General features: G+C 32.6%; 3 protein-coding genes across 10 annotated transcripts; 1 reads left to right on the forward strand and 2 right to left on the reverse strand.

The window, feature by feature from the left end:
* The first annotated feature begins 18,306 nt into the window (after positions 1-18,306).
* LOC124846890 (hydroxyproline O-galactosyltransferase GALT2-like) lies at positions 18,307-27,737 on the forward strand. The gene is made up of 7 exons (XM_088104034.1): positions 18,307-19,609; positions 20,075-20,307; positions 20,679-20,969; positions 25,599-25,727; positions 25,857-26,030; positions 26,642-26,749; positions 26,862-27,737. The coding sequence occupies exons 1-7, from the start codon at positions 18,703-18,705 to the stop codon at positions 27,069-27,071; spliced, it is 2,052 nt and encodes a 683-aa protein (XP_087960160.1). The 5' UTR covers positions 18,307-18,702; the 3' UTR covers positions 27,072-27,737.
* Positions 27,738-36,864: 9,127 nt separating this feature from the next.
* On the reverse strand, positions 36,865-42,485 carry LOC124843703 (putative mediator of RNA polymerase II transcription subunit 19b). 8 transcript variants are annotated; one of them, XM_088104036.1, is made up of 7 exons: positions 41,913-42,223; positions 39,430-39,976; positions 39,195-39,280; positions 38,989-39,110; positions 37,848-38,134; positions 37,531-37,731; positions 36,865-37,004 (listed from the first exon to the last, which is right to left on the reverse strand). In XM_088104036.1, the coding sequence occupies exons 4-7, from the start codon at positions 39,086-39,088 to the stop codon at positions 36,957-36,959; spliced, it is 636 nt and encodes a 211-aa protein (XP_087960162.1). In that variant the 5' UTR covers positions 39,089-39,110; positions 39,195-39,280; positions 39,430-39,976; positions 41,913-42,223; the 3' UTR covers positions 36,865-36,956. The 8 variants fall into 8 exon arrangements, with proteins under 8 accessions (XP_087960162.1, XP_087960163.1, XP_087960166.1 ...); XM_088104037.1 differs by lacking the exons at positions 38,989-39,110; positions 39,195-39,280; positions 39,430-39,976 and adding an exon at positions 42,356-42,482 and having other exon boundaries at positions 41,913-42,026; XM_088104040.1 differs by lacking the exons at positions 38,989-39,110; positions 39,195-39,280; positions 39,430-39,976 and adding an exon at positions 42,356-42,441 and having other exon boundaries at positions 41,913-41,980.
* Positions 42,486-48,630: 6,145 nt separating this feature from the next.
* Positions 48,631-51,018, reverse strand: LOC124821971 (E3 ubiquitin-protein ligase AIRP2-like). Its single transcript, XM_047293913.2, has 5 exons — positions 50,636-51,018; positions 50,032-50,194; positions 49,550-49,616; positions 49,179-49,419; positions 48,631-49,102 (listed from the first exon to the last, which is right to left on the reverse strand). The coding sequence occupies exons 1-5, from the start codon at positions 50,722-50,724 to the stop codon at positions 48,892-48,894; spliced, it is 771 nt and encodes a 256-aa protein (XP_047149869.1). The 5' UTR covers positions 50,725-51,018; the 3' UTR covers positions 48,631-48,891.
* Between the last annotated feature and the right edge of the window lie 21,071 nt (positions 51,019-72,089).

A 72,089-nucleotide genomic window follows, 5' to 3' on the forward strand; every position in this document is an offset into this window, starting at 1 on the left:
TATTTTATGCCACTCATAGAACTTTAGACAACATATCTATCTGAGTATTCTTACACCACTCTTGGTATTGAGTAAAACCTCCTCCTGGTTAAGTATTTTATGCAACTCCTAACACCCCTAGACAACACATCTAGTCCGAGTTTAGCATCTCTAGGATCTATCCCTAGACAAATGTCTAGACCGAGTTTATTCACTCCTAGTTTAGTATTATAGCCATTTTTGGCATTGAGTATAACCCACTCCTAGTTACAAGTATTGTTACCCCACTCTTAGTTTACAAGTATTTGTTTACAAGATGGAAATAACTCTTTTAAAGAGAATGTTTAGTCAAAACAAAATATTCCCACCTTATAATTTCTCTCTCTTTTTCTCTCTATTTGGAGACATCAAATGATGTGTGCTCAGACCCTTGATTTGATGTGGCTCTCTTTCCTTCTTTCTCTTCTTTTCTTTGACCCTTTGCATTAGACGCTATATGTGTAGTGTAAGATCCAGGAAAATAGGGGTTTTAAAAATAAATTAGTTTTGAGACTTTGAGTTTTTGTTTGATAATTAGTGTTCTTGAGTGTATATTTTTTTAGAACATAAATGTTATGTTATTTCTTTATTTTTATATTTTTGCCTAGAAGCAGAAAAAAGTCTTTTACCTTTATTTAATTAGTGTATAAATTAATTAAAGGGGGTGTAGAAAGGAAAATCATGCAAATTAAATAATTTGGATATTTAATAAAATGATATTATGTAATTCTTCAAGGGCTTCCCTTAGATAATCTTCATCACCTACAAGTGGCTTATTTGACTCAAGAGGGTTCTCCTCAAGGTCCACTATCTCATCAAAAACAACATGCACAGATTCTTCAATTATCAATGTTCTCCTATTGAACACTCTATATGCGTTACTAGTGAGGGAGTATCCTAAGAAAATAGCTTCTTCAGATTTATCTTTTCCATTATTCAAGACAAATCATTTACATCCAAAATTTTTCAAATGAGATACATTTGTTTTTTTACCTTTAAACAATACATAAAGATTTAACTTTAAAATTGACCTAATGAGCATTCTATTAAGAACATAACAAGTAGTACTAGCTATATCAGCCTAAAAATATTTAGGAACATTACACTCATTCAATAAAGTTCTAGCTAACTCTTCTAATGACTTATTTTTCCTTTCAACAACACCATTTTGTTGGGGACTTCTAGGAGTAGAAAAATTATGAGTTATACCATACTCATCACAAAATTTTTCAAATGACTCATTTTGAAATTCACCACCATGGTCACTTCTCAAAATCTTTATTTTCAAATCCTTTTGATTTTGGACTCTTTTTGCAAAGGTTTTGAAAGCTTTGAAAGCTTCACTTTTCAAGGTTAAAAAGAAAGTCCAAGTGTACCTAGAGTAATCATCCACAATTACAAGAGTATAATAATTTCCATCAAAGCTTTTGATTTTAGAAGGACGAAATAAGTCCATAAGCAATAACTCTAAAGGTTTAGATGTAGTAATCATATTTTTGGATGAAAAAGAGGATTTTGTTTGCTTTCCTTTTTGACAAGCTGCACATAGTTTGTCTTTTTCAAATTTCCATTTTGGCAAACCAATAACAAGATCTTTTGAAATCAATTTATTCAAATGTTGCATATATGTATTAAGCCCTTTTATGCCATAACTAAGGATTCTCTTCCTTTGCAACTAAACATGTTATGCTCTGGCTATATGTACTTTCAATATCAATCAAATAAATGTTATTATGCATAACACCTTGTAATGCAATTTCATATGAATCTTTAAAGTATATAGTGCATTTATCACTTTCAAAAGTTACCTTGAGACCTTTATCGCATAATTGACTTATGCATAGGAGGTTGTACTTTAGCCCTCCAATATATAGCACATCTTTGATGGTTAAGGTATTTCCTCCTCCAATGTCTCCGGTTCCAGTTATCTTCCTTTTGTTGTTATATCCATAAGTTACAAATCCTTGCTTCTTTTTCTCAAAGTTTATGAACCTTTTCTTGTCACTTGTCATATGCCTTGAACATCCACTATCAAGATACCACGAAGACTTCTTTGACTTTGAAGGTTCCTACAACACAATTAAGCAAGAATTTTAGGTCCCCAATCTTCTTATGGGTCCTTGCAATTAGTAAAATAGAAAAATTCTTTCATAATTTGAACCCAAACATACTTTCGGTTAGGTACATCAAAGTGCTTAATATTGCATTTGTTTGAGGCGTGACCTTGTTTCATACAATAGAAGCAAGAAACATTATGCAGTTTGGTTTTTAAAATAGTTCCCTTTTTAACCCAAACTTTACGTGTTCTCCTATTTTGATTTTTCTTATAATCATTATGCACATTTCTATTTTTGAATGTATTCTTCCTAACTTCATTTTTCATACAAGATGCAGATTGAGTTGCTTTCTTAAGGAAATTTTCTAATATGTCAATGTTAAACATGTGACTCTTGCATGATAAACATTTAATAGGATTATCAATAACATTAGACTCTTTCTTTTCTAAATTATAAATTTTGTTAACTTCTTCATATAAAGGTTTTTCATATTTAATTTGCAAATCATGACATTCATTTTTCAATTTCTCATGCACAATATTCAATTTCTCAAACTCATTAAGCAATTCAAGAAAAGCTTTTTGCAAATCAATCTCACTAGTTTCAAAGCTAGAACAACTTACTTGGCTTGCAGTGTCATCAAGATTTGCCATTAAGCACAAGTTTGATTCTTCATCAGAGTCGCTTGAACTAGATAAGCATGAGTCATTTTCCTCCCAAGCAATGTATGCTTTCTTCTTTTTGTGAAACCCTTTTTCCTTCTTTTCCTTACTCTTTTTGTTTTTAGGATTGTCCACCTTGACATGTCCTCTTTCTCCATGTCCATAGCATTTGTAACTTGAGGAGGATCCTTGATTTTCTTTCTTTTCACATCTGATCTTATCCTTTCCCTTGGCCTTCATGAACTTAGCAAACCTCTTGATCATGAGACTCATATGCTCATCATCATCAAAGTAATCATTTACTCTTCAACTCTTTCCTTTAGAGACTTCTGTTTTGAATGCCAAGGTCTTATTCTTTCCTTGGTCTTCTCCAGCAATTAGTCTATTGAGCTCAAGCTCATGCTCATAGAGTTTTCCAAATAATATCGTCATTGACATTGAGGATAGATTTTGTGACTCAAAAATTGTTTTCACCTTGGGTTACCAAGTTTTGTCCAGAGATTTCAAACTTTGCACATTAAGTTGATCAGTATTTGTTGATAGGGAGAGCAATGTGATAGTTGAACCCAATCCCTGTTATGTTGGTTTTTGATGATGACAACACACTTATAATAACAACACATGAATGTTGTCAAGTCACAATAGAAAGGAGTTTCTGTGTGTTATATGAATGCATATGCTAATTTGAAATTGCATAAAATGTGTGATAAATGCATATGTTGAACATACTAATGTGACTGCATACTATCGTGTTTATGATGTGATTATATTTGTGTATGAACAAAGTATGATTTTGTGTTATGAATACCACATGCACAAAAAGCATATATGAATGGCAAAATCGATTACAGTGTTGTAGTAATCAACTAAGGTCATCAGACAACTTATGGTTTTGAACTGTGGTAAAACAACTAGTTTGAATCAATTACATTAGTTATTGAATCAATTAAAACTCGTGTGTTTGTATATATCATTTGCAAATGTGCTATGATGAGTCTTTGGAAAGAAAAGTTTTCAAAATTTTGTTATGTTTTTAAAACTCGTGTGTTTGCATATATCATTTTCACCCCCCCCTCTTGGTGTTGAGAAACAAAGTCCATCAATTCTAACAGTATTAAAGGTCTTACCTAGTTTTGTGAGGTGGTTGACAATGAGAGTAAAACGCTTTTTCACGTCTACTATGGTTTCTCCAGACTGCATTATGAAAATTCCATACTCCTGGATCAACGTGCTCTTTCTTGCCCGTTTGACATCATTTGTACCTTCGTGAGTTACACGAAGAACTTCCTACATTTCCTGAGCTGTCTTAAAAACAAAGATCCTATAAAACTCATCAAGAACAACAACATAAAAATAATGTTATGAGCTTTAATATCAAATTGAGCTCTCCTATTTTCCTAAGTAGTCCAAGATAAATATGGTTTTTCTTGTTCAATACCATCAACAATTTGAGTAGGGATTATATGACCATTTTCCACAGCTTCCCAAATGCCTCTGTCAACAAACACCATAAGAACATGCATTCTGACATTCTAGAAAGCATAGTTATCATCGGTAAAAAGCGGTAGTCTATTGATGGAAGCACCTTCAGCATACACTTGATTTTGTCCAGCCATTTTCAAAAAATTTGAAAAACTATCAAAGCAAGCTATGATACCAATTGTAAGAATTGGCATCGCATAGCAGAATGTTTACGAGCGTGTAAACGAACACAAAACCAATACGTGAGGTATGAAGTGGTTCTATTAAAATTTGTTTATTCCCTTTTAAAAATTCTCTTTGAACAAAGTAGAGTAAAGAGATGAAGAGATATAGAAAATCACATAGATGAAATTTATACTAGTTCGAATCAAAAAAATTTACGTCTAGTTGTTAGTCATTATAAAATGAGTGATTAACTTTTCACTAAATTCAATTTGAGGTTACAAATGAATGAAAAAATAAACAGTAAAAACACACCTTCCTTCAACACACGAGGGAATGATCATCAGCTTGAACAACTTGGTAGAGAATTGCTTGCACCGTAGACACACTAACAACAAGCTTCTCCTTTTTTAAGACTTTGATTAAGCAATCACTTAAACACAAAAGCTTCCTCAGAACAAATTTTGTACTCTCAATAGTTTAAGTAACCTTCAAAAGGTTTAGGAGACTTCTATTTATAGGCCAGGGGTTAGAAAATGAAAAAACAACTCCCAACTGCTAGATATAATCGATTACCAAAAGTGATAATCGAAAATCCTTAGTGATAATCAATTATTACCGAGACGAAGCATTTTTTAATTTTACTACTGATAATTGATTATCCCCCGTGGTAATCGATTATTGTCGAAAGAAAACTATACTTAAGAGAAGTGACATGACATCTAAATGCTTACAATTGAAAGTTAAAGCCTAATACAATTGTTTCTACAAAGAATGCTTTTAACAATGTATGTAGATGTTTCTCCAAGTCTTCAAGTGCATCATCATCAAAATCTCTTCAAAGCATTAATGCTTTTCATTGGTAACAGGTAAGGCTTGTCTTTATTGCTTTGTCTTGTGAGGCTTTTTCAAATGTATTTGTTGTCATATTGACTAATCATTAATAGATTATGTTTGTGTCTTGTGGAGAAAACATCGTAAACATGATATGTTTGAAAATTGAGTAAATATATATCCAACTCATTTTTGAAAGGAGACTTTCAATCATCACAATGTCATACATGTCTAGTGATCCTTCATTTTCTTTTTGGAGAATAAAGTTTTTCAAAAGTAATGGTTTTAAAATCACATCCTATGTTTTTCAATGCGATCAGGATCATATCCTCAAGTTCTGTTAGGACACGACTTTTAAGGTAGGCTCTTATACCAATTGAAGTACACAGGAAAACACTAGAGAGGGGTATATAATGTTTTCAAATTATTTTTGCAAAGCAACATCTAATGGATTGTAATAATAGAATGTAGACGTGAACTATGTTTAGACGCCATGTATTTAAGATAAAAAAATATAAACTCTTTCAAACAATGACATAAAAGATTTAGAAGTAGTTAAAAAGAAGAAAGCATTAATGCACAATACTTATACTAGTTCACTCAAATTAGGTTTGTTTCGTTCTCTCTTAAGAACTCTTAAGAAATTCCATTAATTTTTTGAAGATTACAATGAGTTTAACCTAGTCCTGGTTGGGTATTCTAGCCACTCTTGGCATCTGAGTATAACCCACTCTTGGTTGAGTATTCTAGCCACTCCTAGCATCCGAGTCTAACCCATTCTTGGTAGAGTATTCTAGCCCCTCCTAGCATCCAAGTATAACTCACTCCTGGTTGAGTGTTCTAGCCACTCTTGGTATCCGAGTATAACTCACTCCAGGTTGAGTAGCCTATGACACTCTTGGTACCCCTAAACAACACGTCTTGTCCGAGTATTCTTACACCACTCCTAGTACCAAGTATAACTGATGGCAACTCCATTAGGACTTTTCATCCAAAGAAGTAACAACTTAAACTAAGACTAAAGAAAGGTTAGTGGAATAAGGATTTGTAAAAGTTCTTTCCTAATCTAAGTCTTAGATGGATTTTCTTTACTAAATGCATTTGTATTGTTTTGTAGGTCACAAATAAAGGTACAAATAAAGGTTGGAAACCATGCCTATGCATCCTAGGATGCTTGCCAAGCTAAAGAAAGCAAAGGAGGCAAAGAAGAGAAGAATTTAAGCATTTTTCGGATTGGAACAGTTGGCTTCCTAAACAGAAATACAAAGGAAAATGGCTTCCAGAATAGAAATTCGCTCAGCCATCTGCTGCTCACACTCAGCCATTCTGCACCAGATTTTTCAGCATTTAAAACACGTTTTTGATGTGTTTCATGTGAGACTTGCGGCCCAAGCTTGGATTGCGTCTTCAACACACTTCTTTTGGCATTCTTTAGAGATTTGTATATCAAGTATAGAGCCATCTCTTCACCTATAAAAGAGAGGCATTCTCCTTTGTAAAATGGAACTTGAATGAGATATTGAAGTGGTGTTGAGATTACTCCAGACCTATATTCTTCGAGTTCACCCTATTGTGCTTGATTCAACACCTTCTCCTCCAGCTTCCTTCCCTCTTGGAAGGCCTTCTGAGCATGTGAGGCTTCAAACACACACCAAACACGCACCGAACCTTCCATCGAACACCTGGTGTGCACCTCCGTTTTCCTTCATCATCTCATTCTGCTGCATCACATTTAGTCATGGAGCTGCTTTAACTTGAAGAGTGGAGCTGCTTCCATCAATAACTCACTCCTGGTTGAGTATTCTATGTCATTCCTAACACCCCTAAACAACACGTCTAGTTCAAGTTTAGTCTCTCCAAGATCTATCCCTAGATAACTGTCTAGACCGACTTGGTTGAGTATTATAGTCACTTTTGGCATTCGAGTATAACACACTCTTGGTTACAAGTATTGTTACACCACTCATGGTTTACAAGTGTTTGTTTAGAAGATGGAAATAACTCTTTTAAAGAGAATGTTTAGTCAATACAAAATATTTCCCACTTCTTGTAATTTCTCTCTCTATTTGGAGACATCAGATGATATGTGCTCAAAGCAAAACACTTTATTTTGTTACCAATGAGGAGCATCGGTGTCTTGAAGATATTATAGTTTTGATGATGCTACAAGAAGAACTTGAAGAACTCATGTTGTATTTATCTAAAAGCATTTCTGTAGAATCAATTGTAATAGGAATAACTTTGTTAATGTAAAAACTCAGAAGTTTTCCTGTCTTTTGAAAGTTTGCGCAGATAATCAATTATTTGGTGTAATAATTGATTATCACGAGCTTATTTGAACAAGCATTGCTCGCACAAATAATCGATTATTGCTAAAAATAATCGATTATTTCAGTCTGAGTTAGGATTGCCCAAGTCGCGCAAATAATCAATTATTCCTCAGGATAATTGATTATCACATTTTGAAAACTCTATAACGGACACGAATAATCGATTATCACTTGTAATAATCGATTATCACTGGAAATTGGGAGTTGTCTTTTCAAATTCAGACCTCTGGGCTATATATACTCTTTACCAAACCTCTTAGAAATACATCTAAGCCACTTGAGAATACAGATACGTTATGAGGAAGTTGTCAAGTGTTAGAGGTTCTCAAATCAAGTCTTGTGATTAGGAGAAGCTTACGCTTAGTGTGTCTAAGGTCGATGCGATTCTCTTCAAGTTGATTGAGCAGGTTCTTCCGTTCGTTTGTCAAAGGAAGGTGTTTTTTGTTCTTATCTTTTTATTCATCTGATTGTAGTTGTAAAAAGATATTTTTAGTGAAAAAGTTAATCACTATTTATATTGATTAACGATTGGACGTAGAATCTTTTGATTCGAACCAGGATAAAATTCCTTGTATTGATTTTCTTTAACTCTATCTCTTAAGCATTCTAACTCTGTGATAAAAATATTTAAAGAAAATCAAGATCTTAAAAAGAACCATTTCATCTTGGCTATTAATTGTAACACGCTTTTTCGCTCTTAAAAACATTCCAATGCGCGAGACGTTGATACCTACGGATTTGATGTGGTTTTGTTGCCTTCTTTCTCTTCTCTTTTTTTAGCATTTGTTTTAGAAGCTTTGTGTGTAAAGATGAACTTCAGAGTAAATCTTCAACAAGGCTTTTGTTCTTCTTTTCTCTCTTCTTCTTCAACTCTTTATGTCTTAATTACAATATTGATTTGAAGAGCATTAGACTGTATATGCACTGACGTGAAGTAGAGTAAATTATTATTGAATGTATTTCTTTATTTTCTCTCTTTTTTTCACCTTTTCTCTCTTCATATTTTCAGCTGCTCCTTTACATCTTTCCAATAGCAGCAACTTTCTTTTCTTAAGTTGATTTTCTCTATATAGGTCGTTTTGAAAGATGATTGTTGGATGCTGAGTTGATTTTTAGGAAAGTAGGGAGCCTTTAGGTGAGAGGTCGCACTTTAGTCTTTTCAATAGATGTACAATACTTTAGTAGAGTCTTCATTTAAGAGTAGCTAATACGCTCTTTCAGAGTAGAAGTCTTCAAGTGATTTAATCCTGAATGTTCTTTGCTTCTCTAAATGTCTTTATCCAGCATGTGCATATGTTGTGATTAATCATTTGTGTATTGTTGTTCTGCATAGATAACAAGGACAAGGTATGCAAGTAAAATAACACTTTACACTTCATGCATTAACATGTTTTGAATGTTTATAGCCGTTAATTTGTATTGCTTGTTCAAAACATCTTTTCATACGTCTTGTTAGTAATTAACGCATCGTTCAAGTATATCATTCAAGAAGGGTTGGACGATGTATAACTCTTTTGACAATAGACGACGTAAGACATTAAACTCTTATGAAAAGCTATTTTAGATGTATATTTTAGTGGGCTTTTCATTAGACGATATTCTTATGGATACTTTCATTTACAACACTATTTTTTTGATACAATTCATTTAAGCTTCAGTGTTATTATGATTCTTAATAAAAGATATTTCAATTTGAGAGTTTGAGAGCATATCTTACTGTTTTACACATTCTTGATACAACACTTTCATGACATGTTTTTCCTTTTGTCTCTACATGAGTAGAAATTCTTAGGTATGCTATCTCTAAATCTTTCGTGTAGACTTTTCTTATTGACCAGATCTTCCTGTAAACAACATGTTTAAACGATATAGACTTCAGAGAAACATTGTTGTGTTATATTCTTATTTTGAGAAGATTGTGGATTAGCATTTGAACAATTTATGTAGCTTCTCGTATAAAGCCTTAAGTTTTCATTTGACTTGAGAAAGTGCTTAGACGTTACAGGTCAAGTAGGAACTTCTCTTACCGGGAGGATATTTTGTTTAATGATTATTGTTAAACTTCAAAACTCTGGTTGCTAGACGGTCTAGTCTTTCTAGACGATCTTCTCTTAATAGTTGTTTGGTCATGAATACTCGATTATTATGTAGAAGTGGCTATTATTCAAAGAATACTTATTTAAACCAGAAATGATTATGAAAATGTACTTGCTCAAGTAATAAGTAAATTCTCAAAACAGAACTTTACTAGAACCAGAAACAATACTTGTGTTGAGTGAGGGAAGGATGACTTAGGAAATAATTCTTAGTTGAGCCAAAACTTGCTTAAGAAAGAATACTCAGTTGAGCCACATGTGGCATGTTGAAATAATACTTAAGAGGTTTGCTAGGAGTGACTATAAGCCCAAACAATACTTTTGTTGTATTTTGCAACATTAGTATACTTAGTGAAACTCAATAAGTTGATTGAGAATTGTGTGTAGTCTGTGTTCAGACACACCAATATAAAAGTAATGCGTATGTTGTCTTTCTTTGTATCTATTTAATTTGCATGTTATTGTTGATGCTAATGTACAAGGAGAGACGTTAGAAAACAAACTTGATGAAAATTTTCTACAAAATAAGTAAATTCATTTAAGTCCAAGTCTTTGTTTGATATACTTCAATAAACGCTAATTTCTAACTTATCACTACTGATACCAAACGATTGTTTGTATAAAGTTAAAAAAAAAAGATAAAAACACAATTCAACCCTTCTTTCTTGCGTTATTCCTTGTTTTCCCATAAAGGTTGTAGAAAATGTTCATCGTTTGATAAATGTGTGATTAAACATTCTATTTAATAAAATGTCTATGATTCATACAAAACTTCAGAAGGAAACAAGCGAAGCATTTGTTGAGTCAAAGGGCGTTCAAGAAGAAATATAGTTGTAACACCCCTTTTTGGAATGACACTTATAATTTATAAACCCAACATTTTCTGATACCATCGCTAAACACGAAATTGAAAAAAAACACCAACCAACTGGGAAAACTTTATTTTTGACATAAACTTCAAAAATTGTTTGTAGTTATTATAAAATAAAACTCCAAAATGTTTAAAATTACAATTTAAACCCCAAACAATTCACAACTCTTCTTGTCCCTTTAACTAGTTATAGCGTCATCTGCAACTACATTTTCTCTCATATAATAACACGAGTTATACGATTACCAAACAAACATACAATGCAAATGTGAGCTAACCAAAATATAAACATGAAAAAATACACATCAAACATACTCACCCAAACCAATAATCTCAAAACATGAATCAACAATATTCATGCAAATCACCAATACTTATATCATCATACAATAACAAAAGCTATGTCTTTTTCACCCCGTAACATATGGTCATTCTGACAACCATAGAGTCACCCTGTCTGCTTCCATAAACCTTCGAGTAACACTATGCTTAAGCCTAAAGCCTTACGATCAGATCTCTCTCTGCTCGTTTCCATAAGCCTTACAAGTTTACTCTATTTACGCCCAAAACCTTACGATCAAGATCAACCTTCTTTTTCCTCCGCTTAGAAAAACCTCAAGCGGAAAAGAACCAAACCCCAACTTTACACTCAATCATGTCTGTTGATAGGGGGAACCATGTGGTAAGTTGTCGTTGAAGCTATCAAATTAATACTACTTTCAAGGCAACTTCAGTATTGCCAAGTAGTATTTAAGAAAGTAGATATGGTTATAGTAACCCTAAGTCGTCTCCCAATGAATACGGAATTGCCTTTCAATATTTCAATCTTATGAATGCAATGGAATAAGAATAAAAGTAATGTTTGGAGAATGTTTAAAGAACAAATAAGAAACTTAAAAACAGTTATGATTAAATAGGCTAATTTCACGGCTTTTCCAAGATAGATTCATCATCAGTTATTCACGGATAATTGTTCAATTGATTATTGTTTAAGTTTCAAATTAATTAAAGTACATTCTTAATTAATTTGAAGGCGATCATGCATTTAACCAAAGTAAATTCTCAATCAAATGCAAAACCTTTCTAGATTATTCACAATAAATTCAACCAAAGTACATTCTCAATCAAATTCTATTGTGTTTAATCATGTCTATTCTCAAATCTCCTAACCAAGTTAAAAGCTAATCAATCAAAGTAAATTCTCAATTGATTATAGTTGAAATTATTACTACCAATCAAAGTACATTCTCAATTGATAGTAAAAACCATTTAATCATATGAAAGTTCCTAAATTAAATCAAAGTAGATTCTCAATTAAACCTAGAAACCCTAGAACTCATATAATCAATATGCATGTAGATTCAAACACATTATGATGAAAAAATCTTTGCTTTTAATTTGATAGAGAGATGAAAGACATAGAGAGAGAACAACTTAAATCAATAATCAAAATAAATAATTGCATTAACTGAACGTAACCTCAGAATCCATCATGGAATTACAGCAGAATAGCCCTAGATGCTTAGCTCTTCATGAATGGAGTTGAATACAAGATGAAAGAAAAGTGAGAGGAGTATGAGAGAATGAATGAAAGAAGTGAAGTGAAGTCCCCTTTTCTGCCTCCCCTAGGTCTCTTTATATAGGGCTTGGACTCTGAATATTCAGTTGACAGAATCTTTTATCTTATATCTTCCAAATAACTAAAAGATTTAGATAATTATTTGGAAGATATTTTCTGTTGATATTCCCAAATGAAAGATTTAGATAATTATTTGGAAGATATTTTCTATTGATATTCTCAAATTAAATTATTTCAACACTGAATTTTATCTTTTAATTTTTCTGACTTTTCAAAATTGCACAAATGTCCTGAAATTTTCTCTATCTGCACTTTAGCCCCTTCAGCATTCTCCAAAATTGCAACAGAATCTTATTTTGGGCCTTGAATTGCCATTTGGACCAATAAAACTTATAATTTCAACTGCACAAATAAACGTAAGAATTTCCAAGAATAATTTATGCAATTAAAATCACTTTTTAAGTCCCTTTTATTTCCAAACACAATATATTCAATCATAACAAATCCTCTTTAAATCACTCATTCAAGCACATGAATTCATCAAAAAATTGAATTTTAAAGCATAAATGTGGGCATAAATATGCACTCATCACCATGAGTGAGTGTTGAACCCAAATCCTGTGTTTGTTTTGATGATGACAACACATTCACTGTAGCAACACAAATGTTGTCATGACACCACAAAAATGTGTTTTATGTGTTTAATACATATGTGGATATATAAATGTTTATTGTTGATTAATGCATATGTTGAATATATTGTTGTTTATGCATACTATTGTGATTATGATGTGATTATATCTCTGTATGCATACTGTATGTTTTTTGTGTAAAAAAAACCACAAGCACAAAAGCTTATGTTTTGAACTGTGGCACAAACAACAAGTTAGAATCGATTATATTAATTGGTGAATCGATTAAAATTCATGTCTTTGCATGTATCTTTTTCAAATATGCTGTGATGAGTTTTTGAAGAAAAAGTTTTCAAAATTTGTTTAAGTGTTAATATTAATCCACACATTTTATGTAATCAATTAAGTTTGTTATCTTTTGAAAATTGTTTCCAGCTTTGTCAAAAATGCTCTAACGGTCATATTTTTTAAATATGTTTGACTAACATTAAATGAGAATCGATTACATTAATTGTGCATTTAATTAAGAGCTGAGTTAGTTGTAATTCTGTTATATTTGGTTTTTTATTATGTAACCGATTACATTATGCGTATGTTATGATAGAAACTATAAATTGACGCGTTGCTTGTATTTGTGTAGAACACTTGATCATTTTTACACTTTCATATATGATATACTTGATCTAAGATAGTTTTACAGATTGTCATACGCTCAAAGAATCAAGAACGTGAAGAATTTGAAGAATCTTGAAGCATTCTTGAGAGGCACTTAGTGGACTGCATTAACTGATCTAATTTGCACTACTTAAGTGTATTTGTTGTGATCAGAAAACGTTTTTGCAATCAGTGATTGTGGTGTTTCCCTATACATGGTTGACAGGAAGAAGAGCGAGAAGCTCTTGGACTTTGAAAGGGGATTCTTAAAGGGATTTTGTAGCAAGAACGTGTGGTTCTGTGTGTGCAGGTGTATTCGTTTCTATATTTGATTGTTTGAGTGGGAAAGGTGTTTACATTGTGAGCGTGTGTCACTATAAAACCTTTGGTGTAATTCTTCAATCATTATAGTGAAATATCCTTCAATCAGTGGTTGATTGGAAGGGTGACTGGATGTAGGCATTGAGGCAAACCAAGATAAAAATTGTGTTTGATCTTCTTTCTCTATCTCTTTACATTTCATTGCATACACACTTTAATTACTGCACAAGAAAGTTTCAAAGATCATTCTAATTCTGCAAAAAGAATTGAAAAGTGCACATTTTTATAAATCACTAATTCACCCCTCCCCCCTCTTAGTGTTGAGAAACAAGCTTCTTTATTTCTAACAATGCCCACACACAACTCGACCATCAATTCATACAACCCAAAAACAACATGCACAACTCATAAATAACATGTTTAACTTGCAACACATGCATAACTTGAAGAACAACTTACATAATCTAGCCAAAGGCACAAAGAGGCTCGACCAAAACAACAATAACACGTCAACCTTAAACAACAAAGCCTAATACTCTTACAACTCTAAAAAATACACAATATGATTCATAAACATATTACTACAAAACTCAACTCAATTAAAATTCTAGAACAACTTAAAACACTTTAACACCTCAACTATCCATCACAACTCAGCCCATAAAAAAAAATTCCATTTAATATAATCCAGCATCGGTTCTGTTAATTACTAAACTTCACAAATTACTCCAACAACTCGTTAAAATCCCCTTAGCAACACCAATTTAATTCTCTCCAGCACTTATCCACTCTTAAACAACATGATTCACACACATAAACCCCATGACTTCTTCTATTTTTAAGCTTAATACATATGCACATACTACTCCTCATGTCAATAAAAGCAACACACCAACACATCTACTCAGACCAACACTTCACATATTGCACATTCAAGTTCTTATAACACAACTCAATTTTATTTTAACAAAAAACAAATACCACTACACCAAGACTATTGTTAACCAAAACATATCCCTACATTAAGACTATTTCCAAGCATAACTTTTCAAAACCATGTGTCAACTTTCAAAACCAATTTTCCATAGACTTAACTATTATAACGGTCCATATTTTATTCACTAAACCACAAAATATGACCATTGAACACTGCTGAACCATTAAATTGATCACTACCATATCCAAAACTATGCACCAAAAACATGTATACATTTCTTTTGAAGCATAAACAATAAATACTTCAACTCTCAACAATGTCAATTACTACAATCATTCCATTACATAAAAAAGTAGAATTTTCTTAAACTAAAAGGATGATCACATACCTGGTCTTGGTGCTCTTGAAATCAAATTATGCACCCTAAAATACCGAAAATACATTCCATCCAACAAAGTTATGGAAACTCGCCAAATATAACCAATAATGAAAAATTCATGCTTAACATAGCAACACATGCTTACAAACATTTCTAAACAACACTCAGAACACACGTCCAATCCATACATGATCATGTCATCATCTTTTCACATAACAAAAGATAAAGGTTAGTACCCTTTACCTAAATCCACATAAAAATTCTTCAACTCTTTACGTTCCTAACTGCACAACACAATCCCTTGTTTCCTCTCGCACTCCAAAAAAGTAAAAAATCTCCAAAGCCAACACTAACTCATGTCTTTCACCCTTAGACTGTTTTTGCACATTCACTCATTCTCAACACCTAAAACTTACGCTTAAAAAAATATTGCACCGTTAAAACCACATTAATTGTCCTTAATTTTTTTGTTATCTATTGTTCTTGTGTTCATATTCAATGCATTTGCCTACAACCCTTCACTTCTATAAAACTCACAAGGTAACAAACCATATAAATATATGCACATATAACATGTCAGTTAAAAAAATAATAAAATAAAACAAATTTTATGCACACAACAAAATCAAAGTCATGACCATCAACTCATAACAAGGAGCTCTAACCAAGTATGTTACACTTCACTTTTGTTTAAAATTTCTTATTTTAATAAGCATAATTGACATCCAAACCATCTTTCCATAAATTCATTTTCCTAGGTCTTACAATAGTTCTCTTTCAAGGAATCACTTTATAGACTTGTAACATCCATGAATGATGCACTAATTAGTTACTACATTGATGATAATTGTTTGATTCTAAAGCCTTGCTTAAAAGGTCTCAAGCAAAAATAAAAGTTTTTAATATCACAGTTGATTGATATTTTGGCCTATGTGTTAGTCATCGTATGGAGTTGTCTCTCCCATCCATGTTTCATGATATAGTTGTCTGTTTCCAAGGCAACAATAAGATTATGATCATGCATATGCAAAAATTCTTACATTAGAATTTGTGTGGTTCAAGGCTAAATTGGTAACCAAAGACACATCCATTAGGATCTTGCTTACTTTAGTAGAAAGTTGATACATGGAGTTTGAACAACTCAATGTGATGATTCGTTTCCTCCATGACCAATTGGAGAAAATCATTTTGATGTGTTAACTAGAATGTTTCGATGTGGTTGATAAGGAAGAGTATATGAGTAAGCTAAAAGGGTTGTTGTACAAATTTAACCAATTTTCTAGACAATGAGAGGTTTAATCAGTTTATCATATCTTAAGATACACAACAAAAGTATTTATAATCTATGTATTTATGAAGATGTGAAAAATGGTGAGTTTTTTAACATGTTGTTGATGGTATCTTGTGACAAGACTAAATTTAAAAAGTTAAAGTTATTATTTGGTTTTAAAATTAAGATGAAGAATATAAATATAATTGAGAAGATTTTGAAATGAAAATTGGAAAGGATTGAGTTTTGAAGAATTTTTTTAAGTATGAAAGTAATACATCAAAAATATATTAACATACTTTGAGATGAAATATGCTAAATTCAATGAAAAAGTTTTACTAAACACTTTACACCAAACACTAATAATAAAATTATAAAATATAAAATTATGAAGAAAATATTATATATATATATATATATATATATATATATATATATAATAGGTGTAATAAAATAAATACAAATTTAAATATTTTCATGATATAGGATGAATCACTTTTATTATGTTATTGGAAAAGAAAAGGAAACGACAAAAATTAATGAAGAGTATTTTATTATATTTAATACTTTACAGTTAAAATAAAGCTATAAAGTGAATTAAAATGAAATAAATATTATCTGAAAAACTCTATTGTAAATCTTTTAACAATGCTAAATAATACTATTTTTTTTCTTTTGATTTAAATATAGCTTAAAAATAATTAAGCTATATTACATAGTGTAGTGGATTGCCTATAATGTTAAACATAAATTCTTTATTTTTCAGAAAACTCTTTCCAATCACACAAGTTGGTCCATGTTAGTCACCAAGAAATATCATTATTGTCAGTAGAAAAGTGATTTAAGCTTTTAAAAAGCATTTCAAGTAATAAGCTAACGTATTTATTTGGCATTTAAACATATAATTTATTGACTATATAACAATTTAAACATATACTTTCTTGTGATATATAAACTTGTAAAAAAGGTTTTTTTCTATAGAAGGACAGTCCCAATTGCAAAAGAGAAAAAAGAAAACCTAGGATAGACGAACGATGAGGTTTAAGTTAGCATCTAACTTTAATGTTACATAGGTAAAGAATAAACTTGTGAATTTGGTAACTAAAAATGAAGAAAATTGAGCTAATGGATATTTTAATGTATTACTTTGTCTGATGCAAACTTCTTAGATAACAAGAAACGTAGGACGGCAAATGATGAGAACGTGGTTCCCTCAACTAATAAAGAAGGTTGCACAAGGTACAAACACTCCACAAAAGCTAATTAGTGTTGAAGCAAGGCACATATGCCCAAAACGATCAAAACAAAAAACCTTTCACCAAAAATATATATATTAGATAAACTACATATTTCAATCATTTTTCACCTTAATAATGGAAATCAACTTATATTTTCTCTTCTTTATATCTCCATTACCAATATATTTATTTCGATTAAACAATTTTTTTTCATTTGTGGTAAAATATTGTCAATTAAATAAAACATCCTCAACTTAGTGGAAAGAAAACAAATTAGACTTAATAGCATTTTTTGTTTTTTTTTATATTTATAGTTATCGTTCAATTATTTTATTATTTATTTTTAATTTAATATAATCCTTATATTTTATAAAAACACTTAATATGATTTATTCTGTTAGGTTGGATGACAAACTGATATTTATTAAAACAACTCATCTATTCTTTTTAAGAGTTTCTTGTCCAATCCAAATGAAAAAAAGTGATGTTAACATTAATCATTTGTGTAAATTTAAACTGTAAAATATTGTATCATAGGATTATTTATGTCAGTATTAATATTTGTTGTCCTGGGTAGTAACTAAGCGCAACAGTACAAAATTCGAAATGCTCCTTGGAAATGAAATCAGGACATTATAAAGGAACCTAGTTATAGTTATTATCGGAGTTTGGTTATGAGAAATTAAATAATAAAATAAAGTGACAAACATTAATTTCTTTTTCCTCAGTGATTTCTTCTTCTTTTATTTTATTTATTTATTATCAGTATTTTAAATTCTGGGTCCCCTCCCCTTTTTTTTCAAATGTCATCATTACAGCGTTCATTTCCAGGCTCATAGCATTCACGTTACAGGGTAGCGCATTAGGGTTCAGGGTGGAGATCGACTTTCTAGCGGAGTTCTGTCTAAAGCTTGAAGCTTTAATGGTTCTCCGGGTCCAATTGAAACGGGTTTCTTCCCAATTTGTTGATTCCTTGTTACATTGGTTGATTTCCGAAGCTCGATCTCTCCCGCATCGCTGAGGTTTGATTCTTCTGATTCCTTTGAAAATGTCTGGCACTGTTGCCTAATGTAGGACCGTTATATTTTTGTTGAGAATTTGAGTGTGGGTTTGCCTTCCAAATTTGGTCTGTGGGGCGAGGAGACTGTTGTTGTGTTTGTAGAGTGTTGTTTTGTTGGAGATGAAGAAAACGAAAAGTGATCCTCCCAACATGCGGAGGTTTAGACTGTCTCACTTTTTGTTTGGCATTGGGGTGTTGTACTTGTTGTTTGTGTCATGTAAATTTCCACAGCTTTTAAGAATTGTGTCAACGTTAAGTGGGGATGAGAGTTATAATAGGTTGGAGGGGGCAGCTGTTTTGGACTCTGAAGATTCAGATTTGAGCAAGTCTATTGTGAGTTCTGTTTATAGAGATGCATTTCACAGGAGATTGGAAGATAGTAGGGACCAGGGTGCCCCCTTGAGGCCAAACACGGAGCCAAAGAAAGAGGAAGAGCGTCTTCCAGAGTCTACGATGCATATTCCGCCTCGATATGGTAGGATAACTGGGAAGATAATGCAGGAATTTAAGAGGACCAACGATTTGTCTGTGCTTGAGAAGATGGAGGAGGAGGCATGGATATTGGGGTTGAAGGCTTGGCAGGAAGTAGATAACGTTGATGAGAAGGAGCCGGTAAAAAGTTCTGTGCTTGATGGAAAGCCTGAGTCATGCCCTTCTTGGGTGTCCATTAATGGGGACGAGTTGATGAAAGGAGATAATTTAATGTTTCTTCCATGTGGTCTTGCAGCTGGTTCTTCGATCACTGTGGTTGGGACACCCCATTATGCTCATAAGGAGTATGTTCCACAGCTTTCCAAGAAAAAGAAAGATGGAGGGTTGGTTTCCGTTTCACAATTCATGGTTGAATTGCAAGGGCTTAAGTCAGTGGATGGGGAGGATCCTCCAAAGATCCTCCACTTGAATCCTCGAATTAGGGGGGATTGGAGCAAACGACCTGTGATTGAGCATAATACCTGTTACAGAATGCACTGGGGAGCCTCTCAAAGATGTGATGGTCTGCCATCTGGGGATGAAGAAGAAATGCTTGGTATGATGTATCATATTTCATATTCATGTTGAAGCAAGTTATTTAGAAAGAAAAAAGTATTGCAGAATTGAGTATCCCTCGCTGGCATTATTTAAAATAAAATGCATTTGATATCATTGTAAATGTGGAATAAGAAAACTCTAACAAATAATGAAAATAGGTGCACCTTACTACTTGGCTATTACGTGATCATCAGAGTAATAATTTTTACCTTCCCGATTGGTCTATTTTAATAAAGCTGTAAAATATAAAAAATGTAATGGTTATTGCAGTTAAGTTATATTGCTAGAATGGATGAAACTTTGGAGGGTCTTATATCTTTCAGCTTTTAGTAGTTTTATGAATATTTTTGTTTTACTTTTTATGATATTCCAGTTGCTTATGGTGAGTCTGGTGGTAGTCTGGTGATGTATATGACATATATCTGTATGTATCCTTGTAATTTTATATTATTTTATTTGACAGTTGATGGATACAGACGGTGTGAGAAATGGATGCGGAATGACATTATAGACTCTAAAGAGACCAAGACAACATCATGGTTTAAGCGTTTTATAGGACGTGAGCAAAAGCCAGAAATGACCTGGCCGTTCCCTTTAATAGAGGGCAGAATGTTTGTCCTTACACTGCGTGCCGGTGTTGATGGATACCATATTAATATTGGAGGTCGCCATGTAACTTCATTTCCATATCGGACTGTAAGTTTCTTCATGAGATAATATTAGGTGTTTTCATTTAATGACTGTGCTAAACATCCATATGGTGTGAAATTGCATATCTAGCTTCTTAATGATCATAATCTGGTGCGATATGTGTTTTTTATTTGCTTTAGTGAGTTTGAAATTTTTTGGTGAATTTCTTTTACGTATATTATGACATGTAGATTTAGAATTTTGGTTTTCCCTCAACAGTTTGTATTAATGGTAATAGCTCATGTTATACACGTTGAAGGGTGACGCCCATAGCTTAAACTTTGAGAATACCTGGAATTTATTCCCATTTTTCTATAATCTGCTGCTGTTGGTCAGCAGATTTTTTTCCCGTCTCATTATTTTCTTTCTATTTTCAGGGATTTACACTTGAGGATGCTACAGGATTGGCAGTTAAAGGGGATTTGGATGTTCATTCAATTTATGCTACTTCTCTTCCAACTTCCCATCCTAGTTTCTCACCTCAAAGAGTACTGGAAATGTCAGAGACCTGGAAAGCCAGACCTTTACCAAAACATCCTATTAAACTTTTCATTGGAGTTCTTTCGGCTTCAAATCACTTTGCAGAACGCATGGCTGTTAGAAAGACATGGATGCAATCTGCTTCAATCCAGTCTTCAAATGTAGTAGCACGATTCTTTGTGGCACTGGTAAGGTTTTTATCTTTATTTATATCTGGCATATAGTGATTCCCTAACAACATGAGCACAAATAGACACCTGATACTAAGAATGTCATAGGGTACATTAAACGTTTCATGTACAAGGAAAAAACAACTTTCCTAGATTATTTCTTGGAAGTTCTAAGGAAAATTTTGTGTTTAAATCATGATGAGGAAATGATAGAACATCTGGTTTGACATCAAGCATGTATTGGTTATCTATTGCAAATAGAATTTGGAGTTACAACATCAGGATTGGTGTGTCAGAGATCTTGTATCAAATTCATTTGATAGGCAACGGTGTGATCTTTCAAATATAATAAAATCAGAAGAAAACTTGAGCTCTTACCATGAGTTTTTCACTTAACCAACCAAGCATATTAATTATACTTATGTTTGGAGTTTTGTGCTATAATTTACATTTGGGTAGTGGAAGGAGTGATTATGTTTTACAGTAATTAATGAAATTTGTTTCGGTTAAATGAAGCCTGACTTGATATTTACTACTGAATTTACCTTAGCAGAAAAAAATAATACTTTAGGACCGAAGTTCGTTACCAGTACAGGCTATTTGATCCCCATTGACAATGGAACCCATTGACCTTGGTGTGTGACTTAAGAACGCTATGTAAATGGTAAGAGACTTTTAGGAGTTGGGATAGTTGCACCTTGACTAAGCTGTTTTGGGTTGGGTTCTGTGAAGCTATTCTTTTTGAAAAAGATGTCTGCAAGTACAACTTTTATTCTTCCAAACTTCAGCGCATATTGTTGCTATAATTCACATGCTAATGCATTAGATGAGACTGACATATATGGTTAAACCATAAACTCAATGCATAGTAGTGTTTCATATACCAACCATACATATGCCTTTCCACACTCCTAATAGCTTAAGCTTTTTGAATAATTGGTTAATGGTTTGGTATTAGAGTCATTAAGATCATATGGTCTACTGTTAGGAAATGGAATGTGTATGTAAGAAGGAAGAAAACTAACAAACTTGCTGTATGTTGAGAGGTTAAGAGAGTATAGTCTTTTCTAAAAGGAAGACTATACAGAGGTGGGCTGGGGGCTCGTTGAGGGTTGTTGAAAAAGTTGAGAGAAGGTGGACAGGATCAGTTTTGTCCTATGGGGAAGGAGAGCGTGGCTAGGCCAAGTATATTTCTTGTAATTCCTTGTGTTTCTTTGTGAATGCAATAAAACGAGGTACATATAATGTATGTTCTGGTGTGTTTATGTGCTGGATGGTGTTTGTTTTCCTATATTTGGGTTTGTTCTATCAAGGAACCTGACAATTTTGGTCCAGCCTGCCGGATCAAGGAGGAGGAGATATGGAAGGGCGAATTGGAGCATTGGAGAGATGGATTGAGAGGTGGGCCGACGATCAGGAGAAAGTGAATGTTGAAGTCAGAGACAATGGATGAAGAGGGTGGAATTACCTTCCTTCAAAGGAGATGATCTTATAGGCTGGATAGGGAGAGCTGAAAATTTATTTTGAGATTCAGAAAATTAGTTCAAGGGAGAAATTGGGCTTAGCCTTTATCAGCATGGAGGGTAATGCCAACCATTGGTTCAGATTCTGGAAGCAAAAGACCAAGAACCCTTCTTGGGAGGAATTAACCATAGCTTTGAATAGGAGATTTGGAGGGAAGGAACAACATGAAAAAGAGAGTGACTTTATTATTTTCATTTATATCAATTACATTCTCCTTACCTCTATTTGTGGCAATCTAATCTTCTAAGAAAAGGGAAATAAGGAAACAATATATTGAAAAATAATCTAGAAGATCCTACAAATATTTTCTCTAATTAGGAAGATTCTATAGATATTTTTTCTAATTAAGAAGATTCTATAGATATTTTCTCTAATTAAGAAGATTTTATAGATATTTTCTCTAACTACAACAATCCCCCTCAAGTTGGTAAATGAATATCAATTATTCCCAACGTGCCTACAAGATCTTGAAATCTACCCGGAGGGAGCCCTCTGCTATCTAAAGTTCGGTAAGGACATGAGTTGTAATCACAAAGCCTCTGTCTAGATTATTTTTGATAAAATGTCTGTCAATTTCAATGTGTTTGGTCCTGTCATGTACTGGATTATGGGCAATGCTCATGACAAACTTATTGTCACAATGTAGTTGCACATGGTTGTCCACCTTGACTTTAAGGTCATCCAAAATGATTTTCATCCTGAGTCCTTCATACACCCCTTGTGCAAGAGCTCGGAATTCAGCTTCTGCATTAGAACGAAATACTCTATCTTTCTTTTTGCTCCTCTATGTTGCCAGACTATCTCCAAGAAACATACAATACTCAGTTTAGAGTTGGAAGTTTCACACCAACTAGAGATAAGATCAATTTAGAGTATATAAATGGGTGTAAGTCTCACCTTATACCGGTTTTTTGTGAGGTTAATACCAACCAATACCATGAAGCTCCAAGGATGGGTTAATGGGAGAAGAGTTCTAATTCTGATAGATAGTTGGGCCAACCACAATTTTGTTTCCACAAAATTAGTGGCAGAACTGGGTTTGCAGGTGGAAGACATTCCTCCATACCATCAAACTGGGAGACGACCATAAGAAACAGACTAGGGGGTGCTGCAGGGATATAGAAGTGCAGCTGGAAGAACATAAGGTGAAAGAAACATTTTTCCTCTTTGAGTTAGGAGGAGCTGATTTGATTTTGGGTATGGCATGGTTGGATATTTGGGAGAGGTTAAGGTTAACTGGAGGACCTTAACCGTGTGTTTTAATATGAAGGGACAACAAATAAAGATAAGGGGAGACCCCACCCTCGCTAAAAGAGTTGTAACTTCCCAGGTTTTGTTGAAGGAAACAAAGATAGAAGCAGTCACGTTAGTGTGGGAATTAACGGCTGCGGATGTGGAGAGAAATGAAGAGAGACAGACAGATTTATCCCCAAGGAAAATAGCTGAATTGGAGGGAGTCTTGGAGGAGTATAATGGCATTTTCCAGGAGGTTCTGGAATTACCCCCACATAGAACAATGGATCATAAGATTCCCATCAAAGAAGGGGAGAATCCAGTTAATGTAAGACCCTACAGGTACCCACACTTGCTGAAATCAGAGATAGAAACATAAGTTTCAGAAATGCTTAAGATGGGAATAATCAGACCCAACAACAGTCCAAACTCAAGCCAATTGTACTTGTCAAAAAGAAGGATGGAAGCTGAAGGTTCTACATAGATTATAGGGCTTTCAACAATGCCTCCATTCCGGATAAATTTCCTATGCCTATTATTGAAGAATTATTAGATGAATTTCATGGAACCAAGTTCTTCTCAAAAGTGGATATCAAGGCAGGTTATCCCCAGATACGCATGAATGAGGCTGATATCCAAAAAACAGGTTTTAACACTCACCACGTGATTTATGAATTTTTAGTTATGCCCTTGGGCTAACTAATGGCCTGGCTTCCTTTCAATGTGCCATGAACACCATCCTCCACAAATAATTGAGGAAGTGTCCTGGTTTTTTTTTATGATATACTGGTCTACAATAAGTCTTGGGAAGATCATATAAATCATTTGAGGCAACTGCTGGGAACACTGCTGCAACAGAAATTCTTTGCCAACAGAAAAAAGTGTAAATTCGGGCAGCAGGAAGTGTAAATTCGGGCAGCAGGGAGAGTAATGTTAGGAAATGGAATGTGTATAAAGAAAAATAGCAAACTAGCTGTAAGTTGAAAGGTTAAGAGAGTATAGTCTTTTCTAAAAGGAAGGCTATTTATAAGTGGGCTGGGGGCTCGTTGAGGGTTGTTGAAAAAGTTTTGTCCTGTGGGGGAAGGAGAGCGTGGCTAGGCCAAGTATCTTTCTTGTAATTCCTTGTGTTTCTTCATGAATGCAATAAAACCAGGTACATACAGTGTTAGACCGTTATTAGTCTATGAGAGAAGAAAGAAACATAGTTAGTTGGTCTAACTGTTTGGGCAGTTAGGGGGAGCGGGGAAAAACTTTTGAACTTGTATAAATAGTTGTGATTAGTTTGGGGGAGGGATCTTTTTGGCCTTATTGAATTGTTGATCAGGACTCATTGTCCTGAGGGGGAGAGGTTAAGCTCTCTGTATTCTTTCTGTTGATTGAAAGTGAATAAAAGAAGCATTTCTTTGTCGGAGTGTGTGTTTGAAGAGTAAGGAGTGAGTTTTTCCTAGGTTCTTGGATAAAGAACCTAACATACAGTGTATGTTCTGGTGTGTTTACGTGCTGGGTGGTGTGTGTTTTCCTATATTTGGGTTTGTTCTATCAAGAAACCTAACGTCTACACTGATTTTCTACAGTATGCATACTGATAGAATCGCAAATATACACTAAGAAGTTGGATTTTCATGAGATACTTTCTATGCTGAAATACCTGTTTGAAATATAATGCAATTACTGAAAAGAACATCATTTGTTAAAATTTGTACACTATTAGTTATACTTAAGTACTTGAAATGTGCAATCAATGTGTACATATGAAAATCTGAGTTTTGGGTTTGTTTGGAATTTGTAGATGGTATTGTGTATTTTTGTTTCATGTTTCTCTCCCTCGTAGTAGTGATATTATATGGCTAAATTTTCTGGTTTCTTGCCTGTTGTAAATAACAATTATAGAATACAAGGACGGAAGTGAATGCAGTGCTGAAGAAGGAGGCTGCTTATTTTGGTGATATTGTCATTTTGCCCTTTATGGATCGCTATGAGCTTGTTGTTCTTAAAACTGTAGCCATTTGTGAATATGGGGTGAGTTCAATTCTTTCAGCTACTGAAAACTGCTTTCCCTTCAATTTATTTAATTCTTTCCTTCAATTGCTTAAACCTGCTTCAACTCTTAAATATCTTGAGGATATAAATTAATTTTCATCTATGCAGATTCAGAATGTGACAGCTGCATATGTCATGAAAATTGATGACGATACATTTATTAGGGTGAAAACCGTCTTGAAGGAAATTGAGAAGGTGGCCCCAGAAAAGTCCCTTTATATGGGCAATCTCAATCTCTTACATCGGCCTCTAAGAAATGGCAAATGGGCAGTCACTTATGAGGTATTATGATAGTGACAACATACATGAGCTCTGTATGCTTTATTTTTTCTTGTTTTTTAATTTTAACAATCAATTTCCAGCTCTCCTCGGACCTAAAATAGTATGATACGAACATAGTATATTAGAGATTAGTGTTTTAGTTCACCGTGCATCCTACCCTCTAAGATGTGAGTGAAGTTTGTTTTCCCATATATAGGGTCTTGAAAACATGAGGATTAAAACTTTAGAACTTCTTCGATGCCATTAGTCAGGACACTTGTGTGGGTAATATTTTTTATGTACCTAAATAGGTTCCTTAAAGGGCAGGCTGAAAACCGGAGCTTCTGCAATACGATCACTACTAGTTACCATTTATATGCGTAGGAGTACAAATATGATTTAGATGTTTTCAATTCTTTAATTGGAACCAGTTGTCAGTGTTACTCCTTTACTTTTAACTGGAACTTGTGCAGTAGCGTTTCATAATTTTATTACATTTTTTTTGTTGAACTCTTTTTTCCTTAATTGTTGTGCTTGTCTAAACATTTGGTGACAAGTACACATAATGCGGGGAATGCTATAAATTGTTCTTTTTTTGTTGTATTCTGAGGTATTGTGTTTTGTTGTTCCAGGAGTGGCCAGAAGAAGTATATCCTCCTTATGCAAATGGACCTGCATATGTAATTTCCAGTGATATTGTTACGTTCATCCTATCTCAACACAAGGATAGGAGGCTAAGGGTTAGTTAACCTTATATTTTTCATTTAGCTTTGCAGTCTCCCCTCCCTCCTCACTTTCCAAGTTGCCACATCAATAAAATTCATTGATGACTGAAATATATTCTGATGGCAGCTCTTTAAAATGGAGGATGTAAGCATGGGAATGTGGGTTGAGAGATATAATAGTACTGTTGCTCCAGTCCAGTACTCCCACAACTGGAAGTTTTGTCAGTATGGATGCATGGAGGGCTACTTCACTGCACATTACCAATCACCAAGACAGATGATCTGTCTGTGGGACAAATTATCAAGAGGTCGAGCTCGTTGCTGCAACTTCAGATGACCGCAAGTATAACAACTTTACTTCTTTGACTTGCCACTGTATCTTTGTATTCTTTATATCCTTGTCCCGATCTTAGTTCACCTAGGTTAATATTTGGAGAAAACTACGATGACAACAAAAGTTATAACAAATTCAATTTGCAAGAAATAGAATTTTGCACTAATGTTTCCCGAAGAGAGGAATGAAAAGAACTGAGATGAAGCATCATACACTACTATGGGGTTGGTCTGGGAGAGGGGTGCAAGGTGAATCACTGTAGTCTTAGAAATTTCCATTCGGTACTTGTGCATTTTTCTGGCTGAGGGTTAAATTTTGTGGGTATTTCATGCTTTATACCTAGCGTCCCAAGCAGGATCTCTGATGTCATTCACTTATGTGTGGTGGTACAATTGAAAAGTTTAATTGCTTATTGTTATTCCAAACAAAAAGTTAGGTGAGGGTAGGGGAGAGTACCTTATTTTATGGCTAAATATGTTTTATTGAGGGCTTTTAACAATGAATGAAAGTGTAGTGCTAGAAGTTGTACCTAATACCATGTTGTCTTCTCATAGAAGCTCTGTCTGCTGAGTCATTAGCTGTCACTGTTATTTACATCTGTGTATTAGGACTTAACTTTAAATAATTTTTTATTTTTTAATTAAATTTGATTCTTTGATTATTTTGCCATTAAGTAAGTCCCTTTATTTTTAAAATTAAACTAATTTTCTCCTTCTCTGTGTCTACTTTTATCTTAAATTCTTATTTTCAATTCAAATATTTGGGAGCTTATCATGAATTTGGAATATATAATCGTTTTAAAAGCTTAGGCTAGAAATTTAGTAAAAAATTTATATATTAAGATTTGAAAGAAGATTTGGTATATCTTTAGGTGAAATTTCATGTTTTGGTTACCAAGTCCTGAGGTTTAGAATAATTAAATTAATTAAATGTGTAGATTTTCAGAATTTTAAGGAGAAGGAAGTAAAGGTAAAATGAAGCCTGAATGTGTATGTCAACAAATGAGTGGATAACACTAAAAATATTAAATTAATGTTAACGTATAGTTTGTGTATTGTAAGTACATATGCAGCCCCTCCAAATGTAATACAACTTTAAACAAATAGTTTCTCCACTTAAGAAGTAATGGTAATTATTACAGTTAATGATGTGTCTGAAAAATGTGCATGCGCAATGTTAAAAGAGGTGTGCACCGACCTCGTAAAAACTGTAAATAATGATATTTCCACAATTTGAAAATTTCGAGAGTTTTAAGAAAACTAGGATGTTGTTGTAAAGTTGATATGAAGAATGTTTGTATAATTTATTCTAAAATTTATCAAAATTTTATTACCTCAATGGATTGATTTTTTTTCCTTCATACTAGCTCCATACTAAATTATTTTCATATGGATTAGAATAGTAGTTAAAATCATTTAATATTTCTGTTTTCATATATTAAAGAAATATTTTACTTGTATTCAATTCTATAAGGACACAGGGAACAACATTCGTGCATTTTGAATAACAATTTTAAGATTTGTTGTTACTTTGATTTATTAGGTATCTTCCAGTTGTGCGAATGAAGAAAAATAAAATAAAATAAAGGTCAGTTGAAAAGTAGAGATACATGTTATATAATGTGTTGATGTAAGCATATCATAGAACTCTAGACAAAAGTATAATGTAAGATATTACTAAATAAAGTTTTACACTATCACATAGTTTGGAGCTCTATAAAAATAATATACTAATTTACAAAAGGCTTAAAATTGACTGCTATATGGACGAGTGCTATCATATTGTAAAGGCTACCTGCACCCCTATAATCACTGCAGCTCAATAATAAAAAAATACAGTTAAATATATTTATTTAAAGTTTATGCAAAATTAAAACTCTTCATTCTTTTAAATTTTAATATATTTTAATTTCAAACTTTAAAAATAAATAATTATAATCTTTATAATTCAATTATATTAAGTTTTTTTCAACATGTTTAAATATGTTTTAGAATGAATTATTTTAGTAAATTGTAACTCAAACATGAGTTCATTTAATAAATCCTAAAAAAGTTAACACTATGAATATATTCACTAACTTTAAAGTTTGGTCCAAATTATATTTAAAAAAAATTCAATTTTACATATAAATTGGGGAAATAAAAACATTATTAACCATAAAAAAAATAACTCAAACACCCTTCACTAACTGCATGACAGCATTGTTGCCGGTTTCACTTTTATTATCATTGTCAACGCAGAGAAAGAAGAAGAGGAAAGAGAAAACTACAGACTAAAAAGGGAAAATGCGAAAAAGTACTCTTTCAGAATATATTCTGGAAAATTATTTCCAAAATGCATTTTATGTATGAATGTTCTGAAAAAGTCATTCCAGAAGGCATTATATGCATTATGAAAAGTTAATATAGAAAATTTTATTTTGAAAACTTTTTCTCAAAATTTATTCCATGCATTCCAGAAATTTGATTTCGAAAATTCTATTTCAAAAATTTTATTCTGGAAATATTATGTTAAAAGTTGTGTTCCAGAAATTTCACAATTTCCGGAAAGTTTTTGAAATATATATTCTGAAAATCATATTTTTTAGAAAGTAAAATGGTCATTGAAAATTTGTTAAGGTGCATGCAGAAATTGTGCGGGAAATAAAAACATCGTAAATTGTAATCAGTGGTTTGTGGAGGAGTGCATCAATGAATTCAGTCCATATCTTAAAATTTTGGATCAAACAAATTATATTCTGCACCGTCACAAATCAAACTTTATATAGAAAGGATATATAGAAAGTATTGGAAGAATACTGCTTACTCATTCAAATTAGTTAGATGTTTTATTTTAAAATAAACTTATCATTCAGGAATATATAAGAAATCTTAGCTGTTTTTTGTAAAAATAGTCATGATATAATCATGAATCTACATTTATGTTTTCTGTTGTTTATGTATTTGTTATATTAAGCAAATCATTCTATTGAATAAAACAAGTTTGAGAGCTACATTAAGTATTAATATCATTTATTTTAACAGTGCTATCAAAGCTCATAGTATCAAACACAGGAGAGCATAATAGAGTGAAAATGACTTACAATAATAGCTTTTTTAGTATTTCAAAGTTTGATGGAGACTATGATCATTGGTCAATGCTAATGAAAATTTTGTTGCGATCAAAAAAATACTGGAGCGTAGTAAAGTAAGGCTATGATGAGCCAAAAACACTATAATTATTCACAGGAGCATAACATTGAACCTTGGAGGAGCAAAAGCTGAATGATTTGTGGGCAAAGAACTATCTGTTTCAATTTATTGATAAGAATATTTTGAAAACAATCACCAACAAAGTTACCTCCAAAGCACTTTGGGATTCAATGAAGCAAAAGTTTCAGGAGAATGCTCGAGTTCAACAAGCACAACTCCAAAGGCTTCGTAGGGAATTTGAAATTCTAAAAATGCAAAATGGCGAATCTGTGAATGATTATATCTCTCGAGTCATGATACTTGCAAATGACATGAGAGGAGTAGGAGAAACAATGAAGGATGAGCATATTGTTGAAAAAATTATGCGCACATTGTCTGACAAATACAACTACATCATATGCTCAATTGAAGAATTGAAGGATATCAATAAGATGACAGAAGATGAGCTGCACAACTCATTGCTTATGCATGAACACAAGATAAAATGACAAGAAGTGATTGAACAAGTATTGAAGGTTACGGGAGACAATTCTGCTCTTCGAACTGCAACTATTGAACATTTTAGCAACAAAAGTAGAAGGCGCAGTGGATATCAAGGCGACAGAGGTAGAGGTTGAGGTAGAACATTTGACAAATCCAAGGTCGAATGTTATTGATCTCACAAGCTAGGGCACTTCCAATACAAATGCCCCACCTATTTAAATTATGTAGAACATACAAATGCTAATGAAGAAGAAGAGATGTTGCTTATGCCATATATGAAAATCCAAGGAGTCGCACTAGATGAAGTATGACTTTTGGATTCTGGATGGAGCAACCACATGAGTGGAGACAAGAAATGGTTCACTGAGCTTGATCAATCATTCAAGCACAGTGTTAAGCTGGGAAATGATTTCAAACTAATAATCATGGGAAAAGGCAACATTTGAATGCAAATAGATGGACGAATTGTAGTCATCAAAGAGGTATTTTACATTCTAGATCTCAAATCAAATTTGCTCAACATTGGTCATCTTCAAGAACGAAATTTGTCTATACAAATTAAAAGTGAATGTTGTAGTATATATCATGATATTAAAGGACTAATCATACAAACAATGATATCCCTAAACCGTATGTTTGTCCTTTTAGCATTAATTCCCTTTGTTTCTACCAATGTATCAAAAGTCGATTGTTTCAATGTAACCTCTGAAAATATCACGAGTTTATGGCATCAAAGGTTGGTCACCTTAACATGAAAGGATTACAGATACTTGCCTATAGGAAGATGGTACAAGGCTTGCCAATATTAAAGAACCAATCCAAGTTATGCACCATATGTATGACAGGAAAGAACCGACGTCATCCTTTTCAAAAGAAGAGCACTTGAAGAGCTTCTAGACATCTACAACTCATCCCTTCAGATATATGTGGCCCGATTATTCCTACATCCCACAGTCTTATAGGTATATAATTACTTTTATAGATGATTATAGTCGAAAAATTTGGTCCTATTTTCTACATACCAATTCTGAAGCTTTTGATACATTCAAAAGGTTCAAGTCATCAGTTAAGAAGGAAACAAGGTACAACATAACATGTTTGTGCACCAACAGAGGAAGACAGTTCACCTCATCAGAATTTAATGACTACTGCAACACTAATGGAGTTGCAAGACAACTCATCGCTAGCTATTCACCATAATAGAACGGAGTTGCAGAAAGAATGAACCAAACCCTGATGAATATGGTGAGATGCATGGTTGTAGCTCGAGATGTTCCAAAAGAGTATTGGCCAAGCAGCAAACCTGGCCACTCATGTTCTAAATAGATGTCCAACCTTAGTCTTGCCAAACATGACACCAGAAGAAGCTTGGAATGAGAGAAAACCACCAATTGTACACCTCAAGGTGTTTGGATGTATAAGATATGTACATGTTCCCGATGTCACGAGGAAGAAGCTAGATTACAAAAACATTAAATGCGTATTCATGGGAGTCAGTGAAGAATCCAAACCTTTTCGGATGTATGATCCAAAGACAAACAAAATTATCATCAATCAAGATGTAGTTTTTGATAAAATGGAGAAATAAGATTGGAAGAAGTAAGGAGAAACCAATTCTCTTGACCTTATATATGAATGAAAGGAAGAAACTAAGAAAAACAAGGATTTATAATCTAAAATTCAAGACGGCACAACAGAAATCATAAGAAATAAGGTTCTTAAAAGGAGAAGAAGGCCACCAGCACGGATGAGAGACTATGAGTCTGGAGTCGGGCTATTAGAAGAAGAAGAAGAGGGAATGGAGATTCGGCTTACAAAATTGTTCAGTTAAAAAACCCAATCGTTCCAAGGTGCAAGCTAACCAAAGATGCTGGAGGATTGAAGATTGATGCAACCACATATAAACAAATGGTGGGAAGTCTTATGTATTTAACTGTTACTAGGCCAAACCTGATGTATGCTTTGAGTCTAGTGGCTCATTTCATGAGTACTCCAACGAATGTTCATCAACAAGCGATGAAAAGGGTCTTATGCTACTTGAGAGGAACCACTGAATTGGGGTTGTTTTATAAAAGAAAAGAAAAAGGAGATGAGCATTTGGTAGCCTTTTGTGATAGTGATTATGCGGAAGACCTTGATGATTAAAGAAGTACCTCAAGGCATCTTTTTAAGATGTCAAATAGGTTAGTTGCTTGAAGTTCTAAGAAGCATCCTATAATATCATTATCCACCACTAAGCCTGAACATATTTCTGTAGCAGGATGTGTCATTCAAAGCATTTGGATGATGCGTGTACTTGAGAGTTTGGGGATTAAACAAAATAAGTGCATTATTTGTTATAATAGTTCAACTATTAAACTCTCAAAGAATCTAGTTATACATGATAGAAGTAAGCATATTCATGTTTGATTTCACTTTCTTCGGAAATTGACCAATCAAGGAAAATTGAATTAGTACATTGTGGTACTAAGGATTGGTTGACTGACAGTGTCACCAAAACCTTGAGACGAAGTGTTCATGCAATTGAGAGAAAGACTTGGAATATGCAGTATTGAAGAGATAAATTAATTGTATTCACTTGAATAACAATTCAGTTTAAAGAATGACATATTGAAAGAATATTGATGACTCATTCAAATGAGTCGATGCTTTATTTTAAAATAAACTTATCCTCCAGGAAGAATATGATAAAAACTCTTAGTTGCTTTCTTGTTATTCAAACTTTGTTGCCATATTTTTACTGTTCTTTTTTAGATTTAACATTTTAAATTCAAACTTTGTTACCAATGTTTTATGAATATATTTTTCACCATAATTAAAATATTACAAATAGAAACTTATGTTCAAATAAAATTGATTTGTTCTTTGTTATTAATCAAAATTTAAATCACATTTCTTTTTTATGAAGTAATACAAATCAAACATATGTAATACAAATTATTTTAATATGTACATGGAATATAATTTCACGAATGTCATACATTTCGTACATCACGTGACACATAATTGCGTTTTCCTCATTGAGTGCATGAATCCTAGAAAAAGCTTCCAACCTCAATCAATCTTAGTAGACTTCTTGAGTTCATTTGGTAATAATACATTTTAAAACAAAAAAAAGAACTTGGAAAACAAAGATGCAATTATCAACGCAAACACTATGGGAAGATGTTAAAAAAATGTGATAGAGATATAAAAATAGTTCGTCTCAGAGGTGGATGTTATAGAAGTTTGCTCTTGCCTCTTTGCACACAATGTTGTTGGACTGTCCATAGATATCGCAAAAATGATTTTCATTGGGTTATGTTGTCTTGCGTGGGACTGTTTGGCCATACTTCCTGTACTTAAACCATATTACTTCTTTCTTTATTGTGCTATGTTGTTTTTAATAAAGACATTTTATATCATTCCCTGATTTATAATCGAATTGAGCCTCAAATCAAATTCACTAGCTATGGTGTTTGTATGAGGGTTAGGATGTCATTGGCTTGGCCATGCCTTACTGCATATGATTTGTGTTTTATTTAATAAACCATGACATCATCAGGTGCACCCATGCTTCTCTGTTGTTTTATAGTAATTGGTATACAATTTCGAAGAGATTCCTGCCAGTCACTCTGTTGTCCCTTCTTCTTTTAATTCTTGGGCTATTAAGCATGATGCAGTGTAGTTCTTTTATCTGTTTATGTATTTATATATGTATGTATTTATGTATTTATTTTTGTATGTATTTATGTATTTGTGTATTTATGTTTTTACTTGTCTATGTATTTGTGTATTTGTCTATTTGTCTATTTATGTATTTATATATTTGTGTATTGATGTATTTATTTATTTATGTATTTATGTAATTATCTATTTATGTATTTATGTGTTTATACATGTATGTATTTATGTATTGATATATGTATATATTTATTTATGTATGTATTTATGTATTTATGCTTTTACTTATCTATGTATTTATGTATTTATTATATATTTTTGTATTGATGTATTTATGTTTTTATGTATTTCTGTATTTACATATTTGTGTATTTACGTATTTGTGTATTTATGTATTTATATATCTATGTATTTGTGTATTTATGTATTTTTATATATCTATGTATTTATTTATTTGTGTATTTATGTATTTATATGTATTATGTATTTATGTATTTATGTATTTATGTATTTATGTGTTTATGTGTTTATGTGTTTATGTGTTTATGTGTTTATGTGTTTATGTATTTATGTATTTATGTATTTATGTACTTATGTATTTATGTACTTATGTATTTATAAAAACTATATATAAGATTAATCTCCCTTGTGTTGAATATACACGTAGGGTCCTCTAGTTATAATAGAAGAAATGGGCTAAGCCCAAAATACAAATAAGAAATAATAACAAACTAACTAAAGATAAAAGATAAATATAAAATAAATATAATATATCTAACACACCCCTCGGGCTAGTGCATAAATGGCTAGTGCATAAATATTGTATATCAACCCAAAAGACTCCTCCTAAGCAACAAATCTACAAATCTGGGAGGTTGCTCCATATAAATCTCTTCTTGCAAATTGCCCTTGAGGAATGTCACCAGTGGATAAAGAGGTAATTGTTGGAGAGCCACCACAACTATAAATAAACTAACAAAAACCATATTTTTCATGGAAAAAAATCATATATGAATGGGTCAAACGCAATGGTGACAAAAGAGAGGTCAGAAGAAACAACAGCGGAAGAAGTCATGGATGAATAGGAGAGAGAAATTATAAAAATCTAAGATTCTTCAATCAAGGCACCTTAAAAAAGAAAAAAAAAAGCAACATCGATGTTATGAATAGCTGCTAAACATGCAACCATGCACAATGGAAAATGCACCAAATTCATAACTTAAAAAGGCACTGAGAGCGCATAAGAGTTCTGATGAAGGCATTGTTAATGGCATGGTGGTCGCCTGACCGAGACGATCAAATCCATGTGATCATCAGTCGAAACTAAAAATCCGATAGTGAATAGACGATAGCGATAGACGACGACAATAGATGGCGCCACCGCCAACCACAGTAGATGTAGCTATAGAGGCACCAAAAACTTTTTCCTCAAAAGAACCTGGCTCTAGATACCATGTTGAATATAGTGAAAAACTATATATAACATTAATCTTCCTTATATTGAACATACACATAGGGTCTTCTATTTATAATAGAATAAGCCCAAAATATAAATAAAAAATAACAAACTAACTAAAGATAAAAGATAAATATAAAATAAAGATAATATATCTAAACATGTATTTATATTTCATATAAGAGTTTGGAGAAAAAGTCAACCAAAACTAAAGTGCACTAGTGATGAATATAAAAATCATAAAATAGATACAAATTATGTCAATAATTAAATATTTTCTTTCAAAAACTTTCCAATATGTGTTTTGACATTTTCTCTCTTCTTCGTTGATGAAGTGTATTTGAGTATTTCCCTTTATATTTATATTGTAGCGTGTTGGAAGAAAGTGCCAATTGTCCATCCATAGCTATAAACCCATCTAATATAAAACCTCTATACTTAAGGATGACAAATATTTACCAAAAAAGGGAACAATCCTAGGTACCAATAACTATTAATTTATAAAATGTTATGTAATTTAGTAAATATAATAACTAATTACTTTTTTCTTTGAATTTGATTGCTATTTAATGATTTTTTTTATAATGATAAATAGGTCAGCTTATCAATTTTTTTTAAAAAAAAATAATTTTAAAATTGTTTTATATATGCATTAAAAATATATTTAATCATATATATCTTCTAAACTTTTAATTAACTATTATCTTTAATGAATAAATTCAAATAACTTTTATATTTACCTATTAAACTACTCTTATAATTAATAATTAAAATTTAATTTCTAAGTGTTAATCATTTAAATTGCAATATCATTGCATATTTATATCTTTAAAATAATATAATATAAAAAACTAATTTTTAAATTTTAAAAAAAAATCAACAAACTAGGCAAGACTTGCCAATGCGGGCTGAGTGGTGGCCCATAACCTATTTTGACATCCTAACTTTACTGGCGAGCCATATTTGAAATTAAAGGATGGAGAAGAGCACATAAAATGTTAAATAAGACAAAAAATAGAGTTTACTGTCAGCTTCTGAATTGATCACATATTTCACAGAGAAAATAGTCAAATTCTGCCTCTCTTTACAGCATTTTTATCTCTTGCATGCAGAAGGATCTTTGCTTGAATCTGTCTTCCTTTTCTGAGTTAAATAAAGATAATATTAGATTTTAGTGCAATTTAAGTCTGCATATAAACAGCATTTATTTCTTCAAGACATGAAAAGAACAAAACACGACACAAGTAACAATTAGAAATGGTAACCAATATCATGTCTTAACGTGGCTTGGGGAAATAACTATTCACTGTTCACATTCAAAGAGATACTATGAAATATACTACTTTCTTTGAAGCCAATGAAGGAAGTTAGTTAATATCAATTAATCCTACAAATCAAATTCAAAAATAACCTTTTTTACCTAAATTACTGAAATTTGAGATCAAAAGTAAAAAATAGTCAATGTAGAATCTCAATTAATCAAGAATAATTGGATGTACGTAGTTAAAAATTGATTATGTTATAATCAAACTTTAATATTATAGAACACCAGACCTTTTCATTTTGTTGGTTATACCTTGCTATGGCATGTAAACAAGGTGGTAAAATTTATGTAAATGATAAAATTAGCGTGAAATTTAACATTAGACACAATACATAAAGAACAAACCTTGTTTTGTTGGTTCTTCACCTGCAAGGGATGGGGATCATGGGATTTGACTCTGATGTTTTCTATGCAACTTCCATTATTTACTCGATGTAGTCTGTGCTTCTGCTTCTTGTACTTTTCACCCTTATCTTTGACCTTTTTTTTCTTCTTCTCGTGATCTCTAGATTGGTTCTCTGACTTGAGCACTGCATTTAGGAGCCCCTACAGCACATTGGCATAACATGTCTTTTTGTCATAACAATGAAACGTGATTTTGAATTATTCAGTTTTCTTTAACAAAAGGATCAAATGTAGCCAGAAAAAAGACAAAATCTTACTGAAGAAAGGTGGAATGGACTCATTTCCCTCATATGGAAAGCTTCACTCAGTACATCCAAGTCAAAAGGACATAAGGAAGTTTTTTTCTCACTTGGTTCAGGGTTCTGACAGAGCTGATCCAGTTCCATTCCTTCTCCTTTCCTGACTTTTGTGTCACCAACCACATTGTGAAGATAATGTGTCTCCGAGATTGACACTGGAAGTGGCTTCTTGCAAAAGAATTCATAGTAGGGCCAAAGTCTATATTGATTTATGAGATCACGAGTTCCTCCAAGTTCTCTGTTACCTAATTCCAAGAAATAACCTTACTAAATAAAATATACTTGAAGAAATATAAATTTTCATGCATCCATTGCATGTTTCTAAAAGCAGAAAAGAAACAGAAGAGCCAAAAAAGAATTTGATTGAGAATGAACTTGTTTTGTCTACCTAGAATTATAAAACTGTGAGTTAATTCAAGAATTTTAACACCATGAGTGTGACAGTTGAGGGTGATAGAACAGGACAGAACTTATAGGACTACAGCGAGATTATTATTACACAGAAATCAGGCCTTATTGCCTTGTTGGGCATGCTAAGACAGGTTTGAAGGATTCTACAAGCTAACTCACAATCCTAACACTTAAGACAAAATGTAATTTAGAGGGCTTGAAAGACCCCTCTTATGATCACATATTTATAATGATAAAGTTCTAATACAATGAGAAGGTGAAAGATAAAAAAAGCTAAACTAAGAAGCTAGGTACAAAACTAGGTACAACACATACGTACAAACAGGTAGTAGTTCCCAACACAACTACTTTCTACCCAGATTTAATACTTATTTTAACACCTCCTAAAGTTGTATGTATCAAGTTTGGAACACAAACTCAATCTACGGTCCTCTTAAGGACTTGGTTAACACATCTACAAGTTGATCATTTGATCCGACAAACTCGATACAAATTTCTTTTAATAACAATTTTTCTCAAATAAATGATAATCAATCTCTGTTTAGTTCTCCCATGGAATATTGAATTGGACATAATGTGCAAAGTCCTAAATGCAGGTATTCTTCATAAGAGAATTTGGGGTCTGTAGCTTCAGCTTTAGAGACATTGGTTGTCTTGTTAGGAAATGTGACCCATTCTCTTACAGTACCAGCATTGAAAATGTCCCTGACTACCATGTCCTCCTCTAGTATTGTGTCCTTTTCCTCATGTGAAAACCACAATAGAACGTCGCACATGTTCATGAACATCCTTGCTTCAAAGATTTGGAACCTGAAGGAGTCATGTGGTCAAGCCGGTTAAAAGTTTATGTCTGACATGATCAAAGTCAAGATGTAGGGCATGGAGGATCATCACCATGTAGTATTTGTCTAGTTTCTTCTTGTTATTGTCCAATGACTCAACCTCCAAGAACATTTTCAATTCTTCAACCGTAGATTAAGCTTCACTCATGAAAAACATCATGTCATTATCAGTTTGTTTGAGAGAGACAAGTCTATTTGCATAGTCATAAAGTCGCTGAATATCATTTGCAAAATATTTTGAGCCTTTATCCGAAACAAGTTACAAGTCTTAAAAGATCTGAAAGTACCTAACAATTTGGGTTCCACATACTACTATAGTAAGGCTCAAAGCTGAAAATCAATTTGCTTCCACTGTTCAGCTTGCTCAGAAGGCATATTACTCCCATCTTATTGAAGGTGATCATGGTAACCTTGGCCAAGGAACCACATTTCAACCGAGGCAAACCATGAAAGATAGGTTCAATAGACATTTAGTTGGAGTTTGAGGAAACCAGTAGAGACAATGAAACAACCAATGTTTATAGTAATAAAGAAAACCCTAGGATTGAATAAGAAACTTGTTAACAACATCGAAAAAGAATGAACAAGGACCAAAAAAGCGAGGAGGAGGTCTAACAAGCGTTGACATGGAGTCATGACGATGCTCCACGAGAGGAAGGCGACACGTGGACTTCATGCACTTAGCAGTGGCAAGGAGAACTCGTGTGTGTGGCGACACATGATGCAGAGAATGGCTCCAGGACAGGTGTGGTTAGTCGTCGCTTGAGAAAAATCTCCAAATCCGACAACCAGTGGCCAGCAACAGCGGCCAGCGACAATGGTTAACAACAACATCTGGTAGTGGCAAATGGCAACAATGAAAACAACGGCAAAGAACACGGAGACCAATTAAACGGGATCAACCTGCTCTGATACTAACTTGAGATTAATAATCGAGAAAATATATTTTAGAGGGCTTGAAAGACCCCTCTTATGATCTCATATTTATAATGATAGAATTCTGATACAATGAGAAAATGAAAGATCAAAAGGTTGAATTAAGAACCTAGCTATGGAACTAGGTACAACTCATAGGTACAGCAAGTAGTAGTTCCCAACATAACTACTTTCTACCTACAATTAATATTTATTCTAACAAATATTGAATCATCTTTTAGGACATCCGTGAGTAAAAGGAGTTAGCATTATTTTATTGCCTATCAAATCCATCAGAGTCTAGAGAAAGCTCTAGCTCCACAACTTATGAAAATGCTCAAGCGACAATATATGGTTTTCAATGCAAGAACAGACATTTTTGGAGTTGTCAACATGTAGCATTTTACCATGTTTAATAGCAAATCCCTGTCTTTAAAGGTACTAACTACTAAGTAACTAAAATGTTTAGATACTTCCATGAAAGGGATTCATCATGAGCTGCTTCAACATAACTTCAGTTATAGATTAACTTGAACTTTGCTTTTAGGTACTACCATGTAAGTTTTATGAGGTGAGTCGCATCCAAAACCTTAGCAATAATTTATTTTTTCATTTCTTATGATTAATCTTACCTTTCAGCTTTATGATTTCCTTGGGAGGATTTTTAATAACCTCTTGTACTTCTTTCCTTCCAATTTAGTAATATGTTTTTTTATACATAATGACAATATGAGAATACTCAAGGTCAAACACTCTATTGAAAACAAGTTAAAACAGGTCTGCAAGTCAAAAGATTCAGCACAAAAATAACATCTATGGCGCTTTACCAAAACATCTAATTCGAGGTTTTAGATGGCCTATTTCCACACACGATTTAGCTCCTCCTCAAGAAAGAAAAATATAATAGAGAAAATATGTCCAATGGTGTGCAATAATATATTAGTAACTTATTCTCTCTGCAATCATTAACAGAGAATTATCTTGCCTGAAGATAATAACATTGCAAATTTAAGACATGGAAAATGCCAGCACAAACAATTTTTATTTAATCTTTAAAAAGATAAGGAAATTAATCTGATGTTAGTTGTTGAGAAGAGGAGTATAAATTGAAAGGGGAAGGCTGGGAAAAGACATTCAAACTTTAATCATACCAGTCAACTGAACATTTCTGAAGTTTTTTCTAGAAAATAAAGAACAATAAGTCATATTAGCTCTCATACAAACGGCCATACATGCATAGTAATAAGAAAGCGAATGTGGGAATAGTGAACAGTTTATCAAATAACCCACTGAGGATAAATAAGAAATTAGCATATATAATAGAGCATGGACACACATTATCTAGCCATCAGTGACCTAATTTAAAAAAAAAAAGTTGGGCCATTCAAACCTACAAATGTTAGAGCAAGCCCTCAACAGGGATTTTACACATGACCATCTCATGATCACAAGATCCAATAAGCTCTATTTGCTGTGTCACTGACTTTAAACCTCACGAAATTCTCTATTCGTAAGGCTCCAATAAACAGTGAACAATGAAATCAGGAAAGTTCTGCTGTAAACATTTTCTGTGCCGCAGAAAACTCTGGTAACTGCCAATCTTCTGTTTCTAAAAATCCTTTGGTTTAATAGGAATTATAAAAGAAAACTAATTTTCATTCCGTGAATAAGCCAATTAGTACATATGCTCCACAGTAAACCATATGCTTTCACAGGTTTCTAGCTCATCTATTCTAAGAAGGTAATCACAACAACAACAGAAAGATCCAGTTTTCAGTTAGTTTTCACATCCACTTTATCAATAAAAGTAGAAAAACAAAACAAACCATCAATGAGCTACATCTCAAGTTCTTACCCCTTCCATAACTTTTGTCTGCAATATCCATCTTTCGAGTAACCTCACAACATGCACCTCAAGTGCATCTGCCAGTCATAATTAACAAATACATCAACCACCAACTGGAAGTTACTGGCAGAAAATATGGACAAGAGAGGAAGTTTCAAAGCACTGAAATTGTACACTCTTAACAAAATCTGAGACTATAGCACCCTATCTAACACATACATGACATCTTGAAGTATGTAAAAGAATGCATCAAATATCTCAAACAATAAACCCATCGAGAAAACGGTCTTTCCATCTCAAAAAAGATCGCCCCAATACCTAAATGCATTATCATGTAATAAAGTTAAAAACTTTACACGGTCAGAGTGTATTAAACATGAAGGGGCAACAGACGTAAAACCGATCAGACACCTTCCCCAAACAAAGCTCGGGAAATGAACAGGGAAAAATACCTGAGAACAAAGCAGAGAGAGAAAGTGCTAGGGTTCGGAGATGGTGTATGGTTATTGGTTGCAAAGGAAGGATACTATTTTTTTTTTTTTCAGCTTGAATTTTGTTTTGCTTCATTTTCTTAATTTCTTTCAAGAGCAGAGAATGAAGAAATATTTATTTTTTTAAATGATTTATTTGATGATTTTACATAAGTTATTAAATTAAATTAATTAAATACTAATTATTTTTTATTATTAATAAGTTTATAAATTGAAAAGAAGTTAATCACTATTAATATTAATAATTAGTATCATTAATTCAATTTTACTTATCTATAAATTATTAAAATTTTAATAATATAAAAAAATATTAAAATGTTATTAAATGTTATTGTTAAATTTCTTTGTGAATAAAATTTATTATTATTAATAATATAAAATAAATTTGAGTAATAATAACTATTAATTATTCATATAAAAAATTAAATTTTAATATGTTTTGTTATAAAAAATTGATATAAATTATCATTAATAATATGTTTTTAATATTCAAATGTATTGTTATCAATGTAATTTTTCTAATTCATTATTTTCAAAAGAACTTAATAATCTTTTATCAATAATTAAAACATGGATGTTATGTATTGTGTTTTTTTTATACAATAAAGTTTTGTGTTATGTACGAAGAGTGGAATATTTGGGTTATATTATCATCAATTTTTTAGTTAATTATTTTATGTAAACTTTAGCACTGTAAATTCAAACCGAACATTAGTATTTTATTTTGGTAACTTATTTGATATCTAAATAATTAAGTACTTCTGTGACCTTTTAGAATAGGTCAATCAAGATACATGTTTGAGTACATTTTTCATAATTGAAAATGGTTGTATTTGATATCGTAACCATTAAGATTATCACTAATGGTAGCACGTGTGCATAGCCATTGAAATGAATTATTACTTCGATTGAAGTGATGAAATTTGGGTTTTCAGAATTTTTTAGCATAAGTCATTGTACTGAAATAATGAGATAATGTGTTGAGTTTGAATGTTGTGGGGTTTAATGTTTCGGTAATTTTTTTTTTTTCAGAATTTTAAATAGGTTCTACTTATTAATTGTCTCAAGTTCTTATTTTTGAAAAATTGAAACGAATAAAAATTTATTGTCAAATTGGACAAACCCCTTTTAAAAAGACGTGACATGCTGGTAGTATTGTTTTAAATGATGTGGCAATAAATACATTATTGTGACGTGTATTTTATAATTTCTGAATTAAAAAGTTGAGGACAAATTAGGCAAAATTGGTAAAGACAGTCTCTTTCTTTGCCATTGAGAAATGTAAAAACAGATTAGAGAGTGTGAGTGGAGCTTCGTATTAGGGTTTGCGGTGGCTAAGGTCGCGCCCAGCACCCGTGGCACCTTTGCCGGAAGTTGTGACTACAAGGGAGGCGACGACGTCGTTGGCGAGGAGCTCAATGTTGGTTGTGGTTTTCCTCTTGACATCGAGCACCAGCCTCTAACGCAGCCTCCGACATGCCCCCGGGTTCGCAACGGTGATGGACATCGTGGAAGCTGACATCGGAACCTACTATACAACGACAAACACGCGAAGCACCAAACCTACGACGCAAGGATAGAGCCATTGAATCCGGAAAGTAGTTGGTCTTAAATGCACCACAAATTTGGAAAACGCAGCGTTTGAGAAGAAATCTCTTCATAGAAACAAACATAAAAAAGGGCAAAGTAAGAAACTAATGGGAAAGTGAAAAGAAAATTTCAAAAACCAAAGAGAACAAAGGAAAACTCATTACCAATTGAAAGCGATGAAGATTCGAAGAGAGAAATTGAGAGAAATTGGAAGTTGCTATTGACATAGGGCAAAAAAAAGTTATTTTACATAGATGAAGATTTGAAAAGAAATGTTGGGGCAGCGAGCAAAACAAGAAGAGGAGTGAAAATTTTGAATGAATGAATGAGAAAGAGGGTGTGTGAAAAAATAGGTTCATTAAAAGAACTCATACACTTAAGTCTTCGTGTATCTTAAATCTAGTGTTTGGTTAATTTTGATTCCTTTCGAAATCTAGTGTTTTTCACCCACGAATCCTAATTTCACAATCGAAAAAAACGTTGTTTTTTCCCATGAACCCTAATTTCGCATTTTTCAATTGTAGAGAAAGGGACTGCCTTTAATTTCTTTTTCCCAATTTGCCCTCAATTTTTTAATTCATAAATTAAAAAATACACGTACAATAATGCATTTACTACCACATCATTTAAAACAATACAATCACCATGCCACTGCCACATCATTTAAAACAATACAATCAGCATGTCACGTAATGGCCTCTTAAATGGCGTTTGTCCAATTTGATGGCAAACCTCTATTTGTTTCAATTTTTCAAAAATAAGAACTCGAGACAACTAATAAGTAAGGACCTATTTAAGATTCTGGACGAAAAAAACACTACCGAAACATTAAACCAATGTTTTGGTTTATGAATTTTGGGCTGTTGAAATCATTTGTGGAAGGGTGTTGCTCCCTCCACCTCCACAGCCTTCTCCCTCCACCTCCCCAATTATCTTTAATTCCAATTATATCCTTAAAGTTAAATTTTTTTTTATTTTATTATTTTAATATTTAAATATTTAAATATAAACTAATATAAATATACATTATTAAAATACATTAAAAAGATATTCAAAAATAATAAATCAAAATATTAAAATATCTAATAAAATAATAACAGAAACATAAAATTAAAACAAAGCTTAAACGGATGACATCCTTCAACGGATGTCAACATCCGTTTAAGGCGAAACGGATGTCAACATCCGTTTTGCCTTAAACGGATGTTGACATCCGTTTAGGCTTCGTTTTCATTTTACGTTTTAGGGTTAAAGGATTATTGGAAAGATTATTGGAAGGATTATTGGAAGGGTTTAGGATTTAGGGTTTAGGATTATTGGAAGGATTATGACTACGTACCTGGAGAGGAACCACGACAAGCACATTACACCATAAACGCACTACACCACGTACTGCACCGAAAGCAAGAGGAAGATTGTTTGATAATTCTTTTCACGATCACTGAGCTTTGCAGAAAAATATTTTACTCATACAAGAAACTACGTAGGTTATCAGTGAAATATGTTATAAATGAGTAAAATTAAAAAACAATAATTCTAAAAATAAAATTTTACTGAGGGGCAAAATAGTAAAGGGGAGGTGGAGGGAGAAGGCTGTAGTGGTGGAGGGAGCAACACCCTTTGTGGAATCATGGTCATCACTTTTAGTTGATGCATTATGGATCACTCAATTCTACTATGAGAAATGACTTTATAGTAAAATTATTGAAATATGAATAATAGTCACAAAACCAATCCATTGATAGTCTTTGCAATAAAAGTTATGGCTAAGACATATTTTATTAATTGGTATGGGAGGGAGGTTGGGATCTTTATTGCCTATAAGTAGTTGCTTGTCAAGCTTTTCTCTTTAGATTAGAATATATAGAGTCATGATTTACTACTATATTTTTCAAGGTAGACAATTGACATCCTTTAAAGTGTGAGCTCTTTTGGCATGAGCGGGAACGCCTTCACTCTTCCTCTTTTCACTTAGAAAAAGATGTGATGACACTCGTTTAGAATAAAAGAGGAGGTTGCACAAAACAAAAGAGAGTGAATTGGTTTGAAGTTATAGTTTCAATTTTTAAAAATTTTTAACTATTCAAAATTTGCGTTTAATAAATTTTAAGCCTATATCAAGATGTAGTAATAAAATAAATATTAGAGTATTAATCTTCTACAAAATGCATAAAAAAAATTTATTTTTTCTCAAAAGCAACGAAATAAAGAAAATAAGAAATAGAGAAAGTCACACACACTTAATTCAAATCAAAATAAATTTTACATTCAATTGTAATTACTTTAAATAAAGTGAAGACAAATTACTATTTTGAATTTGATATTACAACCACTCAACCCAAATGAAACATGAAAAATCATAGTCAAGATAAAAACTCACATTCTTTACAAAGACCGAGAGAATGATAAATCACCCCTCTTCAATAACCACAAGGGATGAAAATACATTCCTTAAAATACCATAAAGAATGAAACCATACCTTTCTTGAAAAATATGAAATCCTAAAATTTTTAATAATTAGAAAAATATACAAATATGATTAAATATTTTAAGTAAAAGATGAAATTGTTTAATAAATTTTAAGCTTATATCAAAATGTAGTAATAAATATTAGAATATTAATTTTCTAGAAAATGCGTAAAATGTTATTTTTCTCTCAAAAATAATGGAATAAAGAGAATAAGAAATAGAGAAAGTCACATGTTTGGTTCAAATCAAAACAAATTTCACATTCAATTATAATTACTTCAAATAAAATCATCACAAATTACTATATTGAATTTGATATTACATCCACTAATTCCAAGTGAAACATAAAAAATCACATTCAAGATAAAAACTCACATTCTCTACAAAGACTCAAAGAATGATAAACCATAAGGAATGAAACCATACCTCTCTTGAAAACTATGAAATCCTAGAAATTTTAATAATTAGAAAAACATACAAATGTGGTTAAATATTTTAAGTAAAAGATGAAACTAAAAACTAGTTATAATTTAAAATATTTATTTTATTTTAAAAGATTTTCTAAGTGTACTATACCCGGGTAGCCGACCGTTCGAGGAGAGTGTCATCCGCACCAACCGGTAATCCAATGATCGCGAGTTAGGTAAGACAGATGTTATTAATGGCCAGTTAATATTTTTAATGACCATATCAAAGGCAAATATATGGTATTTATGGGTGTTTAACAGATTATATTGCACAAATATATTGTATTAATGAATAATTAATATAATTAATGGGCTGGACAATTATGAGGCCAAAAAATACAATATTAATGTTCAGGTAAAATTATCTTATTCAAAATGACTATCAGAATATACAAGGGGCAGTTTTTTCTGACTTGAGCGTTAGAGTATTTTCTGTAGGACCACCCTTGGCCGGGAGGACAACTAAAACACTGGACGAACGGATTAGCATAATGAAGGTCATATCTGCAGGCAGAAGAGGCTAGGATTGAAGACGGACAACCTCAGACCCCAATTAAACCGAAACACTAAGAAATAAGATTTAATGAATAATTATTTAACTATAAAAGATATTGTTAGATATTTGTTAATATTATTGGATATTTTTATATTGTTACAAATTAAAAGATATCCTGATATATTAGATAATAATAATTGAGAATAAAATGTTGTATTTCTCTTAAACATATTAAGCTTAGAGAGCTTTAATAAAAACACTTGCAAGTCAAGGAAGAAAGAAGAAGTGAAGAGTAAGAGGTAGATGGAACTTACATTCTTGTTTACTTGTTTTCTTTCTTGCCTTCTTGTGTGTGTATGTGATGTATTATTTTATGAGTCTAAATTATGGAGTAGATGTTATTTAGTAAGATTGTAATGACATGTTACTATGTACTTGTTTGGAAACATAAATGTATCCTTGTGTGTGGTGACTCAACGAAAATGTGGTGAAGAGTAACTCTGCATAGTTATACCGAAAGTGAACTTCGTCGCTGCTCTTGGGAGAGTAATGGAAAGTGACACAAGTTTGTTTCGTTGGGACACAATACTATTAAAATATAAGTTCAACTTAAATAAATAAGGGTTAAATATGTTTTTGGTCCTTAACTTTAACTGAGAATTAGAATTAGTTTTGTTAAGTTTATTTGACATTTCAACATGTCAAACAGTAGAAACAACTCAAATACTGTCATGAAATGCATAACTAAATTCACGCATTTCTTATGATTTCGAAAAAAAACTAATTCCAATTTTTATTGAGAATTAGAATTAGTTTTGTTAAGTTTATTTGACATTTCAACATATCAAACAGTGTAAACAACTCAAATACTGTCATGAAATGCATTTGAAACGTCAAATAAAAATAATAAAATTTAAATGAAAATAACTAAATTCACGCATTTCTTATAATTTCGAAAAAAAACTAATTCCAATTTTTATTGAAAGTTAAAGAATAAAAACATATTTAACTCCATCAAAATCAACATCTATTCCAATCCACAATCTTAAAATAATAAATTTGCAAGTCTCCTTTGTATATTACTCAACTTTCTCATTTTTATATGATATGAAACTTATATTCACATTCACTCTTGTATTCCTAATAATCTTCTCGTCTCCCAGTTTCCATCATTTTTTTCAACTTAAGTAACGTACATGTAGACTAAAGAGGATAATGAATCAATACATCAGAAATAGTTTAATAGAAATCTTCAGTTAATGGATCAGTACATCTTAATTAGCTTCTTAGAAAAAGTGTAACTTGAACTCAAACAACTGGTTCGAAGTAGGTTGTAATAGTACTCTACATTCTGGACAACAATTCCACATATATCTCTGCAATGTTGTGCCTTACATGATCAGAAATATTTCTTACGAGACTCTATTTACAATTGCAGTCTGGATTTCCCTATGTGTACACTGAAATATATTTATCAAATCAGATACTCATAATACATTAAGAAAAGTGCATCCGGGTGATCTTTTGGTAGGTTGTTGATATAAAGGTTGAAACGTAACAAGTCCTCCTTGGAAACTGTTTCAGCATCAACAACATCTTCATTACAAGTTAGTACCCACAGATCCTCAGAATTAACTCTCCTTAAGGTACCACGGCAAAAAGGGCAAGACTCTGACAATTTGTTCCTACAGGTTGGAAAGACCAACATAAGAGTGTTACAATTCATTATAAACCAATGTGAACATTAATGTAAATACATACCACTTGCGGTAGCATTTGATACACATGGCATGACAGCAATTAGGTAAAACCATTTTGGTGCAAGGCTCTAAGCATATCCCACATTCATCTTCTCTTTCCAAATCCACATGGATTGGTTTTGCATCTCCTTCAATCAGTTTCTTGCCATAACTTGAGCTTTCTATGCTAGAATGTCCGCTCTTACAAATGTTTAACTTCTCCATGCTACCATGAAGTCTTTGAAGAGATGGCAGAATAATAGCTACAATTCATTTATTGACACCAGAAAACAGTGAGAAATAATTAGTAAAACCAGCCATAAAAGTGAGTATTTTCCTAGGCCGAAAGAACTAAAATAAAAGTTGCTTTCTGAAATTCAAAGATTCACGCACCATAAAACTCCCTGATGGTTGCTTTTCTTCCAGGAGGAGTCATATTTGATCTACCATCGTTGTGTACCTTTGGTAAAGAAAAAAAAAATAGAAGAGAAACAACAATAACAAATGAAAACAACGGTCATTTGTGAAGAAACTTTAGAATCCTATACCAAAACAAAATAAAATTTGTGCAATCGAAAGCTTATTACAAGGTTGAAGGATTCACTTGGTCTCTATAGTTGTCCCTTTTTAAGTTCTAGTCTCTGTCCAAAAAAACAGTAAATTTTAGTTGTGCTTTCTCACCATCAGAAAGTTTTATAGCGGTTTTACAGTTTACACTACTAGAAACTCTTCTCTGGTATTAGCACCCGAGACCAAAATTTAACTTCATTGTATGTTTAGAGACTAAATTGACAATTTCTTCGGAAGAGAACTAAAGCATTAAATAGAGACAACTATAGCAACCAAACGAATATTTCCAAGAATAGGTGTTTTACCTTGGATACAACTATGTGAAAGAGGTCAAGATATCTGAGTAGTAAGCATGTACAAGAAAAATCCATCCACTGTAGCAACAACAGAAAGAGAGGAGCCAAATGGTTGTAAGCCAATTTCATTTGGAGAAGAGTCCCACCCTTTGTCCTGGTTATTTCAGCAGCCCTATAAAGCACAGACCCAGTATTGAAATTTAGAGGGCTACACAACACGAAAGTAAGAAAGGAAACACACACCACTCCATTTCCACACACAAAACAAATAGTATTTCATAGTCCAAAATAAGGAATTTCACAATCAAGTTAATCATCAAACACCATGACACAAACTCGACGAAAAAGCACATATTTTTTCCCACTTCATTAACCACTAGATAACAATTAAAGATGATCAATCCCAATCAGTAAGAGACAGATGCTTATCAAATGATTATGACCCCCCATTTCAAGTCGCAAAGCATTTGATCAAGTCAAAACTCGTTCTCTACACAACCCCATTTTCTTTTTTTCAGTTTCCATAAAATAAAATTTAACCACACATAATTAGAAGAGCGAAAGATGTTAAAATGAGCAGATAGAGGAGAGGTGAAGAGAAAAAGAAACTAACAAAGCATTTGCTTGTTGTATATCAGCCTCTAGCAGTTTGAGGGAATCTGAGTATGGTAACCGAGAAAACTGGTATGCCATCACTTCCATCTTTCTTCCCAATTTCTTGTGCAGAGGAGAAACTGAAAATCAAAAGGGTCAGAGTAAAGAGTAAAAACTCCTCACTTCCTTCAGCCCCAGTATTGTTTGGCCCTCTGTGTGTGGATAATGAAGAATCTCCTGTTTTGAAGGGCCCCGGTAATCCGAATCCAATTGCTGAGGGTGATGGAGCAGAAAAAAGGCTTTTGATTTGGCAGTTTGTTGAATTTTCCCTACACGTTTTTGTGGTGGTGACAGAGTTTAACAGAGAAAAGGAAAGTGGAGGAAGAATGAATAGGAAACGACCAAACAGATTGTCGTATGACGTTGTGAGGTGTTGCGTTTTCTTGTGTTCTACGATTATGTGGAATGCTGAGTCATATGATGTAACTGGACACACAGGCTTGTTTCATTTTCATACCTACATTTTAATTTCATAGTAAAATCAATTATACGAGATTTACATTGTATCTTATTTTAATGAAAGAGTTTATAATCTAACTTTTAATTAACATTTTATTTAATTTTTTATTTTATAAGATAGTTGCTTTTTTATTTAAAATTTTACAAAATATTTTAAAATCTTACAAAATTCGTATTGTTATTTAAAATTTTAAACAGTGACATTTTATTTTGACGAAAAAAATCTTACAAAATTCATATTTTAAATTTATATCTACGGATAAGACTTGAACAAGAACATTATAGGTCTCAAACATATACATTGTTTTTTGTGTGCTTTTTTACTATTTTCTTTTACATTGTTATCATACTAAATAACTAACGAAAGTATTTTTTTTCTAGATGTTTTATTTTATTTTACAAAAGGAATTTCACAAAGCTCTTGTGAGAATACTTTTGTCAAAAACATGATAAAATGATTTCAAAAAATATTTTTAAAAAACTAAACCAAAAATGAAAAATAATTTTTTTGTTAGTCTTGAGAAACTAAACATTTGACTTTTACTACCAAACAGTCATGACATGAGTGAGTTTTCTTGGTCATAAATTCCTTGATTTTGATTAAATTAGTAACTAGTGAACTTAAAAGGATAAAATATATTCACATGTCAATCCCACTTTAAAGGAAATTTACTTTATGGCCAATCATTTAACGTTTATCAAATTTGGATGTACTATTAATTTTTATTTTTAATTTACGAAAAATAATATCTGAGCAAAACCAAAACATACGAAGAATGTATTCAGAAATTATAAATTTTAGACCATAAATAAAACATATTAATTGTTTTTATTAATGCGTATTATTACATTAAATGATACATGAAAACAAAAAAAAGTATCGATAATATGCAATATACTATAATAATATATATTAAAAAAAACAAGTAGAGTATTCTATGCTCATTAAGGGTAAACTTCCTTGTAAGCTGTTTAAAAATAAAAATTAGAAAAAAATAAAACTAACTTATTTATAACTTAAAATTGACTTATATTAAAACAATAAAAAGTTATATTATAAAATTTCTAGAAATTAACTAATTAATAAGTTAATTTTAATTTATAAAAAACTTCATTTTAATTTTTTTCTGGAGTTTACGAAAATCCATCATACAATTTGTTAAGTTTAATATTTTTCTACCATGATAATTTTTGTAATTTCCTTTCATTATTTTCAATATTTTAATCTCATTTTATTTAAAAAATAGTCAAAGTAGTATTTATCATCAATATTTATGATAAATATATTACTAGCAACTTTTATTACTTGTATTACGTATATCATTACTGTCAATTTGATAAATAGAAGATCTAAATTGACACATTTTAAAAAATAAATAAAACTAAATTAAAAATATTTAAAAATAGAGCATTATTAAAACACAATTCCTAATAAAAAAGAAAAATAAAAGGCTATTTAACCATTTTATTTAAATAAATTAAGAAATATCTTCTTAAGAATTAGTCATTGTCTTTGCCTCTCTCCCAGTTTGAATTAGTTTTTTGATTTTAATTGGTAGAGGGAGTTAGATAATAGCAGTCAAACCCTGTCTTATTAAGATATGCACATGTAACACATGAGGTGAATATTTAAAGTATATATTATACAAATTCGTTTAAAAAAATATTATGGAGTTCAACTTGTTTCTGTAAATTAGTTAAGATGAAGATGAAGAAATATTAAATACATCCTTTTCTTGATTTTTTTAAATCATATATCTTATCCTGATTTTCTTCTCAGAGGTGCCTCGATATGTTATCACCTCTGAAGCAAATCATTAAATATCTTCTTTTTGACAAAATGCCATTATTATTTCATTATTCACATTACGTGCTTTATTACACAATTCCTCAAAATATGATCGAATCACCAATGAAGATTCTGTATAATAAAAATAATTGCTCTACAATCTATCGACAGCAATATTTATATACAAGAAATGTAACGTATTTGCTAGACAAATAAAAGTGTATTTTCCTTCCATCAAGCTGAAATATAAAATAAAATAAATATAGACAGGATTGATTATAAATTCATGATTATCTAATTCTCTAAAAATGTCAATCAACTCTCTATAGTATAAAGTTAAGGTTATATTATTTTGTTTTGTAGCGAATGACTTTTGATTTAGAACAAAAACTTATAATTCATTATTTTCATATATTGTTTTTAACAAAACATTTCAAATATGAAGGAAAATGAGTTGGCGAAGATACTTTTTTCAGGATTTATGTTTTCATAGATTGACAATTCATATATCTTGGTCTGCACAAGGAAGTTCGACTAACTTATTTTTTTCTCCTTTTGCTTTATTTTTCTTTTATCCCCTTTTATCACATAGGTTTCTGAACACAAACGCTTCTCTCTCTTTTCATATTCCATCATACTGATTTCTCTCTTCGTCTTATTACTTGGTTCTTGCCATTGTTTTTTCTCTCTTTTACCTTTTTTTTTATCATATGGTTTTCATTGTCAATTTTGTGAACATGCTTGATATTGTAAACTACATATGCTATTATGTTATGCTATCAGAGTTCTTCTTTTGAAGAACTCTATTATGTGTAACTCTACTTTCTTTATCCTCTTCTCTTTAACTTGGTTGTTTCTTTGTTTTTGTTTTTGTCATGATAGAAGACAATTTTGTGGACAACTATTTTTCTTTTCACCCAGCGAGAATCCAAATGTTGCTCTAGTTTCGCCGGCCCTTGACGATACGAACTAGTATTCTTGAAGTCGTTCATTGTTGATTGCCCTGAATGCCAAAACCAAGATTGAATTTGTGCTTGACAATGTCCGTCCACCTGAAAAAGAAAAGCCTAAACATGCTTCTTGGAATTGGGAAAACAATATGGTTGTCTCATGGCTCGTTCACTTTATATCCTCGTCCATCAAACAAAGTATCATATGAATAAAACAAGCTTTAGAGATCTGGAATGACCTAAAAAACATGTTCTCTCAAGGTAGTTTATCTCGCATATCAAGCCTTCAACTTGGCATTGCTACCCTGATGGCAATGCTCTAGCTAGGACAAGCCAAACCTAGAAGCAACCAAGCCAAAAGATGAAGGAGCTCATCGTTTCATGGAGATTTGTGGAATGGTGGTGGATGAAGGTAGAAGGTTCACAATTTTTGTGTATTGAATGGTGAAGGATGAAGTGTTTAAGGTTCTTTAAGAGAGGTTGGGTCAACTCTTGGAGGAAGGTTGTTAGAGAAGGTTACTTGGGTTGCTCTAGCCTAGGGTGACCTTAGAAGAGGTTGTGTGCACAAAATGACAGCATAGGTAAATAGGTCTCTATAACCCTTGCAATGAATGATAGAATGTCGGTCATGTTAACCATTGTAGTGAAGTGGCGATGGTCCTTGCTTGCAATGGAGCTACTAGCTTCGATTGTTCGGTCTAACCCCTCTCGAGGTTGTTTAGTTGGTCCTAGGAGAGTTGGGGTGGATGACACAGGACATTTACCACCCTTCTTTTACTGAATGATTTCATACTCAGCTCTCAATGCTTTTATTTCCTACTTATCACTATGTCAAAAAATGTTTTTTATACCTGTTAAAAAAGACTTTTTATACCTATTTCCGAGAAGGTATATAAGTAAAAGGTATAGAAAGTTTCGAATTTTTATACTTGATCTACATCCGGTGTAGAAAAGTTTTATTTTTTATACCTGATCTGTTTGTAACAAGTATAAAAGTCTTATATTTATATCTGGTATTGTGGGAATAGGTATAAAAAGTCCCCTCTTGTTGCTAGAGCAAAAAACTCTCTTTTCATACTTGTTGGTGCTATAATAAGTATAAAAGAATTTCACTTTTATGTCTTATGGTATTATAACCGGTGTGGAAAACAAGACTTTTTATACCTAATGAGGCTTTTTACCGGTATAAAAAGTGAGTTTTTTTTTAAATTATTTGATTTGTATGTGTTACTATTCATATCCAGACCTGCATAAAATTCAATCACTGAATACTGTTTAAATAATCAATAACGACTAAAATAATCAATATTATTTCTATTAACACATGAAAATGTAATATTTACCAAACAAAGTTCCTAAATATATTTACCTAACATAGTTACTTAACATAGTTACACATAAAATAGTTCTAAACTCAAAATGTAATATTGAAACATTTAATCATTTACAAATTATTAAAAGAAATGTAGCCCACTGCTCCCGAACATCCTTTATGACATGTTGCTCCATTGGAGATGTGTCATCAAATATGTACACAATGAATAGTTTGAGTCAAGTTATAATATTAATGACTTAAGATCTTAGTTATAAAATGTTCACGTTACCAATTTCCATGAGTCAACGACATTTGCGGATATAATTTTCTGCATGTGCCTCATGACATAATATCTGCACTCAAAGCTTCCCGATTAACGTGAGCACTACAAGTTAAATTTATAAAGTATCATAAAATTTATAATTGTATTTATAGTTTGAAAGATTAACTACTTACAGTTGATGCAATGAACTACAACTTCTTTCTAGAGACGATATGTGTTCCCTGAAACCTTGAATATGCCTCAACCACTCTATAATGTTAAATGTACATTGAAATGAGTCCTAAGGAACTTAGTAAAACCAGTTATGTGTACACACAAAAAAAATTATTAAAAAACTTACAATATTAGTGTACTTTTCATTGCCAAAGTGTGAGGTTTTTTATGCAATGAAAATAAGAGAACTACAAGAAACTGTTGAGGAAGAATTAGTAACAATTGCCAATGACTGTTAACCCTCGGCAAGTGTAACTGAATCGTATCAAGTAATAATAAATGGTAAGACCAAGTATCGTTTCCCAAAGGACTCACGGCCTAAACAATCATGTGATTTGTTGATTAAATTAGACTTGTGAAAGAATTCTTGTAGATTTAAATGCAAATACTAAAAAGTAAATATGAATGCATGTATTGATCAATTGAACAAAAGAAGCAAAACATGATTGAAATATATGGAATGGTAATGTTGTTTGGGGTTTTCAATTCATCCTATCCACTCTCATGTATTCAAGAATTCATCTTCTTCATTAATGTTAATGCCACTTTCTACTTTACCTTAAACCCAATGTCTTGGTGAAGAAAGCCTACTCCTAATCACTAGTTTACATTGTCTTGTCTCCCTAGCAATTATTCATGCATTACATTCGCACAGAAGCTTAAAGGCAACCAATCCTCCTATCCTTATGTCTAGGCAATATTACTATTGGGAGAATTTCTTCATGTCTAGATTTATCTATATGTGTCCATACAAATAAAATCAATGATCATGCAATTGAATGAGTTAAACAAAGCATGCATAGAGTATAGAAGAAAAACCCTAACAATTAATGAAAGAAAGCATATGGATTAAAGAACCAATTCAATACATGAGAGCTTCAAAGGATTACATTGATTCCCCAACAACAATGAAGGTTTAGTTCACCATAATCATGGTGAAACTAGATGAAAAATAATGAAAGAATGAAAGATAGAACCCTAGAATTTGAAGAGTGGAGCTTGAGCATCTAAAATCCTCCTCCAAGGGGTGAAGAAAGTGTGATTTTGCTTCGTTATGCCAAAAGATATTAACCCTAGGTCGACTAAAACCTTATATAGACTCCTAAAGATTACAGAAAAGTGGCCCAAGGCCCATTAAAATGGCGCTTAGCGGTAAGTGCGGTTCTTCTATTTGACGCTCAGCTGCAGTTTTGCCCCTCAACAGTGACTGCGGGACTTCAGAGTGCCGCTCAACGGTAATTTCCGCTGAACGGTACTTGCGACTCTTCTTTTATGCACTTTTTCTTCCTTTTCTGACTCCAACTTATGGCTACTTCACTTCTTCCATTCAATTCATCTTAAAACCTGCAAAAACAAGGAAAACCAAGCATACAACCCATCCAACTCTCTTATTTCCAAAACATAAGAAAAAACATGATTACAAGCTAGTTTCTAAGTCATAAAGGTTGTCTTTAAGGTCAAAATTAAGTCTAAAAATAACAATTTTTCAACTGTTATCACAACCCCAAACTTAGAACTTTGCTTGTCCTCAAGCAAACAAAATGTAACTCAATCTTCCACCAATCCATACAATGGTTCACCACATTAAAACTCCTTCTTTCAAGATAAATAATTACTTAAATCAGCTCAACACAAAGAATTCAGTCAAGATGGACACATGCTTTAGTGTTCACATAATCACATAATATTCAACAAATTCTATTCTTATGAATGATCAATCAACTAAGCATAGATGTAAACATGTGCTCATGGAATCTTTCCTCACTAGATAAAGTGTTTCACTCAAACACACAAGTGTATAAGAGGTCACTCCTTTACTCTACTATCACAATGTCACATGAATTAACTTTGCCTTTCATTTAACCATAATCAAACACATTCACAAGCAAGTATCATCACAAGGACTTTTCCATGGCTTATAATGTGGCTGGGCTAACAAGAAAATTGGTTTTTCTAGATCACAAAATCCTTGAGTTAAGTGAATCATCTAAACACAACCATTCTTCCTTCTTCCCAACTTTCTTTTGCATTGAGCCTTTCTCTTTTTTTTCTTTTCTTTCCTTTTCATTTTTACTTTTCACATACTTAGCTCAATGCTTTTCATATTCCCCTTTTTAAACCACCCAATAACCCTAAACTTGAACATTTATCAATACCACAAGATTCTTACACTCAACTCAAGGTAAAGCTTTAAAAAAAAAAAGGTTTTCCATCATGTTCAAAGCTAAGGGTTCAAAGGATAAAAGACATTGTGCTCTCTTTTATTGGGCTAAAATCATTTGGCTAATAAAGGGTAACAACAAATGGCCTTGATCATATGATACATACAAGCAAGTGATTCAATCATAGAAACCTGGGCAAAGTCATTCATGCTTTCAATGTAATAGCATTCATGCACAAAAACTCTGGAGTTCAAAACCTCACATATAAGCTCATTCAACATTCCACATACACATCCTGCTTAGCATCATAATCACAATCACAATATCATGCATCTGTTTACATAGCTCATGAACCACCACCTGTAATTCAGCATATAATGTGCACAATCTCAACATCAATTAATATCCAAGCATCATCAAGCATTACTTATCATGCATAAGTCACAAGCAAACCATCATAGCAGATAAATTTTCAAACTGAGTACATCACACCCTATTCTAAAAACAGAAGCAAATAAGTTCAACAAAATTTAGAACACTGGGGTGCCTCCCAGTAAGCGCTTGTTTAACGTCACGAGCCTGACCCAAAATCCTCCAACACTCATCAGTAAGTGCAAATCTTTTCTTACCAACACCCATCAGTAGGTGTAAACAAACATAGTATCCTTTAGTAGATACTCTTCCACCTAACATCCTTCAGTAGATGTAAACCATGTAACAAGTTTATAACTAAAAAAATACCAAAAGTTCATAATTACATCACCAAACCAAAAATAAAAGTTCTTAAATCACTAGGTTGCCTCCCAGCAAACGCTCTTTTAACGTCACTAGCTTGACCCAATAAAGTTCAAGGATCAACCAACTTCATCACTGTGGACAACCGCTCTACTTCTCCTCCCAGATAATGCTTGAGACGTTAACATTCACCACCCAGGTTCTGTGTTGATCACTAGCAGATGGATCAACCAATTCAATTGCTCCATGTGGATGCACACTTTTCACTATGAATGGTCCTGGCCATTTTGACTTCAACTTTCGAGGAAAAAGTTTCAATCTTGAATTGAACAATAGCACCTGCTGCCCTGGATTAAAGACTTTTTTTTTTATCAATTTCCTGTCATGATAGAATTTTACCTTTTCTTTGTAACTCCTGGATGAATCATATGCATGCAACCGCATCTCTTCAAGCTCCAACATCTGCCTTCTGCGCTTGTTTTGAGTTTCAGAAGAATCAAAATTCAAAAATTTAAGAGCCCACAAAGCTTTATGCTCCATCTTCACTGGCAAATGACATGCTTTCCCATAGACTAGCTGATAAGGTGATAAACCCATATATGTCTTCATTGCAGTCTTATATGCCAGAGAGCATCATCCAGTTTCTGTGACCAGTCCTTTGTTTATGCCGCAACTGTTTTCTCTAAGATTCTCTTGATCTCTCTGTTAGACACCTCAGCTTGCCCATTGATCTGTGGATGATAAGGTGCAGCTACCTTATGTCTCACACCATAATGTTTGAGTACTTTTGCTAGCTGATAATTACAAAAATGAGAACCTCCATCACTAATAAGTACTCTTGGAGTTCCAAAGCGTGAGAAGATCTGCATCTTTAGAAATTTAATCATAGTGCTGGCATCATTTTTGGGACACGCCAATGCTTCCACCCATTTACTCACATAGTCCACAGTATGTATTCATTGTTGAAAAATGGTGGAAAAGGTCTTACAAAATCAATACCCCAGCAATCAAAGACTTCAACCTCTAAAATGCCTTGTAATGGCATCTCATGACGTCTTGAAATAGTCCTAGTTCTTTGACACCTGTCACAATTCCTAGCATGATTATGAGTACTTTTGCTAGTTGATAATTACAAAAATGAGAACCTCCATCACTAATAAGTACTCTTGGAGTTTCAAAGCGTGAGAAGATCTGCCTCTTTAGAAATTTAATCACAGTGCTGGCATCATTTTTGGGACACGCCAATGCTTCCACCCATTTACTCACATAGTCCACAGTATGTATTCATTATTGAAAGATGGTGGAAAAGGTCCTACAAAATCAATACCCCAGCAATCAAAGACTTCAACCTCTAAAATGCCTTGTAATGGCATCTCATGACGTCTTGAAATAGTCCTAGTTCTTTGACACCTGTCAGAATTCCTAGCATGATTATGAGTACTTTTGCTAGTTGATAATTACAAAAATGTGAACCTCCATCACTAATAAGTACTCTTGGAGTTCCAAAGTGTGAGAAGATCTGCCTCTTTAGAAATTTAATCACAGTACTGGCATCATTTTTGGGACACGCCAATGCTTCCACCCATTTACTCACATAGTCCACAGTATGTATTCATTGTTGAAAGATGGTGGAAAAGGTCCTACAAAATCAATACCCCAGCAATCAAAGACTTCAACCTCTAAAATGCCTTGTAATGGCATCTCATGACGTCTTGAAATAGTCCTAGTTCTTTGACACCTGTCACAATTCCTAGCATGATTATGAGCATCTTTAAATAAAGTAGGCCAATAAATTCCCAGATTTTTGCTTCTTTGCTAGTAACCTCAATGTTAACCAACCAAGATAAATGATCAGCAGTCAAATTCTCACTCCCCTTTTTATCACGGATTTCAACATCAAATTCTTGCAATAGGAGTACCCATCTAATCAAATGTGGCTTAGAATCTAGCTTTGTCAATAAATATTTTATAGCTGCATGATCTGTGTAGATAATCACCTTAGACCCAGTGAGATAACGTCTAAATTTCTCCAAAGCATACACTATAGCTAGGAACTCCTTTTCAGTAGTAGCATAATTCAACTGAGCATCATTCAAAACTTTGCTGGCGTAATAGATTGTGTGAAACCCCTTCTCTTTTCTCTGACCAAGCACGAATCCTATTGCATAATCACTAGCATCACACATTAATTCAAATTTCTAATTCCAATCTGGAGCTACAATCACTAGAGCCGACACCAGTTTACTTTTCAAGATGTCAAAGGCTTTCAAATATTCTTCATCCATCACAAAAGGTGCATCTTTAACCAGCAGATTACTCAATGGTTTGACAATTTTTGAGAAATCTTTAATAAATCTTCTATAGAATCCAGCATGGCCTAGGAAGCTTCTAATTCCTTTCAAATTTATTGGTGGAGGAAGTTTCTCAGAGACCTCTACTTTGGCTTTATCCACTTCAATCCCCTTAGTAGAAATCTTGTGCCCCAACACAATTCCTTCTGTTAACATGAAATGACATTTCTCTCAATTAAGCACAAGATTCGTTTGAACACATCTTTTGAGGACAATATCCAGATTTTCCAAACACCTTTGGAAAGAATCTCCAAAAACTGAAAAATCATCCATGAAGACTTCAATGCACTTTTCTATGAGATCTGTAAAAATTGCCTGCATACACCTTTGAAATGTAGCTGGGGCATTACATAACCTAAATGGCATCTTTCTGTAGGCAAAGACACCAAAAGGACATGTGAATGCCATCTTCTCTTGGTCTTTTGGATCTACCACAATTTGGTTGTATCCAGAGTATCCATCCAGAAAACAATAAAAAGACTGACCTACCAATCTCTCCAGCGTCTGGTCCATGAAAGGAAGAGGAAAATGATCCTTCCTAGTGGCTTTATTCAACTTCCTGTAATCAATGCACATTCGCCATCCAATAACAGTCCGAGTAGGAATAAGCTCATTCTTCTCATTATAAATTACTGTCATCCCACCTTTCTTTGGAACTACCTATACTGGACTTACCCATTCACTGTCAGAGATTGGATAAATAATGCCAGCTTCCAAGAGCTTCAATACTTCTTTTCTAACCACGTCCTTCATGACAGGATTTAGCCTTCTCTATGGTTGAGCACTCGGCCTATAACCATCTTCCATAAAGATCCTATGCATGCAATAAGTTGGACTTATACCTTTGAGATCTGAGATTTACCACCCAATAGCTTCTTTGTTGGCTTTCAATATTTTTACCAACTTTTCTTCTTCTTCAGGAAGCAAGGAATTATTAATGATGATTGGCTTTGTTCCATCTTCTTCTAAAAAAATATACTTCAAATGTGATGGTAACATCTTTAATTCTAACTTCTTTGCTTTGACTTCTTCTTTGGTATCAATTGTCACAAACTTAGCATCCTCCACTGGAATCTCCTTCAATGTCTCCAAATCCGTCATATATTTCATCAATTCATTTCTCTTCTTCTTCATTCAAGTCTTCACAAGCATCAATAAGAGTTTTCTCTAATGGAGAAGAATAACGTACCATCCTTTCTTGCACCATACAAACTTCATCAAGTATATCAAGTTGAAAACATTCTTTATCATCTTTAGGATGTGTCATGGCTTTGAATAAATCAAAATTCACTTCTTCATCTTGAACTCTCACTTTAAGCATATCATTCTCCACATCAATTAAAACTCTAGCAGTCTTCATAAATGGTCTCCCAAGAATGAGAGGCACATCTCCATTCTCCTCCATCTCCATTATAACAAAATCCACTGGGAATACGAATTTGTCAACCTTTACCAGCACATCTTCATTTACCCCATACGGATATTTAAGAGATTTGTCTGCCAATTGAAGAGCCATTATAGTGGGTTTGAGTTCCAAACCCTCAATTCTTTTGAACATAGAAAGCGGCATTAAATTAATGCTAGCTCCCAAATCAATCAACGCCCTTCCAACTTCCAACTCTCCTATGGTGCATGGAATAGTGAAGCTCCCTGGATCTTTAAACTTAGGAGGTAATTGCTGTTTGATTGCACTGCAGTTACCTTGCACTTCAATGGTCTCCTTCTCAATGTATTTTCTTTTCTTTGTAAGGAGTTCCTTCAAAATTTTGCATAGGACGACATCTGTTGCAATGCTTCAGAGAAAGGAATGGTAATCTCCAGTTTTTAAACATCTCCATGAACCGCTCCAGTTGTTTTTCTTTCTCCTTCCTTGAATAAGTCTTTGGATAAGGAAATGTCTTTTCTAACTCTCTTTCTTTATTTCTCTCGTCTACCTCTTCTTTTTCTTTTTCTTTTTTTCTCTCATCTTCCTCTTCTCTCTTTTTTTCTTTCTCAACCCTATCTTTCCACTTAAGTGTTTCTTTCCCACTCTCATTTTCTCTCTCTTTTCTCTCTATTTTTATTTCCTCAAACACTTTATCACTTCTTGTAACAATGGTTTTACACTCTTCCCTCAAATTACTCTTTGCATCCTTCTCACAACCTTCCATCTTGTTAACCATTTGCCCAATGTGTATCTTCATACTGTTAAATGCAGCCTCTACATTCTTATAGTAAGAGACACTCATTTTCATGAATTGTTGGAAAGTATCCTCCAATTTTGTGGTTTTCTCATATGGAGTAGGTTGTGGCTGCCACTGTTTTTGCTGCCTTTGAGCCATCGAAATATTACATATCTCTTGAGGTAATAAAGAAAGCTTCTTTGTCACTTCTTCCAACTACTGAGTGATGATCTTATTTTGTGGAAGCAAGGCGTCTTGAGATTGAAATTGTAGAACTCCTTCCTGTTGAATTGGAGCTCCTCTCTCATTATGCAACTCATTATCATTTGTAGCCATGTTGTCAATCAATTCAGTGGCTTTCTCTGGAGTCTTGCATTTAATATTACCTCCAACTGAGGCATCTAACGTCAACTTGGTTTGTGAACCAAGACCTCTAAGGAAAAGAATGACTACAGTTGCTTCGTCAAAGCCATGAGTGGGCGTCTTTCTCAACAAGCTCTTGTATCTATCCCAGGCTTGACCTAGCATCTCCTCCATGCCTTGTCTAAAAGAAGAAATCTCTTGCTTCCCTTTGTTGATTTTAGACTGTGGGAAGTAGTTGTTTAGGAACTTTGAAACCATGACTTCCCATTCAACAAAGCTACCTTCCGGAAAAGAATTCAACCATAACTTAGCATTGCCTCCCAATGAGAAAGGAAATAAACTAAGCTTTATTGCTTCATCCGACACACCATTGATCTTCATAGTGTTGCAAATCTCGTTGAATGTGGTTAGATGCTCATATGGATTTTCATGTGATAGCCCATTAAATTGGTTGCTCTACCAATTGTATCAACGCCAGTTTCACCTCCATGTTTGCAGCATTGACCCTCGGCTTAACAATGCTATTAAAGTGATGAGGGCCAACAACAGTGGTGTAATCCGCTAGAGTACGTCTAACATTGTTCTCTTCAGCCATCTCTTCAGTACTCTGGTTAGATCTTTATGGTGAGGGTTGTAGAAGTGTTTTCGGAGAAGGAAATAGTTCTCTAGAAGTTCGGATCCTCCCTCTCCTTCTACTTTCGTCCAATCCTTCAAGAAGAGGTTCCAAAGTTTTCTTGCTCCTAGTCCTAATTGTATCCTGCATACACAAGAACACAAAACCCTAAAAACAATTGTTAGCACAAAAAGATAGAAAGATAAACTAAAAAGATAGAAAGATAAACTAAAAAGATAGAAAGATAAACAAAAAGATAAAAAGATAAAAAAAATCAAGTCAAAGTTAATCAATAATAACACAAATAGAATAGTTAAACCATGAGTCCCCCGACAACGTCGCCAAAAACTTGTCAACCCTCGACAAGTGTAACCGAATCGTATCAAGTAATAATAAATGGTAAGACCAAGTATCGTTTCCCAAAGGACTCATAGCCTAAACAGTCATGTGATTTGTTGATTAAATTAGACTTGTGAAAGAATTCTTGTATATTTAAATGCAAATACTAAAAAGTAAATATTAATGCATGTATTGATCAATTGAACAAAAGAAGCAAAACGTGATTGAAATATATGGAATGATAATGTTGTTGGGGGTTTTCAATTCATCCTACCCACTCTCATGTATTCAAGAATTCATCTTCTTCATTAATGTTAATGCCACTTTCTAATTTACCTTAAACCTAATGTCATGGTGAAGAAAGGATACTCCTAATCACTAGTTTACAATGTCTTGTCTCTCTAGCAATTATTCATGCATTACATTGGCACAGAAGCTTAAAGGCAACCAATCCTCCTATCCCTATGTCTAGGCAATATTACTATTGGGAGAATTTCTTCATGTCTAGATTTATCTATATGTGTCCATACAAATAAAATCAATGATCATGCAATTGAATGAGTTAAACAAAGCATGCATAGAGTATAGAAGAAAAACCCTAACAATTAATGAAAGTCTAAATTAAGTCAAAATTAAGTTTTTCAACTGTTAGAATAAAATATTGAATATATTTAAACTTCATAACTGTAGAAATTTACTTACAACAACCAAAGTTGTAGTACTGATATACATAACATATCAGTGCCAGAGAGAATTTCAAAAATATCCCTCTGACATATGAAGAAAGAGAGCGAAGATGTTTTGTTTGTGACTTCAGGAGGCATTTGTAACTCTATAGGAGAAAGGGAGATCTTCACTGCCAACACACCAAGTTGTTCTAGAATTATTTGTTGTGGCGGCTATGGCGGTTGTTACAGTGATTCATTCATATCTTCCTTTTCCTTTCTTTCATTAATGTTGGATGGTTCCTTATGCTTGGATGAAATGTATGATGAAGATATCAAAGTGTTGTGTGGACTATTGTGAATGGGAATTCCAAGGAAGAATTTCTTATTGATGGTTTTATGGGAGACTAGTATAAATTGTAAGAAGCCGATATGATGGTTATTCTGTCCCTCTAATGGTCATATGTGCTCAATTAGAGAGTGATGAGTCATGTCGTGAGAGGAGCGAGAGGTTCTAGCCTGGGGACCTTTCTTCATGTTGGCAAAGGACGTTTTAAGAACTAACCTTGTGTTGAGTGAGTCAGTTGTTTCATCACACAGGTGCATAACTATTCATGGCTCGACATTTATAGTAGATAATAAAGGGTTTGGCTAAGTCTGAGTCGATATGTGTGAAGAGAAACAATGTTATAATTATAGTGTGCTTGAAATTGTATATTGTATTTACTTAAATATGAATGATCGTTTTACAATTAATTTACCCTTCTTGTATGTTCTTGGTTGTTTGTCTATGTGTATTTTCTTTGACGATGGTCATCTGATGGGTGTGAATAGAACACGATGATGTGTCTGTTGAGCAAGCATTAGGTAGAGAGGCTTCTGATGTGTAGTGATATTAGTATTGTATTTCCGTAGTGTTTTAGTCTTCTTGGTGGTTTTTGATACACTATTATTATACATAGTTTTGGTACTAGTACATGTTGTATATAAAGTTAAATTTATGGTTTTTTGGATGACTGTAAAAATGACTTTATAGTTCTGTTCGAGCTTGTTCAGTGATCTATCCTATTGACTTTGTAATGTTTCCGTTATAGTTCAATAATGTATTTGGGATGTTACATAATATATAAACTATGAGAATTTTAATTTTAACTACTTGCAATAAATGTGAGTTCAAGATCAATGTACTTTTCTTTTTTAATTATAGGTCATTATAGTATTATATATTGTCAAATTTCGCCATTATATACAAATATTACAAAAACTTATTTAACATATTTAATACATTATAGTATTATATATTGTTATCAATAAGCATTAGTATTCAATTAAATAATACGACTACGGAAACTTTTTAATACATATTTTTGATTTGGTATGTTATATAATAAATGGACTATGATATTCTAAAATTGTTATTTGCATCATTAATATTCGAGTTAGGTCTTTTTGATAAAAATCAAATTGATTATATATGGTGAAACAAGATTATGAGTAGATTATGCATTGAAGCATTTTAACAAACTTGAAATATAGTATGAAAGCTAAAAACTAAGACACGAGGGTGATTTTTTTAGGAGATGATTTTATGTGAATTTTACACGTTTTTAGAAATGGAAAGACGTCATGTAATTAAGTCACTAATAAATTATTTCAAATTACAGATAAATTTTAAATTCTTAAAGCTTTTGGATAGTATTGTGAATCACTTTTACCCTTATAATATTTTGAATCTACCCAACAAATTAATGATTTCATTCTATAAACCTCTTGCCAAAAGATATAAAGTCTTCAAAATTCAACTTGAATACTTTACATCAAGGTTTTTAAATGACATTAAATATTCAGGTTAAATTCAAAGTAGATGCAATATTAATCAAGAAAATTATCTTAATAATTCAACATGGGTGCAAGTGAATGATTTGAATAAAAATATTATTTCTACTACAATCATTAAAGGAAGAAACATATTAGTGACAAAATATGTATACTAAAAATGGAATTAATTCCTTCTAATTTGGAATGTCTTTCTAAGGAGATAACTCCTCATAAACTTATCTTCTACAATGATAATAAATAAGAGTCAAGGTCAATCACTTTCTAAAGTTGAACTCTATCTGTAACATCACATATACACATAGTCAATTATAATATTTGTTTCCAAAGTAAAAAATATAAGGGAACACTCACTATATGAGTCCTCACACGTGCGATAGAAGCTCCAATGTATTAGATGTTAGGGTAAGTATGCATTAGACATTCAAAGGTGTTAGACACTTGATGAGTGCATATTTGTCCTTTCATTTAATCTTTAATATTAGATTCTTAATTAGTTTTTGTACTTTAAAAGAATATGTTAATTAAGACTTGTTTATAATTGGGTTTATTGAACATGAGATAAGAAAACATGTTAAAAATAATATGTTAGTTGCATAAATGTTCTTTGGATATTTTGAGGTGTGTTAGTGTAAGTGTAACTAAATTGGACTCATGGAGGCATGGAAATAAATTGGTTAAATTTGGCTAAACTAGGAAGAGGGAACGAGAAACAAAAATTGGACATTGCGGTTTTCTCTATTTTTTCTACAAAAAGGCTTGGATAATTGATAAATGTTTATGATAAAAGATAATTTGGGGAAAATATATCTTTAAATATTTTATTTGGTATTTTTAAATAGTTACCTTATTTAACTATATTAGTAAATATCAAAAGATAATATTTACCAAATCTTTTTGAATCTAGCAAAGTTCCTCTCATATATTTTTAGATCGCCACAACAATCAAATATATCGTGAAGATATTGGATTATTTAGAAGATAATTGAAGGAGATTACATTATCAAAAAGAAAATTATAACAACAAAAAAACCTAAAACAAAATCTAGTCCAATTTCTAGATAAAGAGGCTTAGGAAAACACATTAACGAGCTTAGGAACCCTTTGGATAACTTGATTTTGTCCTCCCCACCATCTTTCACATTCTTCACCCTTTTTGACTTAGAAGCTTTCTCGAACTCATGTTTTTAATTTAGTTTTGTGAATAAGTGAGTAGAGGGTATAATTAATGATTTTATCACTAAATTCCCTTGATTTTGTAGGTTATTGGAATGATTTAAAAGAGGAGTTAAAGTATCAAGGAGTTGGAATGCAGAAAAAGAGAAAAAGACGCAGTGTAGAAAAGTCAAGCTGAAGTTGAGCGCTAGAAAGGGGCCCTAAGCGCCAGCCAGTCAAGGCTAAGCGCCAGAAAAGGGCCCTGAGCGCCATTTTCGTGTATCGCACAAAGCTTAGGCACCCTTTTAGGGGCTCTGAGCGCCAATTTTCTCACAAGCTTGCTTGGGCGCCCTAAGTAGGGGCACTAAGCGCTGACAACGTTGGCCCATGATCCAATTTAGCTGTATATAAGGACTTGAATGTCCTAGAGGGAGAATCTTTTGACAGAAGGGACACAAATTCAGACTTTTTCAGCTCTCCAAAGGCAGTATTGGATGCGGAAGCTCTCCTTTTCGGTTTTTAGGGTTTATCTTTCATTCTCATTCCATTGTTCATCTAGTTCTCCATGACAAGGGGGAAGTAAATTAATTTGTTGTTGGGGAAGATGTAACCTCTAAACTCTCATGTATTTTAATTGATTCTAATTTATTTATGCTTCTTTCATTAATTGTTAGGGTTATTCTCCTTTGCTCTATGCTTGTTATGTTTAACTCATTCATGGCATGATTATTGGTTTTCTTTGATATGGACACATACGGAGAAACCTAGAACTGGGGAATTTCTCCCATGGGAACTATTGCCTAGACATAGGGATAAAACGCTTGGTTATCTTAAGCTTTCGTTCATAATGTAAAATTAATTATTAGGAAGACAAGACATTGTAAACTAGTAATTAAGGATAGACTTTTTTTCCTCGAGACATCGAGTTCTAAGTACTTTAGAAATTGACATTAACAATTAATAAAGAAGAAGAATTCATATATGCATGAGAGTGATTAGGTGAAATCTAAACCCCAACAACATCTTCATCTCATAATTTAAACATCATCATTCACTTTTGCGTTTCTATTCAATTGATCAAAATTGCATTCATATTTACTTTCTTGTTTTTGCATTTAAAAACCCTAAATTGTTCTTCAAAGTCTTAATTAGTTAAGCAATTACATGACTGTTTAGTGTCGTAAGTCTCTTGGGAAACGATATTTGGTCTTACCATTTATTATTACTTGATACGATTCGGTACACTTGTCGAGGTCTTAACAGATTTATTATTATATATGTCTTTTGTCCTTTAATCAAGTAAAATTAATGATTTTTACATAATAATATTTAATTGAAAATGTACTTTAAATAAAATTTACTATTGTTAACCTACAAAGTTTTTGCTTTTAATTAAGAATATACTTTGATTAATAATGAGAACGTCAATAAATTAATCGAGAACTTACATTGATTAATTTAATAAAAGAAAATAGTGGGGAGGTGTAGAGTATTTTTGGAATAAAAGAAAATAGTGGAGAGATGTAGGGTATTTTTGGGATAAAAGAAAATAGTGGGGAGATGTAGAGTATTTTTGGAATAAATGAAAATAGTGGTGGTGGAGGGAGCAACACCCAAAACTTTCTCTTCAAAAATTCTCACAGCATACTTTGAAAAAGTTTGTGCAAAGCCACGAGTTTTAATTGACTTACTTCATAATGAAGTCGACTTAAAACTGGCGTTTTGCCACATATTATAAGTTCAACAAAAGTGCATGTGGTTTTCCTTTTCTAAAATATATGTCATGCATCCACAGATAAGATCTCATGTAAAACACAGTGAATTGCAGCAATGACATAATCAACACAAATATGTTCTCAAATAGTCATAAACATGAAAGTGATGAACATGTAACACATAAACACATGTGTTATTAATTATGTGTTGTCATCATAAAAAACCAAAAACTCTGAGATTGTAGGTTCAGCTAAACTAGTGCTCCCCCTATCAACAATATCAACAATAAGATATTTTCCAATACTTAAACAAATCAAACATCAAGTCATGAATGGCCAAAACAAGACAAGCATTACGAATAGGAGACAGTCACTAACATTCAATGAAAGAAACATAAATTATTTAAAACATGTTCAAATACATAAAAGTTTAGAGGTTACATCATCCCTAACAACAAATGATTTAGCTCTCCATTGTCATGGAGAACCTTGGTGTACAATGGAAGAATGAATGAATGAAAACCCTAGAAACTGAAAAGGAAAGCTCTCACATCCCAATCTGCCTCCAAAGGGTTGAAAATTGTGTCTCTTTGCTTCAGTCGTCCAAAGATATGAACCCTAATGTGTAAAAGCCTTTAAATAGATCAAACATGGATCATGAGCCAACGTCACTGGCACTCAACGCCCTAAGTGGGGCAACCAGGCAAGATGCGTGACATGTAGCTGGCGCTGAGCGCCCTGGATAGGGGCAAGCAAGACACACTACGAGAAGAGTGACACTCAGCGCCCGAAATGGGGGCAAGCAGGCGCAACTGCGAGAATACTGGCATTGAGGGTCTTGGTTGAGGGCAACCAGACGTCTTGCGGTGCAACAGACTAGCGCTCAGCACCCCCAGAAGGGCAACTAGGCGATGATGCGCGAACCTCAGCGCCGAGGGCCTCTGAAGAGGGCAACCAGACGTCCATGCTAGCCTACCTGCTTTGAGGGGCCTAAAAAAGGGCAACCAGGTGCCTTGCGCCTTCTTCAGCCTTCTTCTCTGGTGCTTTGATGTCCCTCTTGAGTTCCATTTCCTTGATACTTTTGTTCTTCTTCCAAAACATACCAATATACTACAAAATAAAGGGGATTAGTTATAAAAATCATTAAGTATAACCTTAATCTCTTATTCACATAATTTAACTAAAAACAAGAGTTTAAGCAAGTTTCAAAGTCAAAGAGAGTTGATTTAGTATCAAAATTGCATCACAGATAACGATAAAATCAACGATTATCAACAACCAGGCGTGATTGCGTGGCAACCAGTGCCTAGGGCCCCAGAAAAGGGCAACCAAGCGTCATTGAGCCTTCTGCAACCTTCTATTCTGGTGCTTCTGCTATCCTTCTTGGGTTCCAACACCTTGATACTTTTCTCCTCTTCCAAAACATACCAATAACCTACAAAATTGAGGGAATTAGTGATAAAAATCATTAAGTATAACCTCAACTAACTTATTCACAAAATTCAACTAAAAACAACAGTTTAAGCAAGCTTCACAGTCAAAGAGAGTTGATTTTGTATCAAAATTACATCACAGATAACGGTAAAATCAATTATTATCATTGGTTACATAATATCTTTCACCAATTTAAAATTTGTATGCTTAACAATGTGGTTGAATAGATGCATATATGATAATAGTGTATTGGTAACGTTGTCATTGACACAATCAAATTAATACTACTAAATTATAGCAATTTCAGTATTTCTAAAATAGTAGTCAACAAAATAGAAAGGATAAAGTTAATCTCAAGTTGTCTTCCAACAAATATAAAATTATTTTATAACAAATTAGTTCTTATAAAAACGATAAAATAGAAGTTAGTCAAATAAAATAATAAAAGAAAATAAAGATAAACAAAATAAATAAGAGATTAGATAAAAAAATTAAAATAAAAAAAATAAAATTAGAAAAAGATAAAAATAATAATAAAAGAAAATATGTTGATTTAATTGCCTTTTCAAAATAGGATTCATCATTTGATTATTTAAAAATTATTGTTCTATTAATTATTATCTTAAATTTTTAAATTAATTAATGTAAATTTTTAATTAATTTATTGACATTCTCACTGTTAATTAGACAAATATATTTTCAATTAAAAACAAGAAGATTAATTATAATAAATTTAACTAAAATACATTTTCAATCAAATATTAATTTATTCAAGTCCAACCGAAGAAACATACAAGCTAAGATAAAAACCGAAGAAACATGCCAGCCAAGATAAAATGCAAGCCAAGATCAAAGGACGATACAAATAAAACAT

The sequence above is a fragment of the Vigna umbellata genome, chromosome 1 (assembly GCF_029865625.1).
Source record: "Vigna umbellata cultivar VRB3 chromosome 1, Vumbellata_1.0, whole genome shotgun sequence".
Taxonomy (NCBI): Eukaryota; Viridiplantae; Streptophyta; class Magnoliopsida; order Fabales; family Fabaceae; genus Vigna; species Vigna umbellata.

Excerpts from the sequence above, each read along its gene's own strand:
- LOC124821971 (XM_047293913.2), bottom strand. The coding sequence starts at position 50,724 with ATGGAAGTGATGGCATACCAGTTTTCTCGGTTACCATACTCAGATTCC. Across the intron at positions 50,195-50,635 it reads ATACAACAAGCAAATGCTTT|GGCTGCTGAAATAACCAGGA; the intron begins GTTAGTTTCTTT and ends TGTGCTTTATAG. Across the intron at positions 49,420-49,549 it reads AACCATCAGGGAGTTTTATG|CTATTATTCTGCCATCTCTT; the intron begins GTGCGTGAATCT and ends AATGAATTGTAG.
- LOC124843703 (XM_047320507.2), bottom strand. The coding sequence starts at position 42,470 with ATGAAGCAAAACAAAATTCAAGCTGAAAAAAAAAAAAATAGTATCCTT. Across the intron at positions 38,135-42,355 it reads TCTCTCTGCTTTGTTCTCAG|GTAACAGAGAACTTGGAGGA; the intron begins GTATTTTTCCCT and ends TCTTGGAATTAG. Across the intron at positions 37,732-37,847 it reads GTCCATTCCACCTTTCTTCA|GGGCTCCTAAATGCAGTGCT; the intron begins GTAAGATTTTGT and ends AATGTGCTGTAG.
- LOC124846890 (XM_088104034.1), top strand. The coding sequence starts at position 18,703 with ATGAAGAAAACGAAAAGTGATCCTCCCAACATGCGGAGGTTTAGACTG. Across the intron at positions 20,308-20,678 it reads CTTCATTTCCATATCGGACT|GGATTTACACTTGAGGATGC; the intron begins GTAAGTTTCTTC and ends TTCTATTTTCAG. Across the intron at positions 26,750-26,861 it reads ACAAGGATAGGAGGCTAAGG|CTCTTTAAAATGGAGGATGT; the intron begins GTTAGTTAACCT and ends TTCTGATGGCAG.